The 72,089-nt window shown below is 37.3% G+C and overlaps 1 protein-coding gene across 2 annotated transcripts; it reads left to right on the forward strand.

Moving 5' to 3' along the window:
* The first annotated feature begins 37,124 nt into the window (after window positions 1–37,124).
* ITM2A (integral membrane protein 2A) lies at window positions 37,125–43,050 on the forward strand. 2 transcript variants are annotated; one of them, XM_037132218.2, is made up of 6 exons: window positions 37,125–37,484; window positions 40,798–40,929; window positions 41,186–41,383; window positions 41,630–41,740; window positions 41,987–42,137; window positions 42,293–43,050. In XM_037132218.2, the coding sequence occupies exons 1-6, from the start codon at window positions 37,371–37,373 to the stop codon at window positions 42,379–42,381; spliced, it is 795 nt and encodes a 264-aa protein (XP_036988113.1). In that variant the 5' UTR covers window positions 37,125–37,370; the 3' UTR covers window positions 42,382–43,050. The 2 variants fall into 2 exon arrangements, with proteins under 2 accessions (XP_036988113.1, XP_036988114.1); XM_037132219.2 differs by having other exon boundaries at window positions 37,131–37,481.
* Window positions 43,051–72,089: the final 29,039 nt, after the last annotated feature.

The raw sequence follows: 72,089 nt of genomic DNA on the forward strand, positions 1-72,089 counted from the left end.
GGGATTGCGGACTGGTGCAGCCACTGTGAATAACAACATGGGATTTTCTCAGAAATCTAAAAATGGAACTGCATTTTGATCCAGTGATCCCACTGGTGGGATTATACTGTAAGTATCCCGAAACACCAATTCAAAAGAACCTATGCACTCCAATGTTCATAGCAGCACAATTTACAATAGCCAAGTGCTAGAAGCAACCTAAGTGCCCATTAGTAAATGAGTGGATCAAAAATTGAAGAAACTAAAAAAAAAAAAGCACGATGGTACATTTACACAATGGAATACTACACAGCAGAAAGAAAGAAGGAGTTCCTACCCTTTGTGACAGCATAGATGGAACTGGAGAGCATTACGCTAAGTGAAATAAACCAGGCAGTGAAAGACAAATTCCATATGATCTCACCTATAAGTGGAACCTAGTCAACAAAACAAACAAGCAAGCATAATAGAATTAGAAACATGGAAATGAAGAACAAACTGACAGTACTAAGGGAGAGGTACAGGGATAACAGGGGAAAGAAGGGGAAGGGTCACCAAGGAACATGTATAAAGGACCCATGGACAAAGCCAAATGGGGGTAGGATTGAGGGTGGGTGTGAGTGGAGCAGGGGAGATTGGTGGATGGAAAATGGAGACGGCTGTACTTGAACAACAAGAAAAAGAAAAAAATAATAGTAGTCCAGCTTTTAAAAAGGGTTAGGGAATATGTTAAAGAATATAACAAAATATTGATGGGCTTTGAAGTTGAATACATTCATGGAGTCTTATACTCTTGACATGGAAATCTTCTTAAAATGTATTAAGGAAAAATTATGATTGGTGGCACAGAAGAAAATATATATTACCTGAAGAAGTTGAGTGTAATAAAGAGAAAAAAAGTCAATTCTTGGTTTCCTGTCCTTCCATTTTGTATTTCAATTGCTACATTTGAAAACAAATCAAGGAATGACATTTGAATTCCAATGCTCCTGTGGCTAAATCTATCCAAAAGAATGCAGAGAATTGAGCAGTCTGTAAATAATTGGAACCAGTCTTGGTAATATAAGGCCACAACATCTTTTTCTCCATTAGATAACTGATTGTTGCTTTTCCTTATCATCTGAAATTGTGAGTAATTGACCTGATGAATACTCAACATGTCTGGTAGGTGCTGCCATGAACAATGAACAGTTCTGGTATAACTATTACTTAGTCATTTCTATAGCATGGGATTGTGGAAATTTTCTTCCTTTTGTAAATTTCAGCTTATTAACTTTTGAAGAATTTGGATGTACATCTTACCTGCATTTTATATTAAAGGAAAAAAGATGGAAGGTGACTTGGCTTTCTTAAACATGAGGTCTCTTAAGTCTTAAGACAGTTCATACCGTCTATGCATCCAAATGAATGTTATGCCTCCTAAGTAGTTACTCTGGGAGACAACATAATATTTTTGGAGTTAAAATTTGTTCAGAATTGCTCTCAATATCTAGGTAAAATGTTTTTAATATAATGAAATGGTCAAACACTCATGATTCTGAAAAGGATTAGGCATTATTCAGGGTTATGGCCAGCAAATAAAAAGGGTAGACAAGCTTGTTAATTTAGATCTTAGTGAAAGTCAAATGCAACTATCAGTAAATGAGTCTCATTGTCATGTGTATGGAATGTAAACTGAGTCTGGGAATGCACTCAGCACTAGGTTGTTAGCAAATGTATGGCATCATTTAATAATTAAGGATAGGGTGAATGGAGCAAGGAAATAGGAGGTAAAATAAATACATGTCCACATTTCTTTGACCCCAGTTCTAAAGTCTCACTTCCTCTTATCTGAATATTAATGTACTAGTATGGACAAGAATATGATTTAGGAAAATAGTATAAAACTACAGTAATTGTGAGACCCAGCACAGAAAAGAGATGCTCCTTTTTTTTTATTTCTACTGTGGTGACTTTGCCTTATAAAGTTGTATCATCTGCTGCTGCATACTGGCTCTGTTAAAAAAAAGTTAATGCATAATCTTTAATATATTCATAAATAATTTATATACAATACATTCATTGTTTTAAAAGTATAAATAAATGGTTTTTAGTATACTCATTTGGTGATGCAACTATCATCACTACCTAATTAGCAGTCAATCCCCTTTACGATCTAAAATCTGTGGCTAACAATCATAATCTACTTCTTGTTTCAATAGATTTGACTGTTTTGGATATTTCATATATGTAGTGTCATATAGCATGATGTATTTTGTAACTGACTACGCTAATTTAGTGTAAAGTTTTCATCCCTGTTTTACCATGCATCAGCACTGTATTCATTTTGGTGCCCTGGTAATATTTCTTTGTATGGTTATACCATATTTAGTTTATCTACTTATCAGTTGATGGACGTTTTTGTTGATTCTACTCTTTGGGTATTATTAGTAGTGATGCTATGAGCATTTGTGTACAAGTTTTATGGTAAACATATTTTCAAGTGTTTTGTTTATATACCTAGAAGTGAAATTTCTGCATCACTCTACGTTTAACTTTCTAGAACTGTTAAACTATTTTCCAAAGTGACTGTACCATTTTACATTGCCACCAGTAGTGTAATTAGGTTCTGATGAGTCTCCATTCTCATCAACACTTGTCATTCCCTGTCTTATTAAGGTCACCATAGTGTGTATGAAGTAATATTTTAGTATGGTTTTTATTTGCATTTCCCTTTTGACTAATAATTCTGAGTCTCTTTTCATGTATTTATAGGTCATTTTTATATTTTCCTGAGATATCTTCTCCAAATGTTTTCCCATGGTTATAAGTTTAATTGTCTTTTTATTCTTGAGTGAAACAGTTGTATATATTTTCTGTATACAAGCTCCATGTCAGACATAATTTTGCAATATTTTTTCTCAATCTGTAGATTGTCTTTTGACTTTCATTATGGTGCCTTTCAAATCACAAGATTTAAACTTTGATAAAGTCCAATTTCTCCATTTTTACTTCTGTTTTAAAAATATATTTTATTGATAATGCTATTACAGTTGTCCCATTTTTTCTCCCCTTTATACCCCTCTGCCCTGCATCCCCTCTCACCTGCATTCAGTCCCCCTTAGTTCATGCCCATGGGTCATACATATAAGGTCTTTGGCTTTTTCATTTCCTATACTATTCTTAACCTCCCCCTGTGTATTTTCTACCTACCATTTATGCTTCTTATTCCCTGTAATAATATTCCCTGTAACTTTCCCCCCATCCTCCCCCTCCACCTCCCTGCTGATAACTCTCCATGTGATTTCCATTTCTGTGATTCTGTTCCTGTTCTGGCTGTTTGGTTGGTTTGTTTTTGTTTTTGTTTTTTAGGTTCAGTTGTTGATAGTTGTGAGTTTGTTGTCACTTTACTGGGCATAGTTTTGATCATCTTTTTCTTAAACAAGTCACTTTAACATTTCATATAATAAGGGTTTGGTGATGATGAACTCCTTGAACTTGACCTTATCTAAGAAGTGCTTTATCTGCCCTTCCATTCTAAATGACAGCTTTGCTGCATAGTGTAATCTGGGATGCGGGTCCTTGCCTTTCATGACTTGGAACACTTCTTTCCAGCCCATTCTTGCCTGCAAGGTTTCTTTTGAGAAATCAGCTGTTAGTCTTTTGGGAACCCCTTTGGGGGTAATTGTCTCCTTTTTTCTTGCTGCTTTTAAGATTCTCTCCTTCTCTTTCATTTTGGGTAATGTAATTATAATGTGCCTTGGTGTGTGCTTCCCTGGGCCCAACTTTTTTGGGACTCACTGAGCTTCCTGGCCTTCCTGGAAGTCTATTTCCTTTGTGAGACTAGGGACATTCTCCTTCATTGTTTTTTCAAATAAGTTTTCAACTTCTTGCTCTTGTCCTCCTTCTGGAACCCCTGTGATTTGGATATTGGAATGTTTAAAGTTGTCCCAGAAGTTCCTAAGCCTCTCTTCATTTTTTTGAATTCTTGATTCTTCATTCTGTTCTGGTTGAATGTTTATTTCTACATTCTGGTCCAAACCATTGTATCGAGCTCCAGTCTCCTTCCTGTCACTGTTGGTTCCCTGTGCATTTTCCTTTATTTCACCTTTTATAACCTTCACTTTTTCTTTAATTTTGTGACCATACTCAACCAATTCTGTGAGTATCCTGATTACCAGTGTTTTGAACTGTGTATATGATAGGTTGGCTCTCTCTTTATTGCTTAGTTGTATTTTTTCTGGAACTTTGATCTGTTCTTTCATTTGGGCCACATTTTTTTATCTCTGCATACCTGATACATAGTAAGGGAAAAAACCTTAGATATTCACCAGTATGGGGCAACCATCTTTGCTGTGTTGTGGTGCTGTATGTGGGGGAGGGGTCTGAGAAGGAACAGTGCCTCTTGCTCAGCTCTCAACCAGCATTCAGTCACTTCCCCTTGTACCTACAAGCAAACTGGGCCCTTCTGGTACTGATTCCCAGGTATGTGGGTTTGTGTATGTTCTAGGACCCTGTGGGTCTCTCCAACAAACTCTTCTGTGAGGCTGGGAGTTTCTTCCACTGCCCCAACTCTCACAGTTTTTTTCAGTCAGAGGTTTTGAGGCTTTATTTCACTGTGCTATAACCCTGGGTTGTTCGGTCTGTCTCACTCCCCAGTTGTTCCTCCAGGTTTTTTGCATGCAAATGTGGGACCACCTGCTCTGCCAGCTGCTGCCTTGCTGGGTCCACCTGCTGCTGCCTACTCCAGTCCTCCAGCTGCCATCTTGACACAAATCTTCTCTGCCAAGGCTGCCCATCTTGGCCCCTCCTACTGGTCTGGATGAATGTTTCGTCTTTAAATCCTTGATTGTTGGACTTTCATACAGTTCGATTTTCTGTCATTTCTGTTTGTTTTTATTTTTAAATTTTTTGTCCTTCTTCTGGTTGTGCAAGGATGCACAGTGCATCTACTTACACCTCCAAATTGGCCAGAAGGTTTTTACTTCTGTTTTTGTATCTTATCTAAGAAACTACTGTATAACCTGAGATCAAGATTACTCCTATTTTTCTTCTAAGAATGTTATTTTAGCTATTATATTTAGGCCTTTTTTCCATTTTGAGTTAATTTTTATGCATGGTGTAGGACACTGGTGCCCAGTATTTTTGGCACCAAGGACCAGTTTCATGGAAGACAATTTTTTTCATGGACTAGGCAGGCTGGGAGACAGGAGGCAGAATGGTGTCCACAGAGGGAGAGAGAGCGGGGAGGTTGGGGACCCTTGGTATAGGGTAAAGTTTTAACTTAATTCTTTTGCATATGGGTATATAGTTTTCCCAGCATCATTTTTTGGAAGAAATATTATTTTTATTGTTATTCAAGTACAGTTGTCTGAAAGAATATTATTTTTCCTATCGAATGGCCCTGATAACTGTATTAATCAATTGATCATAAATGTAAGGGTTTCCTCCTGGAGTTTCAATTCTATTTCATTGATCTATATGGCCATCTTTATGCCATTATTACAGTCTTTGTTATTGTGGCTTTGCAGTAAATTTTGAAATTGGGAAGTGGGCCTTCTGACTTTTCTTTTTTAAAGATTGTTTTAGGAATTCTGGTTCTCTTGTACCAGAGAGAAATTAATATTACCAATTAATTACCAATATGAGTTTCAGAGTCATCTTATCAATTATCACAAAAAAAGCACCTGGGATTTTGGGGGAAATTACTTTGAATAAGTAGGTGAATTTGAGGAGTATTGCCATCTTAACAATATTGTCTTCTGATCCAAAAACATTGAATATATTTTATTTATTTTAATTTTTCTCAATGATATTTTGATACTATATTATTGACAATGTATTCATTAAAGTGGATAGTGCTTTGTAGTTTACAAGATTTTTTTTCAAACACATTGTTTCTCTAAGTGCTAACAGCAGATTCTTAGTCTGCTAGACAAAAAATAGGAGTGACTTACCAAAAGTTATAAGGGGATTTCCTAGCAGAGCCAAAACTTAGGTCCTATAACTTCTCTACTCTTTTCCTATACCACACTACCAATTGCAAGAATGGTATCAGTCTTTAATTACTGTTGTCCATTTGGATTTCCCCTCCACCCCACCAATGAACGCTAAAATTGTGATCATTTGGGAACTTTATTTAATCCTTGACACAGATACCCTAAAATATTTAAAAGAGAAGCTAGGTTTTGTTTGTATACTTTTTTGTTCCATTACTTGAAGTAATAAAATGCTTTATGTGGGTACTGAGTACAAAGAAAAATATCTTTGATGATTTATGATGGTATCCAAATGTCAAGCAATTTTTGCATTGCTTCCAGTGTTTCCATGTAACAGTGGTCTCAGAATTCAATCATATTAAGGTCATCCATATTCACATTTGATATTTCTTAGGTATAATGCAGATATATCAATATGGGATGACAAAAATAAAGAATTCCATCATATTATTACTTACATTCATATTTATTATTGAAAAACGTGACTTTGGTCATGATTTTTAAATCTTTTGACATCTCACTATTACAACATCTCTAACTTTCAGGTACCTCACTAAAGCATTAGGTACCGAGGAATCTAGTTCAGTTTGATTATTCCAACTCATCCTTAAATACTTCCCTATTATGGAAGTCAATGTTAGCATACCTCTTTTTATGATACCTCTTTTTATATTTCTTTCTGCTGTTGTGACTATTTCCTAGACAATCACCAGCCCTTTGTGGGATTTCTTAACAATAACTCACTGGAGGAAAGAGGAATAGATATTTTAAAATTTACTGTTAATTCAAGTACTAACAATAGTCAAGTGGAAAAGAATTTTTTATTTAGGATAAACAAGATGGCGGAAGGGTAACTGGTACTAGTAAAGAAGAAAATTTGAAGGAGGGGTGGAGACTCTGAATAGTCTATTCCCAGACCTATATGAGATAGTTAAAAATTGACAGGGATATCTCAGCTACAGAGGGCCTGCTGAGGAATGAGGGATCCAAGTCTTACACAACGCCCTCTGACCCTAGTCCACAGTTCCAGTACTGGGGAGAGAAGTCCCCATAACTTCTGGCTCTAAAATTCTGTGGATATTGTGACTGAGTGAGAATGAGGGCTGGATCTTCAAGTGTTCCTCTTAAAGGGTAAGACTTACTTGGACTTATTCACTCTGAACTCTGGTGCTGTGACAGCAACTTGAAAGGCACTAGGGATATATAGGGAGGAACTGAATTGCCTGGCTTTGGGGCAAGGACTAGAGTGGTAGCTTTCTCCCAGATAGAAGTGTTGGCAGAAGCCATTGTTTCTGTTCTGAGACTCTCCTCCACAGAGACAGCAGGTAGGCACCATACCTGAGTCTCCATCAACTTAATGAACACCATTCCCCTCACCCACCCTGGTGACTCCCTAAGACCTGTTGCACCCAACTTGAGGGCCCACCCAAGCCCTTTCCTGTGGCTTTTACATACAAATGGCCTGTCATGGCTTATGCTGCCAGCTGTTCAAAAACCCTTCAAACAAATAGTATCTGGCCTCTATATACCCCATATGTCTTGCTAACCATTCCCAGGCCCAACAACACTGGCAGCCAGTCTTGGTTTGTAGGTTAGCCTCCCCTGAGCACCTCCAATCCCAACAAAAGTAGCAAGCATCTACAGACCACTTTATAGTTCATGCCATGTGGCCCTCAGCAGGACATAAATGGTGGAGGATCTTAGTCTGCATCTCCCAGAAGGCCCCACAGCTAGCACACCTAGTGGACAGATTCATACCATTCCAGAGCACCACCCAACCACCTCTATGAGTAACACAGTCAAGGGGTGGACTTGACAGGTACCTGAGCTCCACTGAAGTGAGCTCTGTTCTTTGAGGTCAGCCCCTGTATAGCAGATGTTCCAAGGTGGTTGCAACCAGTACTTGTGGCTCATCACTCTGGGATTTAGTCCCTCCCATTGACATAATGACAGCAATCAAGGCTCAACTATAACAAGAGGGTGCACTTGGCCCTGGCTAGATAGCTCAGTTGGTTCAAGTGTCATCCCATACACCAAAAGGTTGGGGGATTGATTCCTGGTCAGGGCACATACCAAGGTTGTAGGTTCAATCCCTGGTTGAAGCACATATGGGAAGCAACCGATCAATGTTTCTCTCTCTCTCTCTCTTCCCTACTTCTTCTCTCTCTAAAGTAAATAAACATATGCTCAGGTGAGGATTTTTTTTAAAGATAGAGCACACAGTCCACATGGGTGTGTACACCTGGAATGCCTAGCTTGGGTAACTGGAAAGGCTGTGCCACTGGACCCTAAAGGAAACCTACATAGGACCAATCTACCAAGAACAAGAAACATAGCAGCTTTACCTAATACTTAGAAATAAACAGGGAGGCAGGCAAAATGAAGACACAGTGAAATGTCCCAAGTGAAAGAACAGAACAAATCTTTAGAAAAAGAACTTAAAAAATGGAGACAAGCAATCTACCAGATGCAGGGTTCCAAACACTGGTTATAAGGATGCTCAAAGAACTAAGGGGAAGAGTAGAGGAACTCAATGAAGAGATAGAAAACATAAAAATGGAAATAGAGAACATTAAAAAAGAACTAGTCAGAAATGAAGAATACAGTAACTGAAATAAATCATCTGTAAAGTCAATAAAGGAGAAAATGAGAAAGCAGAAAACACTCAATAAGAACAGAAGAAAGAAAAAAAATCCAAAAAAATTAAGATAGTGTAACGAACCTCTGAGACAACTTCAAGTGTAGCAACATTTGCATAATGGGGGTACTGGAAGGAGAAGAGAGGGAGCAAGAAATTGAAAATGATTATGAAAAAATAATAACAGAAAACTTTCCATACCTGGCAAAGGAACACACATACAAGTCCAGGAAGTACAGAGTCTCAAACAAGATAAAACCAAAAAGGCTCACACCAAAACATCATAATTCAAATGCCAAAGGTTAAAGGTAAAAAAGAACCTTAAAAGCAGCAAAAGAAAAGCAGTTAGTTACCTACAAGGGGCCTCCCATAAGACTGTTAGCTGACTTCTCAACACAGACTTTGCAGGCCAGAAGGGATTAACATGAAATATTCAAAGTGATAAAAAACAAAGTTATCATTTACAATCAAAGGAAATATAAAGATCTTCCCAGATAAGAAAAGGCTAAAGGAGTTCATCACCACCAAACTAGTGTTATAAGAAATGTTAAAGGGTCATCCTTATGAAGAAGGTGAAGGAGGACAAAGAAGAACAGGAGGAAAAGAAGGAGGAGGAACAAAAGGAAAAGGAGGAAGAGGAGGAGGAGGAAAAGAGAAAGAAGGAGAAGGAACAAGAAAAGAAGAAGGAAGAGAAAGAAAAGAATAAAAGCTATGGATGGTGCCAGTTGGGTATTGAGAATATCAGGGGGAACACTTTGTAATGTATATGATTTTCTTTAATTGCTATGGTGTACACCCGAAACTAATACAAAATATTATTTTTTTAAGATTTTATTTATTTATTTTAAGAGAGAGGGAAAGAGAAGGAGAGAAACAATGCGCGGTTGCTTCTCACATGCCCCCCACTGGGGACCTGGCTCGCAACCTAGGCATGTGCCTGACTGGGAATCAAATTGGCAACTCTTTGGTTTGCATGCTGGCACTCAATCCACTAAGCCACACCAGCCATTGTTTAACAATAAAGCCATTGTTTAACAATGGCTTTACCCAGCCATAAAGCCATTGTTTAACAAGTACAAAATCTGACTTCATAAACATGACTAATAAGATGGCATAAAAAAGAATGAAACTTTGTTATCATAAACAACATGGATGGACCTAGAGGGTATTGTGCTGAGCAAAATAAGTCTGAGAAAGACAAATGCCATATGATTTAAGTTATATGTGAAATATTAAAAAATAAGTAAATAAGCAGAACAGAAATACACAAATAGATACAGAGAATATTTTGACAGTTGCCAGATGAGGAGGATTGGAGGGGGTGAAAAGCATGAAGAAATTAAGAAGTAAAATTGGTAGTTACAAACTAGTTACAGGGATGTAAAGTATAGCATAGGAAGTACAGTCAATAATATTATAATAACAATGTATTGCGCTAGATGGGTACCAGATTTATCAGGGTAAACACTTCATAAATTATATAATGTCTAACTACCCATTCGTATAAATAAAACTAATATAATATTTTTGTGAGCTCTAATTTAAACATACAATAAAATTTAAAAAAATTATAAAATTGAGATCCTGTATGACCATTCGAGACAGTCAGGAAAACAGGTGCCATGAATTCTGGCCACTTTGCATGACAAAGTCATTATTTTAGGGTTTTGGGGCTTAGAACTTCTCTTTCTATCCCTTCCTTCTTTCCTTCCTTTTATTCATCTCTCCCTCTCTCATTCTCTCTCTCTCTCCCTTGCTTCTTTTTTTCTTCTCTTTCTTTTCTTTTTAATTTTTTATTGAAACTGCACTCACTTATCTATACATCATCTTAAGAGTTTTTCACATTTCTATTAATACTTCTACTCACCATCTCACCATCTTTTTGAGCTCAATGGAATTGTTTGTTACTAGAAGCAGCCCTTTTAACTTCCTTTATAAGTTCTACTAATTTTGGAAATTTAAGTCTGTCTAGTATCATTTCTGACATATATTGGGTTTGAATTTGTTTTTCATTTAATTTGTCATTTATAGACATGATGTGGAAAGGTAGTTTCTATAAGAGAATTACCTTTAGAAGAATTTCATTTTTTCCTTTTTTTACTGTTAATGCTGGTTTTTTTAAATATATTTTATTGATTATGCCATTACAGTTGTTCTATTCCCCCCTTCATTCCCCTTCACCCTACACACCCCTCCCTCACCATTTCCCCCTTTAGTTTATGACCACGTGTCTCAAGTTCTTTAGATTCTATATTTCCCATACTATTCTTGCCCTCTCCCTATCTATTTTCTACCTATCGTCTATGCTACTTATTTTCTGTACCTTCTCCCCTCTTCTCCTTCTCCCACTCCCCTGTTGCTAACCCTCCATGTGATCTTCATTTCTATGGTTCCACTCCTCACCTAGGTGTCCTCTTACTTTGCTTTTGTTTTAGGTGTGGTTCTTAATAACTGTGAGTTTGCTGTCCTTTCACTGTTCATCTTTTTTATCTTCTTTTTCTTAGGTAAGTCCCTTTAACATTTCATATAATAAGGGCTTGGTGATGATGAACTCCTTGAACTTGATCTTATCTGAGAAGCACTTTATCTGCCCTTCCATTCTAAATGAATGCTTTGCTGGGTAGAGCAATCTTGGTTGTAGGTCTTTGGATTTCATGACTTCAAATACTCCTTTCCAGCCCCTTCTTGCCTGTAAGGTCTCTTTTGAGAAATCCACTGACAGTCTGATGGGAACTCCTTTGTAGGTGGCTTTCCCCTTATCTCTTGCTGCTTCTAGGATTCTCTCCTTCATTTGAATCTTGGCTAATGTAATGATGATGTGCCTTGGTGTGTTCCTTCTTGGGTCCAACTTCTTGGGACTCTCTGAGCTTCCTGGATTTCCTGGAAGTCTATTTCCTTTGCCAGAATGGGGAAGTTCTCTTTTATTATTTGTTCAAATAAGTTTTCTACTTGTGGCTGTTCCTCTTCCCCTTCTGGCACCTCTATAATTCGAATGTTGGAACGTTTAAAGATGTCCCAGAGGTTCCTAAGCCTCTCCTCATTTTTTTGAATTCTTGTTTCTTCATTCTTTTCTGTTTGGTTATTTTTTCCCTCTTTCTGGTCCACTCCTTTGATTTGAGACCCAGTTTCCTTTCCATTACTATTGGTTTCCTATGCATTTCCCTTCATTTCGATTAGTTTAGCCTTCATATGTTCCTCTAATTTGTGACTAAAATCAACCAGTTCTGTGAGCATCCTGATGACCAGTGTTTTGAACTGTGCATCTGAAAGTTTGGCTATTTCTTCCTCGCTTATATTTATCAGCTCTTGGGCTCTGAGTTGTTCTTGAGCCATGTTTTGATGTGTTCGTGCCTGTTAGGTATGAGGAGCGGAGCCTTAGTTGTTCACCAGGGCGGGGCCACCCAGGTCACTGTTTTGTGATGCATAGGTGGAGGTGGGGTCAGAGAGGGACAATGGCAGTCTCCTCTGCTGCTTCCTGACACTGGGGCCTGCACGGTCTGTGTCACCACTCCCTCCTTCACCAGTTTATCTGCACGCAAATGTGTGACCTCGATCAGCCCTTAGTGAGTCCACCACCTTGTGCCCTCAGTGGGACAGCCCGCTTCTTCACACCTGGGATCCGCCTACGGCTGCCTGTGGGCCTGGGTCACGCGCCAGGGTCGGTCCGGTGGATCTTTCCTTCTTGACCCCGCTCTGCTGCTTGCTCTGCCCCTCTTACTGGTTTGGCTGAAGGGTTCGTTGTTGTCAGACTTACGTGAAGTTCAATTTTCTGTGGTTTTGGCTGTGTTTTTGTTGCTAAAACTTTGTTGTTTTAAACTTGGTTGTGGGAGGAGGCACAGTGCTTCCACATACACCTCCATCTTGGCAGAAGTCCCCAAGAATTTCATTTTTTAAACAATCTCTAATCTTGCTATAGAATCTAAAACTTAATATATTAAAATATTCTACTAAACTTGGGTCCAAACTTTAAGTTTATCAAAATATAAACAAATTTTTTGTCTCCCTCCCCAAGTTTGGACATGTAATACATACATACTTTGTCATTTTTTATAAAGTTACATGAAATACAGGGTAGGGGTGCACTATTTTTTCAAGAAAGTAAAAATAACTGGAATCCTTTCATCTTGATTTGTGAAAAAGTTTTGTCTGTTATGGCTTCATACTTCACGGTGTTGATTTTCTGATGTACAAAGGTAGCACCTTATCTGAGGTTATGCATTTTCTAACTCTAAGAGATGCATATCAGTCCATGGTTTTTCTATTGCCTCAAATCTCACATAACTGAAAGCATTTGCAAAATGTTGCCACTGCCAGTTCATTGCAGTATATCCATGTTTGGCAGAGTAGGTTTAAAGCAAAGAAACTAGGACGGCCTAGAATTCTTAAACACTGTATCAAACATTGATTTTCCATATTATCTTTCATTTAGAAGACTATGTACTCTTAAGCATGGGTAATATTCACTTTGTAGCAGAGACAGTGTGCAAAAGTTCCTTAAAGTGAATTTCTGCACGTTTCGTGGCTAAAGATTAAACAGCTAACCTTAATTATTTTATTTTTACCATGCTAAAATTTATTGCTGAGAAGATCATAGCCAAGGATACCACATTTCCCAAATAAAACTGAAATACACCTTACAGTAATTAATTTTATACTATAACATTTGGAGTGTATAGATGGTAGTCCTATAAGGTGAGCATCTCATATAGTGACTTCTCTTTCTTTTCTTTTCTTAATGTATGATTGCCTCATAAAATCCAAATTAAACAATTTTACAGAGAACCTCTTACAAAGATAACACTGTAATAGGTACTGTTGGGTACATGAAGAACTACAACTCACTCCTTTAACGTTGTATTACAGCTAATAAATGTTTCACATGTATATAACTATGTTGTATTCTCCTAAGAATTTGTGGAACAAAGCAGTGGAGAAGTCTCTATGTTATAGAAGCTGAAATAAATTAATTCATGTATCTAAAGTTACATAGTAATTATGTGGACTCAGGTACAGATAACTGAACTCACAAACCAGTCTTCTCTCCATTCTGTTTGTGACATAAAACAGGATCTATTAATTTAGGGCGTATATAATCTAGATTGAGAATGGTTACATAACAAATGATACATAGACTAAAATGATATTACAACGTAGCAATAGAGTACTTGTCAAAGCAAGTATATCAGAGAATAATTGTGAAGGCTAAGATTTAATATAAGCAATCCTTCTCAATAAATCAATAAATAAAAGCAATCTCAAAGGAAAATACTGATATACTGAACTCCACACAAATATCAAACTTCTGTACATTAAAAAATAACTAAAAAACTTTAAAGAATATAAGAGACCAAGAAAATATGGCAGCAATTATGATAGACAAAAGATTAGTCTTTATATAAAGAGTTTATAAAATTGAAACCATGAAAGTCTGAATAAATGAGCCAAGAACTTGAACAATTTATTAAAAAATATACAGTGTGATAATTGCTAGGGGGGAGGAGTTCATAAAGGGACTAAAATGATAATGGAAAAATACTATAAAGATTAAATTTTTAAATGAGTGAAATAAGCCAGGTGGTAAAAGACAAATACCATATGATCTCACCTTTAACAGGAAGCTAAACAACAAAACAAACAAGCAAACAGAATAAAAACAAAGACACTGAAATAGAGAACAGGGGGACAGTGACCAGAGGGGAAAGGGGAGACAATTTCAGGGGAAAAAGGGGAGGGATTTAGAGGAACTAGTATAAAGGACACATGGACAACAGCTAAGGGTGGTGGAAATGTGAGGGAGGTGGGGAGCATGGCAAGATGGGCTGGGAAGGGAGTAAAAGGCAGAAAACTGTACTTGAAAATAATTATATAAAAAAAGAAAAAGAAATAAAATTAAAATTTAAAAAGACAAAAAAAGGATACAGCAGTGAATCAACATGTGACACATGTACAGCCTTTTTACTACAGTGTTTAAAGAAACAGGAGAAACACAAAATATACCATTTGGAATATTATATAGCTTTAAAATTAGACAATAATGCACAAAACTAATGTGTGTACAAAACTGGTGCTATAGACTTCTGGCCAAGATAGAGGTGTAGGTAGAGATGCTTTGCTTCCTCACACAACCAAAAGAAGGACAACAACCAATTCAAAAACAATAAGCAAGCAGAACTGCCAGAAAATCAAACTGCATGGAATTCCAACAACCAAGGAGTTAAAGAAACATTTATCCAGACAGATCGGAGAGGCCGAGATGGGCATGGGGCAGGTGGAGAGCACACACAACAAGGCAGTGGAACACACAGGCAAGGAGCAGCTGGCTCACTAGGAAAATAAAGATTCAAAACTTCTAGCTAAAAAATACTGTGGCAGTTGTGAAGGTGGGAGATATTCTCAGTCTCATAAGAGAGTTTGTTGGAAAGGAAGTCTAAAGCAGAACAAGTGAATGGCATTGTTCCCTCTCTGACCCCTCCCTTACAAACTATTAAGTTAGCGAAGGTTAAAAAGAAGGCAAGAATCTTAAAAGCAGCAAGAGAAAAGCAGAGAGTTACCTACAAAGGAGGTCCCATAAGACTCTAAGCTGGTTTCTCAAAAGAAACCTCGTAGACAAGAAGGGGCTGGAAAGAAGTATTCAAAGTGATGAAAAAAGCAAGGATGTACAACCTAGAATACTCTACCCAGCAAAGCTATCATTTAGAATGAAAGGGCAGATAAAGTGCTTCCCAGATAAGATCAAGTTAAAGGAGTTAATCATCACCAAGCCCTTATTATATGAAATGTTAAAGGAACTTATCTAAGAAATAGAAGATTAAAAACTATAACAGTAAAATGACAACAAACTCATAAATATCAACAACTGAACCTAAAAAACAAAAAGTAAGGAAACAACTAGAACAGGAACAGAATCACAGATATGGATCTCACATGGAGGGTTATCAATGTGGAGGAGCAGAGGGAGAGTGGGGAGGAAAATGTACAGGGAATAAGAAGCATAATTGGTAGGTACAAAATAGACAGGGGGAGGTTAAGAATAGTATAGGAAACAGAGAAGCCAAAGAACTAACATGTACAACCCATGGACATGAACTAAGGCATGGGGGGAATTCTGGAGAGTGGGTGGTACAGGGTGGAGGGGGAATAAAGTGGAGAAAAAATTACGACAACTGTAATAGCATAATTAATAAAATATACTTAAAAAACATGGTGCTATAAATCGCTGGTGGTATAAGAACAATGGCAATGCACATACTCTTTTCTCAAAACCCTCTTTTTGGAAATTTTATTCTAAGGAAATCATTCAAATGAAAAGAAAATTGTATGCATAAAGTTATCAATCAAAACTATTTGTAACAAGAAAAAATAGGAAGGCAACCCAAGTACCTAACAATGGGGGAATACATGGGTAAAATATGATGAATGCAACTATGGATTGTTATAAAGCTATTAAAATATATTTCTGAAAATGGTACAAAAATACAAAAATGCTTATAAAGCAGTGTTAATTGAAAAAATCATGTCATCTGCTATGAAAATCTACACACAAGCATGACTGAAATGGAATATGAAAGTAACAATAATATAAAATTTGAGGATTTCCCTGTAACTGAGTTCTCACTGTTTCATATGTTATCTCATTTAATAATTCTAGCAATACTTAACACTGTGTACTGTTGTACTGTTTATTTTCCAAATGGGGAAACTGAGACTTAAAGATTTTATCTATTTTAATGTTACAAAGTTCATAAATGGTGATGCATGGGACAGAAAACCTATGCTCTCAAATACGGTCTTTTTCATTTAGAGACCTGGGAATCTGAGTCAGTTTCCCCAACTTATCCACCTCCCCATTTCTCAAAATTTTCTTTCATGTTGTACTGTTTTTATTTAATTTTTAAAAGATTCTATTTATTTATTTTTAGAGAGGAGAAAGGGAGGGAGAAAGAGTGGGAGAGAAACATCAATGCGTGGTTGCCTCTTGCATGCCTCCCTACTGCAAACCTGGCCTGCAACCCAGGCATGTGCCCTGACTGGGAATTGAACTGGCAAGTCTGGTTTGCAGGCTAGTGCTCAATCCACTGAGCCACACCAACCAGGGCATGTTGTACTGTTTTTATAATAAAAATAACAATTAAATAATTTAATGAGAAACAAGGCAGTTAAAGGTTCATGACCAAGCAAATAATTGGTAAAGAGATTCCTTAAGCTTAGTGGCTTGAGATGACTGTAAGAAAAAGACACGTTTTGACTGGGGATTGGAGGCATACCTGAAAGTTGCAGAGGTGAAAGGAATAAGATGCTACAAAGACTAAAACATAGTTTAGTGGTACCAATACAGACCATCGTGATATGTGTGAAGAAGCTAAGGCTGAATGGGAAAGCAAAAGTTGTGATTTTTCCTTTTTCCCAGAAGCAATGGAGAACCACTGAAGATGTTTCCTTCCTTCCTTCCTTCCTTCCTTCCTTCCTTCCTTCCTTCCTTCCTTCCTTCCTTCCTTCCTTCCTTCCTTCCTCTCTCTCTCTCTCTCACAAATAAGCTGCATTTAAGATGAAGAGGAGCAAGCAGTGAAAATGTTCAAAAGGCTTTCAAAGTAAACCAAGGGTGAGCTGGTAAGAAGCTGCAATGAGGATGGCAGCACTGCAAACGGAAAAGAACAGATGCAAGAGATGTTGTCCCAGAAAGCTTGGCAAAATATGGTGACTGATTGATTATAGAGTGAGGAAGAGTGAAAGCATTGTTCGATTTCCTAACACTCTTTCCCACAACTCTACACAAGTGCTAAATGCTGTTGGCTCCTACATTCAGTGTAAACGATTTTTAGTTGGTTTTGTACTTTTTTCCTTCCAAGCATTTCACAATGCCTTCTGAGATAATTCGAGACCCATGAGGGTGTGGCAAAACTAGTCACCATTCTAATCAAAAGATTATTGCTCCCAGGTCCCTAGTTAATGTGTACCAATTTAAGCTGAACTCTAGTGCATAAAGCAGCTATAGAAACTTTTGCTTCAAGAAAAAAAGTAAATTAAATCACAGAATTAGAGATTTATAGGCCCATATCTGCATTTTGTGAGGATAAATCTAAGGCTACAAGAGGGGGTCCTGACTGCCTGAGTTTGTCCTTAGTGTTCTTTGTTTAGCAAAATTTATTTTTCAGTAATATTTTCTTCTAAAATTTCTAGGTTGTCCAGCTCTGATTAAGAGTGGCAATCTGTATTGTGACTAGAAAGTGACAGTTCTTTAACATACAGCATGGAATTTAGCCAAAGAGTGTCTTTTATGATGAATGAGGTACTGGTTTCTACTAGAAACATTACCACATAATATATCAGTTTTATGTTAAGTGTTCTGAAGTTTTTATAGTCTTTCCATTCAATGTGCTAGGGCCCCTTGTCACAGGGTCTTTCTTAAAATTTGACCATAGGGCATTTAAAGAGGTGGCATGATGATTTATAAAACCTTCTTCATGGATCAGGCATAAAAAGCAAAAGCACGTAAACCGAAAACATTTACTTCTGTGAAAATTGCTGTTACAACTCAGTAATAAATAGGGCCACAGTCAGTGAGAGAACAGTAAAAAAACAGCTATGAATTCGTGTCTAATTTATAAGATCAATCAATTAGAGTCATAATAATGAAGCTTTGGAACACACCCTCAGGCTAACCTTAACATGATCACAGTTACTACCACATGCTCACCATACAGGCAGGATGTACTAACCAAGACAAGGAGGCAGTAGACTCTGTGGTGGTAAAGAAAACAAAGGGGTGTTGAAGGGTGAATGGAGGGCACCCAGCAGGGGGCAAGAAGGAAAAAAACAGATGTTTTCTAGTGAGAACTGCAGACAGATTAATATTAAAAGGACACTGGATGATTATTGCAGCACCTGTGCTTATTGTAACCCAGAATAAATCATCACAATGTGATATTGGATCTGCCTGAAGACCAGCCTGCAGATTCCAATGACTGTCCATCACACCTGTTCATTTCTTGTCACCAGTCAGCCTTTGGGCAACTATGTGTGTGTTTGTGTGTGTGTGTTTGCCCAGCTATGTGTATCACTCAGGCTGAAGCAAATGGTAATAAAAATAAAACAAAAAACCCTTTCACACAGATTAGAAACTTCAATGGTCTCAAATTCTATTGGAACAAATAAAATAAATAAGCAACCACAAAGTCTATACCAGGAGAAAGACTAGTTATGAAAAGAGAAAACACTGCATAACATTGGCAAAGACATTTATTTTTTCTGTGGAAAGGGTTTTTGTGGAGGAGGGATATAAGTTTAATGATCAGCAACAGCTGAATAAGAGCAGATGCTAAACTCAGGAGGTAGCAGACTGTAGTAGAAAGAACTAGGCAAACATCGGCTCCCAGCACCCCTCTACTGATAACCAACTATGAACTTTGAGCAAGGCACTTTACTGTGCAGTCAGAGAGGGAGTTGAATCAAACTTTCAAAGTCCCTTCCATATCCGACATTTTATGATTCTAAGAGGTCTCATTCTTTTTGTGTTTGTTTTGAAAAGAACAAATCCTTCAAACATATCTATTTTTATAGTGCTTTCATTAGGGGCCCAAAAGGAAGACACAAGTATATTTATTATAATAATCTTGTTGTTATTTAAATATTTAGTCATATCAGGACCTTCAGTTTTGAGTTTGGTTTCTTCTTTTATAAAATTGGGAGCTGATACAACTCTTCACTTAGACTTTTCAATCTAAATGTCTTTCTTCTATACCCCCAAAACACCTCTTTAAAGGAGATAATATTTGATGAATATCAGGCAGTGAGGAAAGAGCAGGATGATGGAGGAGAAGCAGAAGCATCTGCTTCCAGCTTTTCTAAAAGAAAGTAAATACTGAGAAAACAGAAAATTCCTCATTGCTAAGCAAACACTCTTTACAGGTTTAGGGTCATAAAATTCTGAGCAGGTTAGCTCTCCTGACTCTGTGCCATAATGGAAAGAGCAGCATATATTAAAAAAAAGACTAGAGGTCCAGGCCTGTCCCTCAGCATCACAGTCTATATTCAGAGACAACCATCAAGCATAAGTCACACAAGTAAATACAGAGGCCTGTAGTTCTGAAGGAGAGTTCCTGGTCACAACTGCAAAAACTTCTTAAAATGCAAATGGAGACTGGGAAGGAGGCCTGGAATCCTGCTAGGGCTCTCAGTGATTTAAATGAAGCTTGTGTATACAAGAAGAAAGCCTACTCTATGCACTCCCTGGGCAGTCAGTGTGAATGGGCAAAGCCAAGGAGTAGCAAGCTTGGAAAGAAAAGGGGGACACAAAATGGTCTTCCTTAAGATATACTTACAGAAAGAAGGAGAGAAAAAATGGAAAAATAAAGTTTCATTATATCTTGAGGCCAACTTTTTCCCCCAGATACATGACTTGTATTTTCTAATGAATGTCAGTAAATAATCAGGATTTGCTAAACTGAGTGTAGGGTAAGAATGGGAAGGGAAGGTGTGTATAATGGTAAATACATAGGGTCGGACAAAGGTAAGTTTATAGTTGTGAGTATGTGAACCAATTTATTCTTTTATTATCATTTACTAATTGTTGTATTATTTTCCATATAAATAACTGTATACCTACTTTGCCCTACCCTGTATATAAGGAACACAAGCCACTAACTTTTTAATAAAAGCATTATTTCCTAAATGAGTTACAAAGAAATTAGGTTCATTTTTGCATTTGGTATGGAGCCTTCAAGGCCAAAAGAAAAACATGGGTGTTATGGTTTCATGAGACAAGAGTTAAAGAAGTAAAAAGTTCCTTTGTTTCTTGGTCCTTATTTTAAATGCTCTGAAGTTCATTTTTAAGATTTTATTTTTTATATTATTTTCAGAGAGAGGGGAAGGGAGGGAGAAAGAGAGGGAGAGAAACATCAATGTGTGGTTGCCTCTCGTGCATCCTCTACCAGTGACCTGGCCTGCACCCTAGGCATGTGCCCTGACTGGGAATCAAACCAGCAACTTTTTGGTTTGTAGGCCGGTACTCAATACACTGAGCCAAACCAGCCATGGATGAAGATTTTTTTTATTGTTGTTCTATTACAATTGTCCCAATTTTCCTCCATTGTTCTCCCCTGCCCTGCCCCCTCATCACTCCCACAGTCAATCCCCACCCTGGTGCCCTTCTCCATGGGCCATTTATACTTGTTCTTTGACTTAACCCTTCCCTTTCTTTCCTAATTCCTTCCTTCCTCCCCTCTGGTTCCTCTCAGTCTGTTCCTTATTTGTGTGTCTCTGGTTCTATTTTAAAGATCAATTTAGTAGCTAGAATGTAGTAAAATAGCATCAAGGAAGGCTTATCTTGTTTTTCAGTTCTTATATCCCTTATTGACCCACTTCCTCATTCCCCTATCCCTGTAAATACTGTTTCTTCATATTTGAAGTTATTGACTTATGACATGGAAAGTGCACCGTATAAAGACTAAGAGGCCAAAGCTTGTTATTCAATATTCCAGTTGATGTGCAGATTGAACAAATATAAATTACACAAGTAGCTACTCTTCATGGACTTCTCCAAAGCTCTTTGATCTGACCTTCTATTTTTATTGTTTCAGTGCTCTGTCATTTTTCTTACATGTCTGACTTCTATTGTCTACTTTGGAATCTTCCTAAATCCACTCTTCTATTCCAGCAAGTTTGTCCATCCATGAGATGATTCTGAAAATACAATACAAGATAATTTTCCTACAGTTAGTAGCTAAGATATTATAAGAGTAATCTATCATTCATCTCATAATTTTGTTACCAGTTTAACACCGACCTGTGCAAAAGCATAGAAATCATACTAAAATGATAGTATCTGCTTTCCTAAGAAACCTTTAAAATCTGGGCTCTCAGTATTATCTGGACTACTACTAACAGGTCTCTGCTATTTGCTTCCAAGTTTAAATTTATCAGTTTGTACAAAGGTCTTATTTTAAATTTAATGTAGTTAAATGTCTACTCAAAAAGACTGTCTTAGCCTTATCACCACCCATTTTGGGTAGAAATGCTTTTATGCCAAGCTGGATGATCTGCCTTAGAGAAAACATTCTGAGTCCTTGGGGAATTTTGTCTCCAGTGGATTTTTTTCTTCACTTTACTCCTCTTAGATTTGAAGGTGGGGAATTCACATTAAATTATAAATTGACCCACTGATAAGAGCAAACTTATCTTTCCTGGGTTATGCAATCAACCACAAATAGAATTTATTACCAATGCTACCTGTAGATAGTTGAAGTAGCTCTACTTCAACTATCTATAGAAATAACATTGATACCATCTGAATTTAAAGCCAAATAGAGCATTTTGTGGTTTTAATATAGTTGTTAATACACCAAGAAAACTTGATCAAAATTACATTTTGTTAAAGGTTTTTATACAATAATTGAAGAAAATAATGCTTTAAAATTTGACTGCAACAGAATCTGAAGTGGACATTTCATTTGACTAAAATTGTTGAAAACTCAAATCTGAAGACTTTTTTGGACATTTTTTCCTGAAGCTCAGCACAACTGCATTTCCTCAATCTTGCACTTGAGTCTATATTTTTATACCTGTATTTGTAGGCAAAAAAAAAAAGACCAAAAACTGGTGTATTGAGAAACCAAAACATTTTAGGTCAATTAAAATTCACATTATTATAATGAGAGTGGTTATTAAAAAGGAAAGCTCTACAGCTGATATATAAGAGAATAATTTCTGAATAGTTCTTTGCTTTGAAGAGTCCCAAACTTGTAATTATTTACTAATAAGACTCCATAGGATTTCACTGATGGTAATATTTATACATTTATTTTCTGGAAAGAAGTATGGAAGGAGTTTTGGTTGCCTAATCTATAGTGATTCTCCTCCTTCATAGTTGCAAGAAACTTAATTTTGTTTACCTCACAAACTTGGTTTCTCCTCAGACCAGGATGAGTTTTGAATAGACTAAGCCAATCATGGTAATTCCATTTATTCTCCTTGTCAATAACTGATTTAGAAATGATGCAGTCTGGCCAATGAGACATCAGGAAAAGTCTGCTGACATTTCAGTTTGTGCCTATAGCCTTCACTCTACACTGCTTCAAAGATTGGAGAGGCATGAGAAGCACTGATTAGGTCCTTATTCCAGGATATGATTAGTTTTATTCTTGATAAATCCAGCAAGGCTGATTTACTTTACTCCCTTTACTTAAACCAAGGAACATTGTCTTGGCTACTGATGATATGTGTAACTATGCTGTAATGAAAATTAAAGTGTTCTCATGCCCCATATGTGAAATTTCTCTTAGAAACCTTCCTCATGGTCTGCTTTAGAAAATTTCATGGTATTGATATTGGTTTACATAAAATCCCTTTGTGAAGTGAAGGCCTCAAATGGCAAGCACTAGAGGTCATATTTTCAGACTGCTACCGATGATATGCGATACTGGTGGTGAAAGGCAGGGGACATCTGTTGTACCCCAAGGCAGCATGGTGTGGTGGATGGAAAAACCAAACTTAAGAGGCCCGTGTTCCAGCTCAAGCTCTGCCATATCCTGGTGTTGTGGCAGAGGGACTATGAGGAATCCCTTAGACACTGTTTCCTCACCAGTCAAAAAAAGGGAAAATGTTGCTTGCTCTCAGCACTTTTACTCAATATGATATTAGAAGTCTTAGCCAGAACAACTAAGAAAAATACATCAATAAATAAGTGAAGAGATAAGTGGCATCCTCATTATAAGTGAAGTAAAATTGTCACTATTTGCAAATCACATTATATAATATTTAGAGAACTTTAAAAACTGCACAAAAAACTGTTAGAACTGTTAAAAATTTCAGTAAATGTGCAGATACAAAATCAATATAAGAACGTTGCTGAGGACTTCTGCCAAGATGGAGGCGTAAGTGGAAACACCTTGCGTCCTCGCACAACCAAATCTAAAAATAACAAAGTTTTAACAACAATAAACGCAACCAAACCACTCAGAAAATCGACAATACGGAGTCCAAAAACAACAAAATGCTCAGCTAAACCGGTAAGAGGAGCGAAGCCACCAGCGGAGCAAGTTGGCCAAAAAGATCCCCGACCAGGCTCAGGCAGCCAAAGGCGCGGATCCCACCTATGCGCTAGCTACGGGAGGACACAGGGAAGAGGCGTGGCTGGCTGTCTGCGGTCAGTCGAGCATTTGGATGCAGATAAACCAGTGAAGAGGCGAGCATCGAGACCGCACCTTGCAGAGCTGCGGGCTCCCATATTGCCGCTCAGATAAACAGGCGGGGGCGAGCATTGAGATGGACTGGGAGAGCAGAGAGGACTGCCATTGCCCCCTCTCTGACCCCACCCCCACATACAACATCACAAACCAGCGACCTCGGTGGCTCCGCCCTGGTAAACAACTAAGGCTCCGCTCCTCATACATAACAGGCACGAACACATCAAAACATTATGGCTCAAGAAGAACAGCTCAAAGCCCCAGACCCAATAACTCTAAGCAATGAATAGCTAAACTTTCAGATGCACAGTTCAAAACACTGGTGATCAGGATCCCCACAGAACTGGTTGATTTTAGTCACAAATTAGAGGAACATATGAAGGCTAAACTAATTGAAATGAAGGGAAATGCACAGGAAACCAATAGTGATGGAAAGGAAACTGGGACTCAAATCAAGGGTGTGGACCAGAAGGAAGAAAAAAATGACCAAACAGAAAAGGATGAAGAAACAAGAATTAAAAAAAATGAGGAGAGGCTTAGGAAGCCTCAGGACATCTTTAAACATTCCAACATCCAAATTATAGAGGTACCAGAAGGGGAAGAGGAACAGCCACGAGTGGAAAACTTATTTGAACAAGTAATAAAAGAGAACTTCCCCATTCTGGCAAAGGCAGTAGACTTCCAGGAAATCCAGGAAGCTCAGAGAGTCCCAAAAAAGGTGGACCCAAGAAGGAACACACCCATCATTACATTAGCCAAGATTAAAATGAAGGAGAGAATCCTAGAAGCAGCAAGAGCTAAGGGGACTGTCACCTACAAAGGAGTTCCCATCAGACTGTCAGTGGATTTCTCAAAAGAGACCTTACAGGCAAGAAGGGGCTGGAAAGAAGTATTCCAAGTCATGAAAACCAAAGAGCTACAACCAAGACTGCTCTATCCAGCAAAGTTTTCATTTAGAATGGAAGGACAGATAAAGTGCTTCTCAGATAAGATCAAGTTCAAGGAGTTCATCATCACCAAGCCCTTATTATATGAAATGTTAAAGGGACTTACCTAAGAAAAAGAAGATTAAAAAAAAGTTGCTGCATTTCTATATACTGGTGATGAACTATCAGCAAGAGAAATAAAGAAAATCATCCAATTTACAATTACATCAAAAAGACTAAAATACCTAAGAATAAATTTAACCAAGGAAGTGGAAGATCATATTGAAAACTATAAAACATTCATAAAAATAAGTTGAACAACACAGAGATATATGAAAAGATATTTCAATTTTGAGCTCATGAATTGGAAGTGTATTATTAAAATAGCCACATTACCCAAAACAATCCACAGATTTAGTGCAACTCTCATCAAAATTCCAATGGTATGTATCACAAAAATAGGAAAAAAAAAGATTCTAAAATCTGTATGGAAAAACAAAAGACACCAAATAGCCAGAGTGATCTTGGGAAAAAAGAACAAAGCTAGAAGCATCACACTCCCTGATTTCAAGCTATATTACAAAGCTATAGTAATCAAAAAAGTATGGCATTGACCTTTAAAAAGACAGAATGGAGACCCCAGAAATAAACTCTGCATATATGGTCAATTATTTTACGACAGAGAAGCCAAGAATATACAATGGGAAAAAAGACAGCTATTTCAATAAATGATGTTTGGAAAACTGGACAGCCACATGCAAAATAATGAAAACTTGGCCTCTATTATATACCATACACAAACATTAATTCAAAATAGATTAAAGAGTTATATATAAGGCCTGAAACCATTAAAAACCTAAAAAAACATAGGTGGTAAGCTCCTTGACATAGGTCTTCGTGATAAATTTTTGGACTTGACACCCAATGCATAAGCAGCAAAAGTAAAAATAAACAAGTGGGCTACATCACACTAATAAGCTTCTGCACAGTAAAGAAAATCATCAACAAAATAAAAAGACAACCTACTAAATGGTACAAATTTTCGCTATTCGTATATCCAATAAGAAGTTGATATTGAAAGACATAAACAACTTGGACTTCTGGCCAAGATGGAGGTGTAGGTGGAAACACTGTACCTCCTTGCACAACCAAATTTAAGGACAACAAAGATTTAGAAACAAAAATACAACCAGAACAGACAGAAAATTGAACTGTACCAAAGTCCAACAACAGCAAACAATTCATCCAGACCAGTAAGAGGTATGGAGTAGACAGCTGGTGGAGAGGGGTCATGGCAGGGAAAAGCAGTGGCTGCCGGACAAACCCAGGCATGCAGGACCAACCCAGGCATGCAGGCAGTGGTTGGCAGATCCCAGGCATGCAGTGGCAATGGGCAGACCCAGTGAGGGGGCAAGGCAGCTGGCTGACCATGGTCACACATTCATGCGCAGATAAACCAGGTGAAAAACCAGACAATGAGACAGACCACACAGCCCAGGGCCACAGTGCCGGGGAATAAAGCCTAAAAGCACCAATTGGAAAAACTTTCGGGGGTTGCCGTGCTGGGAGAGGCTTCCAGCCTCACAGGAGAGTTTGTGGGAGAGGCCCACAGGATCCTAGAATGTACATAAGCCCACACACCCAGAAACCAGCATCAGAAGGACCCAATTTGCTTGTGGGAAGAGGCAGAGGGGGCCGAAATCCCAGAGAGAGCAGAACAAATGCCATTGTTCCTTCTCTGACCCTGCCCCCACATACAACATCACAATTCAGCAACTGGGTTGACCAGCGCTGGTGAACACCTAAGGCTCCACCCCTCATATGTAGCAGGCACAAACAGACCAAAACATTATGGCTCAAGCAGAACAACTCAAGGCCCCAGAGCCAATACTTCTAAGGGACAAAGAGATAGCCAACCTATTAGATGCACATTTCAAAAACACTGGTGATCAGGATGCTCACAGAACTGGTTGATTTTGGACGCAAATTAGATGAAAAAGTGAAGGCTACACTAAGGGAAATGAAGGAAAGTGCACAGGGAACCAGCAATGATGGGAAGGAAACTGGGACTCAAATCAATGGAGTGGACCAGAAGGAAGAAACATCCAACCAGAAAAGAATGAAGAAAAAAGAATTCAAAAAAATGAGGAGAGGCTTAGGAACCTCCAGGACATCTTTAAACGTTCCAGCATCTGAATCATAGGGGTACCAGAAGGGGAAGAGGAAGAGCCACAAGTGGACAACTTACTTGAACAAATAATACAGGAGTACTTCCCCAAGCTGACAAAGGAAATAGACTTCCAGGAAGTCTAGGAAGCTCAGAGAGTCCCAAAGAAGGTGGACCCAAGGAGGAACACACCAAGGCACATCATCATTCCATTAGCTAAGATTAAAATGAAGAGATAATTCTAGAAGCAGCAAGAGATAAGGGGACAGTCATCTACAAAGGGGTTCCCATCAGACTGTCAGCTGGTTTCTCAAAAGAGACCGTAGAGGCAAGAAGGGGCTGGAAAGAAGTATTCCAAGTCATGAAAGGCAAGGACCTACAACCAAGATTGCTCTATCCAGCAAAGCTTTCATTTAGAATGGAAGGGCAGATAAAGCACTTCTTAGATAGATAAGGTCAAGTTCAAGGAGTTCATCATCACCAAGCCCTTATTATATAAAATGTTAAGGGGACTTATCTAAGAAAAAGAAGAAGATAAAAAATATGAACAGTGAAAGGACAGCAAACTCACAGTTACTAACAACCACACCTAAAACAAAAGCCAACTAAATGGACAGCTAGATCAGGAGCAAAGCCACAGAAATGGAGATCACATGGAGGGTCAGCAAGAGGGGAGTGAAAGGAGGAGAAGGGGGGAGAAGGTACAGAGAATAAGTAGCATAGATGGTAGGTAGAAAATAGATAGGGGGGTAAGAATAGTATGGGAAATATAGAGGCTAAAGAACTTATGACACATGGACATGAGCTAAAGGGGGAAATGTGGGGGGAGGGGATATGTAAGGTGGAAGGGAATGAAGAGGGAAAAAGACAACTGTAATGGCATAATCAATAAAATATAGTAAAAATATGGAAAACAAAGAACTCATATAACTGAATATCAAAGAAACAAACAATATGATTTTTAAATGAATAGAGAAATTGAATAGATGTTATTTCAAAGAAAACATACAGATGGCCAACAGTTATATAAAAAGACACTCAACATCACTCATCATCAGGGAAGTGCAAATTAAAAATAAATTAGACATCACATCACACCTGTTAGAATGGTAATTATCAAAAAGACAATGAGTAACAAATGTTGGAGATAATGAGAAGGAAACAGAATCCTTGTATGCTATTGGCGGCAATGTAAATTGGTGTAGCCACTGTGGAGGTTCCTCAAAAAATCAATAGAATTACCATATTACCCAAGCAGTCCCATTTATCCATGATTACCCTTAAGGAAACAAAAACACTAATTTGAAAAATATATACACCTCCATCTTCATTGAGCATTATATGCTATAACCAAGATATGGAAGCAACCTAAGTATCCATCAACAGATGAATAAAGAAAATGTGATATATAAATAAATATAACTATATGCTAGAACACTCATATATCTATATCTATATTTATATTTATATAGTGGAATGATGCTCAGCCAAAAAGAAGAATAAAATATTGCCATTTGTGACAACATGGATGAATCTTGAGGGCATTACTCTAAGCAAAATAGACACAGAAACCTCATAAATAAAGAGAATAGACTGGTGGCTTCTGGAGGTTCATGGTGATACAGGGAAGAGCTAGGTGAAGGGATTCAAAGGGTACAAATTTCCAGTTTTAAAATAAATAAATCATAAGAATGTAATGTATAGCATGGTGATTATTGTTAATCTGTATTGCATATTGCAAAGTCAATGAGTATATCTTAAAAATTCTCATCACAAGAAATAAATCTGTAACTATGTATGGTGATAAACATTAACTGGACTTATTGTGGTGATTTGTATATATTTGCAATATATACAACTATTGAATCATTATGTTGTACACATGAAATTAACAATGTTATATGTCAATTATACTTTCATGGATAAAAAATTTTTTAAATAAAGAATGAGGTGACTATTAAGAATGAACATTTATTTCCTAGAGCTACTGCTCCCATGTGGAAGCAGAATTGACTAGAAAAGAACTTCCAGCCTTTTGCCCTCATCCACCCCTATTTGCGCTTTATCATGAAAGCAGGAAGTTTCGCCTCTATGGGTAAATCTAGGAGGAGTGCATGTTTTTATTCTTGAATTTCAGAACCGTAGATTGAGTGCATTTGATCTGGTCTGGGGCAGATTTGCTCTATGGAGTATACCTGCCAGTGGTTCAATTCATTTCAAGAGGAGGGGTGTATCAACAAATCCATTTGGCCCACCAAAATCATTCACATTCTCAAGAGCTTTTTGGTTGTGAAAAATAATTGAAAGTTGATAATCTTTCAACTTGATGAATTGATTTATAGTCAATCCATGATGAGTATAAAAGTTTGTAGGATCAAACTTTTCCTACATTAAGAAATGTAAAAGTGATGTCATTTTATATTGATGAAATTTATTACTTGTCTATTACAAAAGACTAATGTCTTTAGAGAAGATAGCATCTTATATTTCTGTATTTTGTAAAGAGCACATGCTTGGGTTCATAAAAAAAGATCTCTGAATATTTGTCAATTGGTAGATGGAAGGCATTAGACAGTAAAGGCAGTATAACGCCCCCTTAATTTTCCACTTACTTGCTCCCTCTTTCTTCCGAAAGAAAAGCAGTTGTCAACAACTAACACAATCAATGAGTCTGGTTGAACATTGACTAGGTATTGGTTCAGACACATAATAGACACTGTGGAGATAGAAAGCATGAAAATTGGGTCTTTAGAAATACTATATAATATAGTAAAGAAGGTGAAACACAGTCACAAACTGTGGCATGAGACAAAAAAAGAAACAATACACAAAGATGGTGTCGTTGGAGGTCAAAGAACAGGAGAACTGTGTGCTCCAGGAAAGAACCAGGAAGGAAGTGAGACTTAATGCATGAACAGAATTTTGCTGTGATACTTATCTCCAAGGTTGTGCTTAAGACTTCCTGAGGGTGCTGTATGGTTCCAAGGTAAGGTGCACTATATATCACGCATTGTCTCATCAAGTTTTAAAAATACAGCATTCCAACTCATAGAATGACATGAGTATCAAGTGGAGTCATCTCTGAGGGAGAAAGACCATGTAGGAATCCTTAGGGGTACATGGAGAAAGGCAGTTCTGGTCCCATCTGCTTTGCTGAATAATGTTTACAATCAATTTGACTGCTTGCCTATGAACTTCAGATTCAATTCAACAATTTTATTTAGCTTTCTCTTTGTAAATGAAAAGGACTAAACACTGACAAAGATTCAAATGTGAGTTAGACCCTCATAGAGGTAAAAGATAGATATATGGAATTTACTATAAAGAAGGCACTATTTATAATAATATACCATACAAACCTACTTCATTCTTTTTTCGCATTTTAGTTTATTTTTTATTTTTTTAACTTTTTTTTTGAATTAGCAAAACTGAATCACACAATCACTGTTGGTCACTTGATTTATCCCTTAGAACTAGTTCTGCCCTTTTTCCACCAAACAAGCATGCCAAAAGAACAGACACCCTTGCACATAGAAATCACAAAAATGAAGATGATACTTGTAAGGAATAAGGAATAAGAGCAGTGTCACTGTTGTTTTATTTTATGATACAGTGTGTTAAGGAAAGAACTTTCATATAGTGTACATCATTGATACACAAAGTATAATAGATGCGCTTTGGAGAGTTCCATTAAAACTGTTTTTGGCGCTTAAGGTGGTAGTGTAATTTAGATAAAATATTCTCAAGAGAATATGCTTTTTGAAACATACACCAAGAAAACAAATTATGTGCTTAGTTGATTTGTGGGAGACTATTTTGCCTTCTTTGGATTTCCTATATAACCAATTATAGTTACCTTTACTTTGAGTTGCTAGGGAAAGATTTCTGGCTGTATGTGGGATTCAGATTTGGAATCCAAATGTTTATTATTTTTCTGACAGAGTTGTCTTTGGAAGAAATTGCTATGTAGATGGCAGAATAATACTGTGCCCACACAGTCTCATGACATTTATCATAGTATTTGATGAATATTATTGTCAATCAGTCATCATTTCCTCTTCCCATTTATCCACATTTGCAATTCTATAAGACACACATGCATTTTTCTTTTCTGTGTGTGTCTCATTGTTGTTTAATAGCAATTATTTGCATCAATTGAAAATTGATTTATTCTCAAGCTCTAAATAAACTACCAAATAATATATCAATGTCAGTGGACTAAAAGTTTCAACCCATAAAGGGTGCTGAAAGGGTGACTAAATAAGAGTATACCAGGATGGGATACTCTATAGGTGCTTTGAAAGGTTGACAGAAGTGGAGAATTAAGTATTTCAGAGTTCAGATAAATAGAATTTCTTCTTATAGCTTAACAGTAAAGGGGTCATATCATACTGTTGGAAGAAAAAAGATTCTCTTTATTTATAATAAATGTTGGTATTTGTTTAATTAGCTATTTCTATTTATAAATGCCATTATTCTAATTACACCATTGCATAAAATCTTTTAGATTATAAATCCTAATGCCAAATATAAGGGAAGAAGCCACTTATTTTGCTTTAACTGCATAAAGAAAACATAGAAGAAACCCCTTCCTTCCCAAACTATGTAGACAATATTTGTGCAGAAGATACTACTCAATATTGGTAGAGGCAACTACAAATTTCAGTTGCTGAAACAAACACATTAAAATTCTCAGAAGATAACTCCCCTAACTTGCAAGTCAAGAATATAATAGATGTATTGGTGAGAAACTTAAAAGAAACTCTCATACACTACAGTGTTCCTTTATGCAATATTTCTCTTTTGCACTAGCATAGAAACATAGCAACCACACTAGAATATAAGCAGTACTTTAGGTGGACCTTGAGTTTGGATTAGGAAAGTGTCAACCAGCATTTTCCAATCATGATCTGACTTAATTTGTTGGGATTTACTGTGCCATTGACCTGACAATAGTCTAACCTAGAGATAGAATTAGAATCTCACTTGTTGTGTATGCTCTTTTAACCTCAATATTTAGACTATGTCACCATACTTTGAAAAAATTAAAGGCTTTGTAATGGGAATGTATTAGAGTTAACCTAAAAATAGTGAAGTAAAAATAAAAAACAAAATTGCATTTTGAAAACAATCAACTTGATTCACATGCCATAAGACAATATGGGATTGTGTATTCTTTAAGACTAAACTAAGAGCAGAATATTTTGAGCCACCAACAAAACTAAACATGTGAGTAAGAAGAATATCTGGTTTAACAATCATTAATAAAAATACAAATGTCTGCGCTTTCATTGAATAGGAACATAACTCTAAAATCAAAAAAGACCTCTTAGTATCTAATCAGTAATATACAGGGTACATCACAAATAATGCCCCTTTTTATTACAAAGTCTTTTATTAAAAAATCATAAAGTATGTAGTTCTGTAACATAACAACATCACACTAAACTACACCATATGACATTTTAGATGAAATGTTCAAATTAAAACTATAAATTATTACACCCATATTATTACCCTACCATACACACTCAAGAAGGCATTACTTCTGCTGAACCCTATAATATAGAACATCTGAACTGGTGCAATGTTCTCGAAAGCACTCCTGGGCTAGACTTGAATTTCTCCTGTAGTGCTCAGGACTGGAACTTTTTGTAAAGTTTGATAACATAAGAAATGCTCAGGTATCAACTCATAACTGTATTTTAAAAATCCCCCAGATATTCTGCAACAAGATAAGAACTCTTACACAATTTAGAAAAGGTGCTTTGAAAGTACAAATAATCTCAGTAGATTTTTAAGTTTCCCCAAATGACAAAAAAGTGATTTTTATAAATCAGAGTGAGGTAAAACTTCCTCTTAATCTTGAAGATAAGCCCACATTACTGTGGAATTCTATTCCTATATTTAAGAAAATGTTGCATCCTCCTATTATCATAGCTTACTAGCCTATAAGGAAAACCTTCAATGGAGTCAAGAAGCAATATCTATTCCAGAAAGTGAGTTGTTCTCTATCACTTTGTGTGAGGAACCCTATTTATGCTCCCAGGGCTGAATCGCATATGCATGGAAATAGTGGATATAGAAAATGGCCTGGCTCTTTAAAGATTAAAACCAAACTCCTGGAATTATACCAGAAGCAGATGGCTGGCCAGTTTGCCCTGTCTGCTTCTCTGCCGATAAAAGTTACTGCACAACTCAATGGAAACATGCTTTAAGATGAGTAGCTTATAGCCAGCAAAGTTTTAAAAGGGTGTCAAGTGTTTTTGGTCCTGAGCGAAATCCTGGGAAGGAATCTGAAATATATGTAGGGAATCATGCTTCATTTTCCTTGAAAATATGCTGATTACTTTCCTTGCTTTCAAGACATCCCCCTTCTTGATTTTCCCATTTCTTTTAGTAGCAGCCAGGCAAAATATGGGTTAAGAGCATAAACACTAGAGTCAGACCATCTGGGTTAGAATTTGATCTTGGGCAAATCATCTAACCAGTGGAAAATTAAGTTTCTTCATCAATAAAACGAGGGAAATAATCATACCTCACGTGGTGGCAGTAAAGATTAAATGACATAATCAATTTATTCAGGTTAGCACAGGAATCTAGCTTATTATGTGTTCGACAAAGGTTTAATATTGTTATCAAGGGCATCATCATTTTATTAATCTTACAAGTTATTCAAAACAGAATTTTTTCTAATTTTTCTTCTCCATATGAGTTATTACTACACCAGATCTTATAAAGATTTGGCTCCAAACTATCTCTGGAATATGTCTCTTTATTTTAGATATTGAAATCATCAATGTATTCTACCACCTCTCAAGTGGAATATGGAAGTACCTCCTAACTGGCTTCCCAATCCAACTTGCTGTCATACTAACCTTTTTAAATAGGATGCTGGATCTGAAGCCATTGTAGGTGAGCTAGGAATTTAAACATGCTTAGTATCATTGGGTGTGGGTGGAACTACTCTGCTGCTTTGCAAAATTGTTACATCCCGCTTCACAATACAAGACCAGTGTTCCCTCTACAAAAATTGCAGTGGTGATATGCTATGTAAGGGCAAAGTTGTGTCTGCTTTGCTCACTACTGTATTCCCATGACTAATGACAGCACAAGGCAAGCAGTAGATCCTCAGTAAATATCTGATGAATAAATAAATGATTTAATGAATGACTGGTATCAGAGATGCCACTAATAACGTTATTCTTGTGTGATTAGTTTTTGGTAATTTTAGATTATCAAAAAGAATTTACATCATTGCTTGGCATTCAATTGTATGCCATGTTCCATTTATCCCAAGTTGTGATAATTTAGTCTTCATCTGGCTTGTGAGAATAGGGAAGTGGTCATTTGTAAACTTGAATGGTGAGCATTCAGACATGATCAACACTGTGAGCTGAAATTAGCATGACAACCAGACCGCACAGTTTCCAAATACAAGAAAGTGAGAGACATTGATTCTAAGAAACAAGAATTTGTTGCTGGGGCCCTGGCTGGTGTAGCTCAGTGGATTGAGTGCGGGCTGCAAACCCAAGTGTCGTGGGTTCAATTCCCAGTCAGGGTACATGCCTATGTTGTGGACCAGGTCCCCGGGGGGGCCACGTGAGAGGCAAGCACACATTGATATTTCTCCCTCCCTTCCCCTCTCTCTAAAAATAAATAAATAAAATCTTTAAAAGAAAAGAATTTGTTACTGGGAAAGAGAGAGTACAAGGAAGAGTTTAGCCAATGAGAATCATGTTTTAGTGGATGGAAGTATGTCCATTACTAGTTTCAGCCCAATAAGCAAGTAGCAGATTATATTTTTAAATTAAAAAAAAAACACTTGGGAACTATTTGCTCTTCCTGAAATGGACATTAACAATGGGCTACTTTATGATTCTAATACAGTATTACTTATTTATATTGAGAGAGTACCAGCCATAACTGCTAACTTATGTCCTGCATCATACATGTCCAATGGCAGCAAAGACAGTGTGGTATTGGTGATATTCCTAGAAGATGACATGGCATAAGCAAACAGGCAATGGCCATATTTTTTCAGAATCCAACGGAGAAGTTAGATGTCAATTGGTGTAACTATTCTTAGAAGTCTGACTTCAAATGTTTGGACTTAAGTGGCTCTAGAAGCTAAAAAATAATTGAAGAATTAAAAAAATAGATTGTCCTTATAACCTTAAAGCATGGGTATGTTACAGACTAAAATAAGAATCCTAGTGTACCAACCATTTCACTCTCCTATAACTTCATAATTGAAAAGATATATCCTCCTCCATTACCATAAATGATCCTCACAGCAACAGGATGAAAATATTTTACCATTAGCCATGGCCAAGTGGTTCCGTTGGTTGCAGCATCATCTCGTGAACCAAAAGGTTGTGGGTTCAATTCCCGGTCAGGGAACATACTTGGGTTGAGGGTTTAATCCCAGGTTGCAGCAATCTCTCTCTCTCTCTCTCTCCCCCTCTCTCTTTCATCAGTGAAACACATCCTGCAGTAAGGATTTTAAAAAATACTGGACTATTTTACTGAGGAAGAAACTAAAGTTCAAGGAGATGAGGTGACTTGCTCAATGTCACATACACAGCAATTAATCATATAGTCCTTGATTGTTACCAGAGTTTTAGGTCTATCTTAAAAATGGATATAATCCCTGCCCTTCTGTCTGACCACATTTTAGGGAAGACACACTAAAATATGACATTACTACCCCAACTGGCACCTTGCATTTGGTAGGTGAATGTATAAGAGAAACAGTTTGTTCAGCCATCTGTGTGATGGGATAACAGGGCCAGACTAATACAGACTCGAAAGTGACATGTCACAAAGGTGATTAAAAACAGAAGGTACCTGTAATGAGAAACATCCTAGGATGTTGAGATTTCCTCAGCTTACACTAAAGGTTTCCTGATAAATGTTAAATATAATGAGCAGATTTGAACAAAGAATATGTGAAAGAACATAAGATGCCAATATTTTTAAGCAAACTCAAATCTCTGGCCATATGTAAAGCACAGGCTCCCCACTCTTCCCCTCCATCTACCTTTTCATCTGTGGCCTATCCAAGAAAATGAGGACTGTCTTCACAAAGCTCCCACAGTGGAAACAGGTCACAGACTTCAGGGTAGCCTCAGTGGGAATACCTCCAACCTGGCATTTCTTGGACAGTTGGGTGGTGACTCTGATATTCAAGTCCCTTTAGTAAGTATATAAGTAGATGTGGGATTCTCTAGCACAAGGTAGATCCTTTTTTTTTTTCTTTCCTTTTTTGCTGAGTATTACTGCTTTTGCACAACAGACCACTCTCCTGTCTTTGGCAGCAGGACTATTTATAAACTCTTTAACGCTACCAGCCCCAGTCATCAACCTCCAAAGCATGAATTTTATGGGGTGAGGTTCTCTATCAGTGTCACCAACCAGTAAGAATGCATTGAGAAGAAATAGCATGATTACACTGGCTGTACTACACTGGCTGTAAATGTTCCAATAATGATTTATAACTCAGCTCTTTGAGATTATTGTTTCTTTCCCACCAGAGTTGGGTTAGCATCTAGCTGAATTCTGTATCCTCCATGCACACTTCCACCTCCCTAAACACATAGGTACATTCATACTCCTGCTTTTTTTCCTGCAGATTTCACAGCTGGTGGCTGAAGAGAAACAAGCTCTGGGCTGAATTCTTTCTTTGGTTTCCCTGACCAGAAAGAGTGAAAAGATCTGGATTATTTCAGGGACTTAATGTGAGTTTTCCATCATCCTCTGTGTCTCATAATGTCTTGTCTGCAAATGGGAAGTGGAAGAGGCATGAGCCCTATATTTATGATTTATCATAGCTCTAGTTTGGGAAATTAAAATCACAAAACACCAAGAAAGAAAAAAATTAAGAGAAGGAACCAAGTAACTATAAACAGGCTTCTGTGTGTTCTTTAAAGGGAAGTTATTATTATAAAGAAACAGAACAGTCATAGAACTGTGCTGTTCAGACCTGGGTGGGAGCAGAGTTGAGGAAGCTTGGGTTTCCGCCAAGTTAAAGTTCCCGGCCCCGTGGGGGGCCAGGGCCAAGTTTGAGAAAACAGAATCAAGGGTTAGGGGCTATTGTAACCTGCACAGAAGCAGAAAGACATGACAAGCAGGGTTCCTTCCTGTCTTGTTCTTATCTGAGGGTGCAGACGGTGGGTGTGAGCATGCCTGGAGTGCAGGTGAGGCATGCTCAGCCCCAGCGGGACAAGGGCTCTCCTCTTGCCTCACTCACAACCCCCACTCCCATCCCAGCACTTGGACCCCCTCCGGCTCCTCCCTCAGCCCCTCCCTGGGACCGCCCACGGTCTCCCACCCAGCTTGGGAGTGCGTCATAAGTATCCCCAGACTTGGACTTGCGGCAGCAGAAGGCAGAGAAGGGAGAAAGTAGGTGCCGCTAGGTCTAGCGCGATCTTCTCCACTTCCAACCTGCAGCCCAGGACGCTGATTCGAGCCGCGCCTTACCGCGCAGCCCGAAGATTCACCATGGTGAAAATCGCCTTCAACACACCTACCGCGGTGCAGAAAGAGGAGGCACGGCAAGACGTGGAGGCCCTTGTAAGCCGCACAGTCAGAGCTCAGATCCTGACCGGCAAGGTAGCGGTCCCCACTCCACTCCTGATTGCCTGCTAGGGTGGGGAAGATGGGAAAGGGGTGGTTTTGGGGGGAAGAAAGTGGAAAAGTGATAAGAGGACAAAATGAAAGTTGCTCCTATGTTCCTGAGCCGTCCCCTCAGTGCTTTCCCTCAGTTTGATCTGTCTAGTCGCTCCACCTTCCGCTTGCCCTGCCCCACGCCCCTTAGCATCCCGGCACTTTGTGCCACGTTCTGTCGGTTCTAGCCCACGCTGTACATCTAAGGGCCACGTTGGAGCGAGTTTAACGAGAATCTCTGGGACACAATGTCCCTTGGAAACTTGTACGCAGCAACTGGGGATCAATGCCATGCACACCGCCCAGTCCCTAGCTCCAGGGGCCCACACAGCCTCCATAGGGGCGGAGCTGACACTCAGGGCAAGAGATTTAATTCTTCTTTCTTTCCTTTGACATGTATGAAGTTCTGTGTGTCTGTCTTTCTAAGAGTCATGAGTGTTTGTATGGGTACAATGGGGTAGGCGAAAGGCCACTATGACTGGAAGCGATATGGGTTAGGATAATATGTGTTTGTGACTGCCTGTGTATATTTTCAGTTTCTCCTTGGTGATAAACATTCTGTGAAGAAGCTGTCAAAATTGAGGTTGCTCTTAGAATTCGGGATGTTCACAGTATCCTCATACTGCAAGATTATTTTTACATTTCCGAAGTGGAATTTCCTAAAGAAAACACTCTTATGTAAAAAAGAAATTTAGTTTTTTTAAATATATATTTCTTCTTTCAGTGCTTCCGTTTTTAGCGAAATCCCCTCTAGCCCTCCTCCTCCATAGAGAAAGCTGTCGCACATCCAACTTTGTAATTTAAGCTTCTGCCATTGCCAGGAACTGGGGGAATCCACCCCCCCCCCAATGTTAGCCATTATTTATTTAGTTGACTTTCTAGTTCTTTGAAAAATCTAATATGTTTTAAGTCTTTGTAAACTATTCCTCATTTTCCTCAGTAAAATCTCAATGTTAAAAGGTATAATCGTGTTTTATTCTTGTTCTATAAAAATCTGCAGTGTTGTACTCTGTAGATCTGCCCTAACTTGTTTTTGCCATAAAGTTTTAATTTTTGTGTTCACAGTTGAGATTTGAAAAGTATATTGACTGAATCCAGAACCCATGTTTTAAAACTGATTATGCATACAACTTGAAATGCTAGTGTGCTTATGAAGAATTTTTATCATAAAAACTTTCAATATTTAACCAATCAAACTAGCTTTTGTGTATTTGACATTTCAGAACTCAAAAGTTGCACCCCCTTGCATTGTTGAGGTTTTGATTAAATGGCAGGTCAAATATGTAATTGTCTTACTTACTTTGTAAGTACAACATGGCCAGATTTTGGGGAGGTGTAATTAGACTTCAGTAGTTAAATATAGCCACACAATAATCTCTTTTTTCCCTCACCACCAAAAACTTCATGACTTGTAGTTGGATTCAGTTAATATGGAAGTAATACTTCTGCCTAGTCTGTGGTATGATGAATAAACAAAAATGAACATTTGCACTATGACTATATTTCTTTGTTAGGTGTTTGAGAAGCTCTCACTATAAAACACTGATTTAATATTTGACAAATTATATTGTGATCAGCTTATCAGGCATTGAGCACAACAGAATAGTAGGTCAACAGTTATGTACAATGACTTTAAGATGAGAGAAATTAGGGTGACAGACCATACCACCTTGAAGCACTACAAATTTAAATGAAAAAAATCTTTATTTCTAGTATGGTGGAAAGTTTTATGAATTTGAGACTCTAATACTTAGACTGCTTGAGGAGAAATAAAATTGCAGCTCAAATTGCTCTTTTCCTATCTCAGTGAGGAGAAAAGAGGGAATTATTTTCTCTGAGATTTTCAAATTAAGTCATTTTGTTACTTATACATAAGTCACTTCATCTTTCTAGATCTCAATTTAATCATCTAAAATATAATTTCTAAGCCTCTAGCTCTACATTACAATGATTTACAATAATAATATATAGCTCTGTCATCATAATGTTAACATTAGGTTAGATTTTTAATAAAAGTAATTTAAAATTTCTGAAAACTATTGGGACAAGGAGAAGCTTTCAAGGTTTATAAAGTATTAATGGAGGGTTTGACTTTAAGCAAATTTAGCTAAGAAAATGTGGATACCAAATTTCTTTGAATTTTAAAGAAAACCCATTTTTTGACAAACCAGTTATCAAATGATTGCCTCTCCTTAGAATCCATGCATTTATTTTCACCATTAATGGAAGATTAATTAGGCCCCACAAATATTATAGTAGTTGTCATGGAATATAGCTTATAGCCCTAAAAACTAAAACAATTCTATTTACATACCAGTCTGCATGATTTAGCCTGATTGCCAGGGACTAGATTTGTTGATTTTGTTTATTCTACCCTTGAGTAATAACACTGTTTAGGGTATATTGTGATATTTAAGAATGGGGTTGGAGGACTCCTTGGTCCACTGCCTGAGGAGAGGTACAGAGTTTATCAGTTACTTCTTTGCTCTGGTTCTTTCTTGTTCCAATTCTTAAACAAATAATGAATTTAACAGAATTTTACAGTCACTATTACACACAACTTTTGTGTCTCGCTATACCAAATGCTATATTTTAAAATAGAGTATTTTGCCCAGAGCATGGAAAACATTGTTTCATTCATGCAATGTACAGCTATAAAACACTGAGTGATATTAGGAGGCATACTTTCTCATTAAAATTAGGAACATTATGAACTGTTTCTTACCTTCAATATTTTAAAATCTAAAACAGGGGCCAATGGCATATACCTGCCTTATAGAACTCTCCCTATAAATACTTAATTTAAAAAAACAGATTCCTGAAAATCAGTTAATAGATCAAAGGATATTAATTTACATTTAAGTTGGCAAACAAGTTGATTTACAAAAAATAATAAAGAAGCATAAATTGTATGCCAGAAAGTTAGTGATTACATCATTGTACAATTCCCAAAAGTAATGACTTCCATTTATTTAAAGAGGATAACATTGCACAAAGGAATAGTTATTTCAGCTGATTCTAGAAGTATTTTGAAATAAGTTAATATTTATATTTGGGTTTGGAAATGCCAGGAAGAAAATAAATATAATTAGAGATGTTCATATGTATTAAACATCAGAAAATGTCTTGAAATGATTTTAGGCTAAGATGACATCTTTTAAAAGTATCTTGGATTCCAAGAGAGGTAAACTGTACAAAATATCAACTATGTATCTAAAAGTATAATCTGCTTTTTGTTTTTCTTTCACTTTTTAATAAATAGGAACTCCGAGTTGCTACCCAGGAAAAAGATGGCTCCTCTGGGAGATGCATGCTTACTCTCTTGGGCCTTTCATTCATCTTGGCAGGACTTATTGTTGGTGGAGCCTGCATTTACAAGTATTTCATGCCAAAGGTAATAATAATTACAATTCTTATCACTTGGATTCCTAATTGCTATACATTTAGCAGCAACCTAAATAATTCTGTGTTCCTTACCAGAGAAATGAAGTTTTAGGGAAAGACTTCAAATTACCTTCAGTTTATTAAATTGTAATCAACAGTCTTCACCTTGTCAAATATTACAATAAATTCATATTGGCATGAGAAATGATGCAGATGTCATGGTGGTGAATATTAAAAGGTTTTAATTCTTCCTTTTTGTCTTTTAGAGTACCATCTATCGTGGAGAAATGTGCTTTTTTGATTCTGAGGACCCAGCAAATTCCCTTCAAGGGGGAGAGCCCTACTTCCTGCCTGTGACTGAGGAGGCTGACATTAGAGAGGATGACAACATCGCCATCATTGATGTGCCTGTCCCCAGTTTCTCGGATAGTGACCCTGCGGCAATTATTCATGACTTTGAAAAGGTGAGTTTCTCATTCCTATAGGTATTTGTGATCATTCTATTTTTCTTAATTCATTGATAAATATTAAATTTGTTCATAACTGCACATCTTCATCTTTTTTTACAACAAAGCATTGTTTGTTCTTTTGTTACTAAAATACAATAGTTAATTTTGAACAGATATAGCTGCCTATTCTAATGGCATTTGGAAAATCTGCAGCATTGATACTTTCTACATTAATTATACCTTTTTCCCACTCCCTAACAGGGCATGACTGCTTACCTGGACTTGCTGCTGGGGAACTGCTATCTGATGCCTCTCAATACCTCCATTGTTATGCCTCCAAAAAATCTGGTGGAGCTGTTTGGCAAACTGGCGGTACGTATTTTGGATGTCAAATTTTAGTATAAGCATTTCCAGATAATTTTGCTTCCTCATTTAAAAAAATAAAATTTTGAGCCAAAACATTCAATTTCATTTAAATAATTTTCAAATAAAAAATACACTCCGAACCTAAAACTTCTGTAAAATAGTTTATTTCAAAAAGTATATCTGCTATTGATAGGATTTAAATAGCGATTTAAAGAATTTCTCATTTCAGTCTTTATTTTTTTTAATTTTTAGAGTGGCAAATACCTGCCTCACACTTATGTGGTTCGTGAAGATCTGGTTGCTGTGGAGGAGATTCGTGATGTTAGTAACCTTGGCATCTTTATTTACCAACTTTGCAACAATCGCAAATCCTTCCGCCTTCGTCGAAGAGACCTCTTGCTGGGTAGGCAATTTATTCCTTCTTTCACCCTGTGTTATTGAGACACTGAAGGAGAGTGCAGGTGGATTGTGGGGGGAAAGTGGAGAGCAAATCTACAGGTATTTGCAGTTAACACACAAAAATTAAACAGCCACTTTTCGGTGTGCCTTTTCTCACAGGTTTCAACAAACGTGCCATTGATAAGTGCTGGAAGATTAGACATTTCCCCAATGAATTTATTGTTGAGACCAAGATCTGTCAAGAGTGAGAAGCAACAGAAAAAGAGAATTCTTTGTAATGAGAAGTCAAAGATTTACAATATGACTTCAACATTACATTGTATGGGATACAAAAGATATTTACTCATGCATTTACTCTATTCCTTATACTAAAATAAAGGGGGGATAACCCTACTAACCACTGCAAGCTCTTGTCAATTTTTAGTGTAATTGACATTGCTTGTTTGAAACTGAAATTAAATAATTCTTACATTTTTCTTATGAATTTATAGGGTTTAGTTTTCTGAAAGCAGCATGAATATGTCACCTAACATTCTGACAATAAATTCCATCCTTTGTGTTCTTTGTTAAGTAAGATCGTCACTCATTCACAAGGGAGAGCATGTTTTAAATTTAAATATTTAAATATGTTTTTGACCTTTTTCTGTAAAGCATGTCAAATCTGTTATCATTGTTAAGTTTCAAAAATTGTGGCAACTTCCCTGAATTTAAAAGTTACATCTTTGCATTTCTTCTTGGCTCTCAGTAATGAGTATGACTTATATGTGAAAATTTTTATAAAGAAGTCATTTTCACTAATGCAGTTATTCTTTATCTCTGATATCTGTATTGTGAAATCCACAAAACTGTAGAAGTGCTAAATGCTGTAAGGAATTTAGGTTGTATGAATTCTACAACCCTATAATAAATTTTACCACAAATAACCATTGTCTCTCACTTTCAGTATACTTAGTATGAACAATTAGCATTACTCATTTAGCTTTGGTGTACCTGCAATAGATCTAAAATTATTAGCTTAACTGTTCTCTTGCTTCTACCTTTACCATTTATGAATTATAAAATCATATATATTTTACTTCTCTTTTGATATTATATCAAGTACTCTTTTGTAGATACCCCATAATTAGCATATATATGTAAATTCAGCTATTTTTAAGAGCCCCAAGACCATAGCAATTTCAAACTTTTGGGGGGATCAAAACATTTTATTGAGGGTCGAAGTGCTTAGAGAACAAGATCCAATGTCCTTAGCCTGGCCAGGAACTCCCCAGCTTCACCACCACCAAAAGCTCAAACTTCTTAATACATGTTTCTTTTTCGTAAAAAAAATAATGATATACACCTATGATAGGTCACTAAGAAATAACTTTGAACATGATGTTGATGACTTCTAATAACTTCACATGCTGTGATCATTACTTATTTAAGAGTATAAATTTCATGCAAAGGGACTAATACTTTATACTCTTTCTCTTGTGTTAGGTTAAAAATTATTCCTGATATCATTGACCACTTGCTAGTTGTGACTACTGATTAATTTCAGTAACCAACACTTGTACCCAGTCAAACCCATAGTCCTAAATGCTTTTTTTCCAGAAAAGAAAATATATTAACTACATTTTTATAATTATTTCTTTTTAATTTTTTAAATTTTAAATTAGTTTCTATACAATATTATTTTGTATTAGTTTTAGTTATACAGCATAGTAGTTAATAACCATGTACATTACAAAGTGATCTCCCAATATTACCAGTATCCAATTGGCACTATACACAGTTATTGCAATATTATCAACTATATTTCCTACGCTGTACTTTACATTCCATGACTATTTTATAACTGCCAATCTGTGCTTCTCAAGCCCTTCACATTTTTCATCCAGTCTCCCAATCCTTCCCCTCTGGCAACCATCAGTCAGTTCTACGTACCTATGAGTCTGCTTCTGTTTTGTTTGTTCATTTATATTCTTTTTTAGATACCACATATAAGTGAAATCATGTGTTATTTGCCTTTCTCTGCCTATTTCACTTACCATAATAACCTCTAGGTCTATCCATGTTGTTTCAAATGGTAAGGTTTCATACTTTTTTATGGTTGAATAATATTCCACTGTATATATGTACCACACATTTTTTATGCATTCATCTACTGATGGGCACTTAGGTTGCATCTATAACTCAGCTATTGTAGATAATGCTGCACTGAACATAGGGGTGAATATATTCCATTAACCACATATTTAACTTTACGATTTTAGAAATAATATAATAACACAAACCTTAAAAATGAGAAAAAGACTTCCAGCCAAGATGGAGGTGTAGGTAGATACACTGTGCCTCCTCGCACAACAAAAGAAGGACAAAAAAAATTTTAAATAAACAGAACTACCAGAACATCGAACTGTATGGAAGTCCAACAACCAAGGAGTTAAAGAAGAAACATTCATTCATCCAGACTGGTAGGAGGGGTGGAGATGGATAACCGGGGCAAAAAGGACTCACTGCCACTCAAGATGGCAGCTGGAGGACAAAAGTGGGCGGTGCCTGGCAGAGTGGGCAGTCCCACATTTGCATGCAGATAAACTGGGAGGAACAACAGGGGAGTGAGACAGACCAAACAACCCAGGGTTCCAGTGTGGGGAAATAAAGCCTCAAAACCTCTGATGGAAAAAAAAAAAACCGTGGGTGTTACAGTGGCAGGAGAAACTCCCAGCCTCACATGAGAGTTCACAGAAAACATTCACAGGGTCCTAGAACTTACACAAACCCACCCACCCAGGTCTGCACCAGAAGGGCCCACTTTGCTTGTGCATACTGGAGGAAGTGACTGAAAGCTGGCTGAGAGTAGAGAAAGCAGCATTATTCCCTCTCAGACCCTTCCCCCACATACAGTGCCACAACACACTATGGTGCGTTGCCCTGCCCTGGTGAACACTTAAGGCTCTGCCCCTTAGTACGTGACAGGTGCATGGAGACAAAAAAAATTAGCACAAATGAAGGAACAGATCAAAGCTCCAGAAAAAATACAACTAAATGATAAAGAGATAGCCAACCTATCAGATGCAGAGTTCAAAGAACTGGTAATCAGGATGCTCACAGAATTGAGTATGGTCACAAAATTAAGGAAAAAGTGAAGGCTAAGTGAATTAAAGGAAAATGTACAGGGAGACAACACTGAGGGGGAGGAAACTAGGACTCAAATCAATGCTTTGGAACAAAAGGAAGAAATAAACATTCAACCAGAACTGAATGAAGAAACAAGAATTCAAAAAATGAGGAGAGGGTTAAGGACCTCTGGGACAACTTTAAATGTACCATCATCTAAATCATAGGGGTGGGAGACTTCCGCCAAGATGGAGGCATAGGTGGATGTGCCGTGCCTTCTCACACAACCAAGTTTAGAGACAACTAAATATTAGCATCACAAAACACAACCAGAACACGGAAAACTGAACTTTTCGGAAGTCCGCTAACAACAAATTCTTCAGCCTAACCGGTAAGGGGCAAAACCAGCAGCTGGTGAAGATGGGTTGTACAGGAGGACTCGGTCAGATGGACTCAGGCGCGTGAAATCCAGATGCGCGGAATCCAGGCGCGCGGAATCCAGGCGCAGGGTTGGACCTAGTGAGTGACCCAGCAAGCGACCGAGAGAGCGACCAGGCAAGCGACCGCGGGGGAGATAGCGGGGGAGCGGGGCTGCGTGTTGACTGTGGTCATGCATTTGTCTGCGGGTGGACAGGCGAGGGAGTGGATGGTGGGACCAGACCCGGCGGGTCCTCGCAGCAAGCGGCTGTGGAGGGCACCGCCATTTCCCTGCTCTGATCCCACCTCCACATGCAGCGTCATAACCCAGCGATTCTGAGTGGCCCGGCCCAAGTGAACCACCTAAGGCGCTGCTCCTTACCCAGCTGTGAGAAACAGCAGAGGGAGGTCGCCATTTCCCCGCTCACGCCCCCACATACAGCGTCACAACCCAGCTCCTGGGAGTCCAAGGCGCCGTTTCTCACACTTAAAGGGCGCAAACAGACCAAATATGGCACAAGAAGATCTCAAAGCCCCGGGGCCTATAGATCTACGTGATGAAGAAATAGCAAAACTCTCAGACACACAGTTTAAAACACTGGTGATCAGGATCCTCACAGAACTGGTTGATTATAGCCACAAATTAGACAAATATATGAAGGCGAAACTAATTGAAATGAATGGAATTGCACAGGACACCAATAGCAATGAAAAGGAAACTGGGACTCAAATCAATGGAGTGGACCAGAAGAAAGCAAATAATGGCCAAACAGAAAAGAGTCAAGAAGCAAGAATTCAAAGAAATGAGGAGAGTCTAAGGAACCTCCAGGATCTTTAAACGCTCCAACATCCGAATTATAGGGGTACCAGAAGGGGGAAAGGAACAGCCACCAGTGGAAAACTTATTTGAACAAATAATAAAGGAGAATTTCCCCAATCTGGCAAAGGAAATAGACTTCCAGGAAATCCAGGAAGCTCAGAGAGTCCCAAAGAAGTTGGACCCAAGAAGGAACACACCAAGGCACATCATCATTACATTAGCCAAGATTCAAATGAAGGAGAGAATCCTAGAAGCAGCAAGAGCTAAGGGGACAGTCACCTACAAAGGAGTCCCCATCAGACTGTCAGCGGATTTCTCAAAAGAGACCTTACAGGCAAGAAGGGGCTGGAAAGAGGTATTCCAAGTCATGAAATCTAAAGACCTACAACCAAGATTGCTTTATCCAGCAAAACTTTCATTTAGAATGGAAGGACAGATAAAGTGCTTCTCATATAAGGTCAAGTTCAAGGAGTTCATCAATACCAAGCCCTTATTATATGAAATGTTAAAGGGACTTATCTAAGAAAAAAAGTTAAAGAAACATGAACAGTGAAAGGACAGAAAACTCACAGTTATTAACAACCACACCTAAAATGAAAGCAAAGTAAAAGGACAGCTAGATCAGGAGTGGAAACATAGAAATGAAGATCTCAAGGAGGGTTAGCAACAGGGGAGTGGGAGGAGGAGAAGGGGGGAGAAGGTACAGAAAATAAGTAGCATAGACAGTAGATAGAAAATAGATGGGGGGCAAGAATAGCATGGGAAATATAGAATCTAAAGGACTTGAGACACATGGTCATAAACTAAAGGGGGGATAATGGTGGGGATGGGGGGTAGGGTGGAGGGGAATGAAAGGGGGAATAGAACAACTGTAACAGCATAATCAATAAAAAAATTTTTTTTAAATAAAAATAAATAAATCATAGGGGTGCCAGGAGGAGAAGAACAAGAGCAAGAAGTTGAAAACGTATTTAAAAAAAAAAAAACAATGAAAGAGAACGCCCCCAATCTGGCAAAGAAAATAGACATCCAGGAAGTCCAGGAAGCTCAGAGAGTCCCAAAGAAGTTAGTTGCACCCAAAGAAGCACACACCAAGGCACATGATAATTACATTACCCAAGATGAAAGATAAAGAGAGAATCTTAAAAGCAGCAAGAGGAAAGGAGAGAGTTAACTACAAAGGAGTAATCATAAGACTATCAGCTGGTTTCTCAAAAGAAACCTTATAGGCAAGAAGGTGCTGGAAAGAAGTATTCCAAGTCATGAAATCGAAAGACCTACATCCAAGATTGCTCTATCTAGCAAAGTTATCATTTAGAATGGAAGGGCAGATAAAGTACTTCCCAGATAAGTTCAAGTTAAAGGAGTTCATCATCACCAAACCCTTATTATATGAAATGTTAAAGGGACTTGTTTAAGAAAAAGAAAAGGATCTAAAACTATGCACAGTAAAATGACAACAAACTCACAACTATCAACAGCGAAACCTAAGACAACAAAAATAAAAACAAACTAAGCAAACTAGAACAGGAACAGGATCACAGAAATGGAGATCATGTGGAGGGTTATCAGTGGGGAGGGAGGTAATGAGAGAGAAGGTACAGAGAACAAGTAGCATAAATGGTAGGTAGAAAATAGAGAGGGGGAGGTTAAGAATAGTATAGGAAATGTAGAAGCCAAAAAACTTACATGTATGACCCATGGACATAAACTAGGAGGGGAGAATGCAGGTGAGAGGGGGTCCAAGGTAGAGGGGAATTAAGGGGGGAAGATGGGACAACTAATAGCATAATTAATAAAATATATTTTTAATGAGAAAAGATTCTATGATTAGAAAACAATAATAGCTGAGTGAAAAAACAATAAAAATAACAGTACCTGAAAAATTCAAGAACTGATTCTTCATAAAGAATGAGAATATTTAGAAGGAATTTAATAAGATTAGATATACATTTCTTATTTTGAATTATGTATAAAAAGTAAGAAACTAGAGATATAGTTCTTACAAGTTTATCTTAAGTAGTCACCATCATGGATAATGGTGAAACCAAAGAAAGGAAGCTGGATATTGCACTATTCAATGTTGTTTTAGACATTACAGCCAATGTAATAATATGAAACAAATAATAAGTATCACTTTTTAAGGAAGGGGAGTGAAATTATGTTTATTGCCATAAGTTTTATATAAAACACAAATGGATTAATTGAAAACTTTAAAAATCAGTAAGAAGATTTGGTATAATATAAACAAAACCCAATGATTTTTCTTTATGTCACAAACAAGCAATTAAAAAGTTATTGCAAAAGAACCTATGTACCACAATGTTCATAGCAGCACAATTTACAGTAGCCAAGAGTTGGAAGCAACCTAGGTGCCCATCAGTAAATGAATGGATCGAAAAATGTGGTACATATACACAATGGAATTCTATGTAGCAGAGAGAAAGAAGGAGCTACTACCTTTTGCAACAACATGGGTGGAACTGGAAAGCATTATGCTGAGTGAAATAGGCCAGGTGCTGAAAGACAAATACCATATGATCTCACCTTTAACAGGAAGCTAAACAACAAAACAAACAAGCAAGCAGAAAAAAAAAAAACCAAAGACACTGAAATAGAGAACAAGGGGACAGTGACCAGAGGGGAGAGGGAAGGGAAGTTAAGGGGAAAAAGGGGGAGGGATTTGGAGGAACAAATAGGAAGGACAAAGGGATGAGAACTAAGGGGGGTGGAAATGGGAGGGAGGTGGGGAGCAATGGGCGGGGGAGGCTGGGATGGAAGAAATAGACAAAAAAAAACTGTACTTGAAAAATAACTAAATAAAATTAATTAAAAATTTTAAAAAAGTTATTGCAGGTAAAACAAGTATTCTACTAGTGGAAGCAGAATTATAAGAGTTGAGTAAATGGAGTGGGAAGAAAGATCATTACAAATAGATAAATAATTCACCAATTAAATTTATTGGTTTAACCCCTTCCCAATCAAGAGACCAAAAGAATTGTTTTTGGAACTTCACAAAATTATTTGAAGGTTCATCTAGAACCATAAATAGATGAAACTAGCTAAAGAGAGCAATGAAACAACAAACAGAGTAATTGGAAGCATGTTTTATTACATGAACAACTTTAGACCATAGTCAAATTTACAATAATTTTAAAGGTGACATTCACACAGGATAAAGAATATGGTACCAAGAAAGAAACTTAATATGTAAAAGAACAGGATCCTAAAGGAAATTCCATGCAGTGAGATGCATTGTTTATCAAATGGTGTTGGTAAAAGTAACTAAATAAAAAATAAAGCAAAAGTTCTTTATTGTTACACTGTGAAAAAACACAAGGCTAGCACCCCAAGTGTAACCTATTATAAATTTTTACAACTAATAAATATTTTGAAAGATAGAAAACCTTCAGAGGCCCTAAAAGTATAACTGAATAAAAACTAGATGGTGGAATTTGTGAGCAATTGATATGTGACAGAGACCAGCTCTCTTCCATTATTTGTCCACTCATTCAGAACCCAGGGTCTGTATGAACCAGAAAAGTAGGCAGTCATCTACCTAAAAGATGATGTGTGAAGCACAGTTTTGGTTTTCACATTTTGTGCTATTTTTCCTTTCTATCTCTTTATCCATCCACACATGTTAACTTATTGCATTTATTTATTTGTTCATTCACTCATTTCCATGCATTATCATAGGCATTGGGGATATGTACACTTGTGAACAAAACATACACAGGCACCACCCATTGAGCATCTAGTTCTCTGGAAGGAAAGATCCTATTTTTTCAAGTAACTGCACTATTCTGTTATAAAGAAAAAATATAGAATGCTTAGGAGAGTTTATAACCAGAGGAGTGCAGTCCTGGATTATTAATGAAGTCTTAACTAAGAAAGTAAAATTTGAGCAGATCTGAAAGATGAGTAGTATAAATGAAGCAAGTGAAAGGAGAACATTTCAGTCAGAAGAAAGTGTGAGTTAAGTACCTGAGACAGGAAAAAGTGTGGTTGTTGGAGAAAGTAAAAAACAAAAAGGTGGAAGTTACTGAGCAAACCAAATAGTATGAAAAGAAGTTTGAAAAATAGAGTCCAGAGTTCAAGCCAAGATGGAGGCGTAGGTAGAAACCCTTCGCTTCCTCACACAACCAAAAGTGGATAACAACCAATCTAAAAAAAAAAAAAAAACTAGACGTGCCAGAAGATCAAACAGCATGGAACTCTGACAAACAAGGAATTAAAAAAAAATCAATCAGAACAACCAGACCGGTAAGGTGACAGACCTCTCAGGCCAACCAGCTGAGAAAAACCTCAGTGAGTGGGCAGACCTTAGGGGCGGGGCTGGCTGCAGCAATGCAGCAGGCTGCAAGGACTGTGCAGGTGAGGCTGACTTAAAAGGAAATAGACTCAGAGTTGATACAGCGGTTGCTACATTGGGAGAAACTCCCAGTCTCACAAAACAGTTCCAGTGATAGTGTGCTAGGGACAAGCAGGCGAGCTGCATTGTTCCCTCTCTGGCCCTGCCCCCACAGGCAGCCCTGCAGGGCAGCAAAGAGGGTTGCCCTGCCAGGGCCAATACCTAAGGCCCCGCCCCTTATAACTTATCAGGTGTGCTAAGAGAAAAAATATGGCCCAAATGAAAGAACAGAACATAACATCAGAAAGAGAACTAAACAATGAGGAGAGAGCCAACCTATCTGATGAAGAATTTAAAGCTCTGGTAGTCAAAATGCTCATAGATCTGATTGAGTTTGGTTGAAAAATGAAAAATACCCAAAATTAAATAAAGCAAAATATTCAGGGAGCCAACAGTGACAGGAAGGAAACCAGGATGCAAAGCAATGGTTTGGAACAAAAGGAAAAAATAAACATCCAACAGGAACAGAATGAAGAAACAAGAATTTGAAAAAGTGAAGAAAGTCTTACAAACCTCTGGGACTACCTGAAACACTACAATACCCGAATTATAGGGGTGCCAGAAGGAGAAGAATAACAGCAAAAAATTAAAAACTTATTTGAACAAATAATGAAGGAAAACTGCCCCAATCTGGCAAAGGAAATAGACTTCCAGGAAGTCCAAGAAGCCCAGAGAGTCCCAAAGAAGTGGGACCCAAATGTACATCATAATTAACTTATCCAAGATTAAATATAATGAAAGAATCCTAAAAGAAGCAAGGGGAAAGGAGACAGTTACCTACAAAGAAGTACCCATTAGACTATCAGCTGATTTCTCAAAAGAAACCTTGCAGGCAAGAAGGGGCTGGAAAGAAGTATTCAAAGTCATGAAAGGTGAGGACCTACATCCAAGATGACTCTATCCACCAAAGTTTTCATTTAGAATGGAAGGGCAAATAAAGTGCTTCCCAGATAAAGTCAAGTTAAAGGAGTTCATCATCATCAAGCCCTTATTATATGAAATGTTAAAGGGACTTATCCAAGAAAAAGAAGATAAAAAATATGAACAATAAAATGACAACAAACTCACAACTATCAGCAAATGAACCTAAAAGAAAAGAAAAATAATTAAAACAAAAACTAAGCAAACAACTAGAACAGGGACAGAATCAGAGAAATGGAGATTATATGAAGGAATTTCAGTGGGGAGGCAGAAGGGAGGAATAAGGAGGAAAAGGTACAAGGAAGAAGCATAATGGGTAGGCATAAAATAGATGCGGAGAGGTAAAAATGGTACAGGAAACAGGGCTCAAAGAACTTATATGTACAACCCATGGACATGAACTAAGGGAGTGGGGGGAATGCTGGAGGGTTGAGAGAACAGGGTGGCGGGGGGGGATAAAGGGAGAAAAAAATTGGGAAAACTGTAATAGCATAATCAATAAAAATACTTAAAAATAGAGTCCAGATCATGTGAGACCTTTTAGATGATATCAAAAAATTGATGTTATGGACTTCCACCAAGATGGAGGTGTAGGTGGAAGCACTGTGCCTCCTCCCACACCAAGTTTAAAAACAACAAAGCTTTAGCAACAAAAACGCAGCCAGAACCACAGAAAATTGAACTTCACGGAAGTCTGACAACAACGAACCCTTCAGCCAAACTGATAAACCGGTGAAGGAGGGAGCGGTGAGACAGACCTTGCAGGCCCCAGTGGCAGGAAGTGGCAGGCGGGACCGCCATTGTCCCTCTCTGACCCCGCCACCACATACAGCATCACAAACCAGCGACCTGGGTGGCCCCGCCCTGGTGAACAACTAAGGCTCCACTCCTCACACCTAACAGGCATGAACACATCAAAACATGGCTCAAGAAGAACTTAGAGCCCCAGAGCCAATAAATCTAAGCAAGGAAGAAATAGCCAAACTTTCCGATGCACAGTTCAAAACACTGGTGATCAGGATGCTCACAGAACTGGTTGATTTTAGTCACAAATTAGAGGAATATATGAAGGCTAAACTAATTGAAATGAATGGAAATGCACAGGAAACCAATAGTAATGGAAAGGAAACTGGGACTCAAATCAAAGGAGTGGACCAGAAAGAGGAAAAAATGACCAAACAGAAAAGAATGTAGAAACAAGAATTCAAAAAAATGAGGAGAGGCTTAGGAACCTCCAGGACATCTTTAAACATTCCAACATCCGAATTATAGGGGTACCACAAGGGGAAGAGGAACACCCACAAGTGGAAAACTTATTTGAACAAATAATAAAGGAGAATTTCCCCAATCTGGCAAAGGAAATAGACTTCCAGGAAATCCAGGAAGCTCAGAGTCCCAAAGAAGTTGGACCTAAGAAGGAACACACCAAAGCACATCATAATTACATTAGCCAAGATTCAAATGAAGGAGAGAATCCTAGAAGCAGCAAGAGATAAGGGGACAGTCACCTACAAAGGAGTTCCCATCAGACTGTCAGTGGATTTCTCAAAAGAGACCTTACAGGCAAGAAGGGGCTGGAAAGAAGTATTCCAAGTCATGAAATCCAAGATTGCTCTATCCAGCAAAGTTTCATTTAGAATGGAAGGGCAGATAAAGTGCTTCTCAGATAAGACCAAATTCAAGGAGTTCATCATCACCAAGCCCTTATTATATGAAATGTTAAAGGGGCTTATCTAAGAAAAAGAAGATTAAAAAGATGAACAGTGAAAGGACAGCAAACTCACAGTTATTAAGAACCATACCTAAAACAAAAGTAAACTAAGAGGACAGCTAGATTAGGAGTGTAACCATAAAAATGAAGATCATATGAAGGGTTAGCAACAGGGGAGTGGGAGAAGGAAAAGGGGGTAGAAGGTACAGAAAATAAGTAGCATAGATGGTAGGTAGAAAATAAATAGGGGGGAGGGCAAGAATAGTAGGGGAGATATAGAATCTAGAGAACTTGAGACACGTTGTCATTAACTAAAGGGGGGAAGGTGGGGGAGGGGGTATGCAGGGTGGAGGGGAATGAAGGGGGGAATAGAACAACTGTATTGGCATAATTAATAAAATTTATTTTTTTTAAATTGATGTTATTATTTTTATTTTTTAATTTTACTTTTCAATTACAGTTTATATTCAATATTATTTTGTATTTCATGTGTATAGCATAGTACTAAAACAGTCATATATTTTACAAAATGGTCCTTCCAATATTTCAAATACCCATGTGGCAACATACATAGTTATTACAATAACTGACTATATTCCCTATGCAATATTTTACATACCCATGATTATTTTGTAACTGCCAATTTGTACTTCTTAATAGGAAACCATGGAAAGGTTTTAATCGCAACCATGGAAAGGAACAGATTGGTATTTTTAAAAGACCATTTTGGTTGAAGTGAGAAAAATGTATTAAAGCAAGACAAAAGGGGGGAAAAGTAAGACCTGGTAGGATGCTTTTTCAATAGTCCTATCAGAAGATAATAATAGATTGGACTGGGAAGATGACAATGGTAAAAGAAATAAATACAGGAAATTGAGATATATTTTTGAAACAAAACATGGCATGTAGATTGTCAATTGGATATGTAAAGAGTGTCAAAAGGTTTGTCATTGATGACTCCCAGGATATGGTTTATACACTTGTATAAAGAGTAACATGGCTTGGCCCTGCAGATCCCAGAACTTGCTCATGGTAGGTAGTGGGAAATTAATACTTGATGTGCCCTCAGGGTCTCAGCAGAAAACACATGACACTCTCAAACAGGATAATGAAAAGCGATTAATAAAAGGATAATTTATTGAGGTGTAACAAAGGTTAGTAGTCATAATCACTCTCAGTGAAACTCACTGAGACTAGAAACACTCAAGAACACTAGCTTTGAAGATACAAAGTGAAAGAATGATTCCCAGAACCTGGCAAGACTAGCTAAGATTTTCTCTAACAGTAGCTGTGACTTTTGGTGAAAGGGCCCAGAAAATACATTTTACAACTTCCTGCTGGTGTGCCCCATGGGCCAAACTTGACCGCAAGCCAGAGAGAAAGGAGTGCATTGATACAGCCCACAAAAGTTGAACTCCTGAATATATATGCAGAATGGATAAGTGTGAAGAGTGGCACTGGAGAATAAAGATGGGAATGTCCAGCACAGCCCATTCCCTTGCTCCTCAGCATCCAATCATTGTTTGTCCAGACACAATATCTGTGTCCCCAAGCGAGAACACACACATTCCCATTGGCTACCATGTAGTTGCAGGTTGGTGTCAATTCAATGATATTTCCACTGGAAAATAAAATATCAGTTGTCACTATTACTCTTTATTTAAATGGGGGATGAGAAGAAAAGAAAAAGAAAAAAAGTAGAGCATAGCTTCTTCAGCTCCTGATTTTCTAGCTTTTTAAAAAATATTTTATTTATTTTCAGAGAGAGGGGAAGGGAAGGAGAAAGAGAGGGAGAGAAACATCAATGTGTGGTTGCCTCTCATGTGTCCCCCACTGGGAACTGGCCTGCAACCCAGGCATGTGCCCTGACTGGGAATCGAACCTCAATCGCATGGTTCATAGGCCCGCGCTCAATTAACTGAGCTACACCAGCCAGGGCTGATTTTCTAGCTTTTTATGAGTCCTAAGTTTGATAATCATAGTTTTTCTTCTATAGCCAATTCCTTGTGCTCCTTTGCCCTCTTAAGCATCTTGGCTGGGTGTATTTTCTTTTGCCTAGTAGAATATCCCAAACTTTATCACCGCAGGATTTGAGTCTTTGACAGTCTTATACTTGTTTTGGTTTTTAACTGATCATGGATATTAGGCAAGATAATAAAGAGGCACCTCAATGAATCCACTGAGTTCCAGTAATGATCATTCTCGGATTTATTGTGCAGCAGCAAGCTCTTTTCCCTTGATAATCAGAATCAATTACCAAACAAGTACCATGATTCTGTCTGTGCCTATTAGTTCATGAAGAGACACAAATGGCTAATAATTAGTCTCAGCTTTCAATTTATTAAAAGCATGACTGTTCCCCTGGTGGAAGCATTCTATTCTTGAGTAGTAGGACTTCCAAGTCAATCAAAGTTAATACTGAGGTAACGAGAAGCAAGCATTCCTTCCATGCTTTGTTAGATATAATAGTGAGAAGTGTAATCCCACCTCCATCTTTTCATTTCCTTGACATTGGAGTCAGATCCACAAAAACATCACTAAGACTGATGTCAAGGAGCCTACAGTGTATGTTTCCTTCTAGGAATTTTATTACTTCAGGTGTTACATTCAAGTCTTTATTTTCAGTTAAATTTTGTGTATGATGTAAGACAGTGATCTATTTTGACACATTTGCATGTGACTGTCCACTTTTTCCAACATCATTTACTAAAGAAATTATCCTTTTGTCAATGTATATTTTTGACTTTTTTGTTGTAAATTAAATGCCCATATATGTTTGGGTTCATTTTTGGGCTTTAAAATCAGGTCCATTTTTCTGTGTCTTTGTTTTTGTGCAAATACCATACTGTTTTGATTACTACAGCCTCATAGTATAATCTGAAATCAGGGAGCATATCTGAAACTTTCTTCTTTTTTCTCAAGATTGCTTTGATTGTTCACTGTCTTATGTTGCTCAGTACAAATTTTAGATTTATTTGTTCTAGTTCTGTGAAATGTGCCATTGAAAATTTGATAGGCATTGCATTGAATCTGTAGATTGCTTTGGGTACTACTGACATTTTTTATTGTTGTTCGAGTACAGTTGTTTCCATTTTCACCACACGATGGCCCCCCATGCCACCCATTTCTGCCTCCCCCATTCAAACCTACCCCAATTTGGCTTGTCCATGTGTCCTTTATACATGTTCCTTGATAGACCTTCCCTTATTCCCCCCCATTATTCCTACCCATCCTCCCTGATGGTTACTGTCAGTTTGTTCTTTATTTCACTGTCTCTGTTTATATTTTGCTTGTTTGTTTGTTTTGCTAATTAGGTTCCATTTATAGGTGAGATCATATGGTATTTTTCTTTCACTGACTGGCTTGTTTCACTTTGCATAATGCTCCCTAGTTCTACCCATGCTGTCACAAAGGGTAGGAGCTCCTTCTTTCTTTCTGCTGCATACTATTCCATTGTGTAAATGTACCACAGTTTTTTGATCCACTTACTAGTGGGCATTTAGATTGCTTCCAGCACTTGGCTATTATAAATTGTGCTGCTATGAACACTGGAGTGCACAGCTTCTTTTGAATTGGTGTTTCAGGATTCTTAGGGTATTATTCCAGCAATGGAATTGCTGAATCAAAAGGCAGTTCCATCTTTTGTTTTTTGAGGAAATTCCATAATGTTTTCCACAGTGGCTGCACCAGTCTGCATCCTTACCAACAGTGTAACAGGGTTGCTTTTACTCCACAACCTCACCAGCACTTGTTGTTCATTGATTTGGTTATTATGGCCATTCTGAGTGGTGTGAAGTGTTCTCATTGTGGTTTTAATTTGCATATCTCTGATGGCTAGTGATGCTGACCATCCTTTCATATGTCAACGGAGTCTCTGTATCTCTCCCTTAGATAAGTGTCTGTTCATGTCCTTTGCTCATTTTAAATTGGATTGTTTGTCTTTCTGGAGGGGAGTTGTGTGAGTGCTTTATATATTTTGGAGATAAGACCCTTGTCTGAGGTATCATTGGCAAATGTATTTTCCCATGTGGTTGGTTCTCTTTTCATTTTGCTGATGTTTTCTTTAGCCGTTCAGAAGCTTTTTATTTTGATAAAATCCCATTTGTTTATTTTTTCCTTTATGTCCCTTGCTCTAGGGGACATATCAGTGAAATACTGCTGTATGGAATATCTGAAATTTTCCTGCCTATGTTGTCCTCTAGGACTTTTATTGTGTCATGGCTTGTATTTAACAAATCCATCTTCTTTTATTTTTATGGATAGTGTAAATTGGTGGTCGAGGTTCATTTTTTGCATGTAGCTGTCCAGATCTTCCAACACCATTTGTTGAAGAGGCTATCTTTACTCCATTTTATGTTACTTCCCCCTTTGTCAAATATTAATTGACCATAGAGACATGGGTTTATTTATAGGCTTTCTATTCTGTTGCATTGATTTATGTGTCTGTTCTTATGCCAGTACTAGACTGTTTTGATTACCGTGGCCTAGTAATATAGTTTAATATCAGTATTGTGATCCCTCCTACTTTGTTCTTCTTTCTCAAAATTACTGTTGCTATTTGGGGTCATTTATGGTTCCTTATAAATTTTTGAAATGTTTGTTGTATGTCCGTGAAATATGTCATTGGTATTTTAATAATGATTGCATTGAATCTATACATTGCTTTGGGTAGTGTGGACATTTTCATGATGTTAGTCATTAACACATAAAGACATCCATCACATCCATGAACATCCATGTGTTCCTGGATGAACACATCCATGTTCAACCAATCCATGAACACAGTATATGCTTCCATTTATTTGGATCATCCTTATTTTCTTTTATCAGTGTTGTGTAATTTTCCAAGTACAGGTCTTTTACCTCCTTGGTTGGGTTTATTCCTAGGGACTTTATCTTTTTTGTTGCTATAACAAATGAGATTTTCTTTCCTGATTTCTGTTTCTGATATTTTGTTGTTGGTATACAAAAATGCCTTCAATTTCTGAATATTGACTTTGTATCCCACTGTTTTGTGAAAGTTACTTATTAGCTCAGTAGTTTTTGGATGGAGTTTATAGAGTTTTCTTTTTTTTTAATAATATATTTTATTGATTGTGCCATTAAAGTTGTCCCATTTCCCCCCTTTCATTCCCCTCCACCAGGCACAGCCCCTCCCACCCACATTCCCCACTTTAGTTCATGTTCATGTGTCATAAGTTCTTTAGCTTCTACAGTTCCCACACTACTCTTGCCCCCCCTCTATTTTCTCCCCACCATCTTTGCTACTTATTCTTTGTACCTTGTCGCCCTCCAATTGCTTTGTTGCTAACCCTCCATATGATCTCCATTTCTGCAGCTCCACTCCTGGTCTAGTTGTCCGCTCAGTTGGCTATTGTTTTAGCTGTGGTTGTCAATAACTGTGAGTTTGCTGTTCTTCCACTGTTCATATTTTTTATCTTCTTTTTCTTAGATAAGTCCCTTTAACATTTCATATCATAAGAGCTTGGTGATGATGAACTCTTTTAACTTGACCTTATCTTAGAAGCACTTTATCTGCCCTTCCATTCTAAATGAAAGCTTTGCTGGATAGAGCAATCTTGGATGTAGGTCTTTGGATTTCATGACTTGGAATACTTCTTTTCAGCCCCTTCTTGCCTACAAGGTCTCTTTTGAGAAATCAGCTGACAGTCTAATGGGAACTCCTTTGTAGGTGACTGTCCCCTTATCCCTTGCTGCTTCTAGGATTCTCTCCTTCATTTTAATCCTGAGTAATATAATTATGATGTGCCTTGGTGTGTTCCTCCTTGGGCCCAACTTCTTTGGAACTCTCTGAGCTTCCTGAACTTCCTGGAAGTCTATTTCCTTTGCCAGCTTGGGGAAGTTCTTCTTTATTGTTTGTTGAAGTAAGTTTTCCACTTGTTGCTTTTCCTCTTCCTCTTTGGGTACCCCTATAATTCCGATGTTGGAACATTGAAAGATGTCCTGGAGGTTCCTAAGCCTCTCCTCATTTTTTTGAATTCTTGTTTCTTCATTCTTTTCTGTTTGGTTGTTTCTTTCTTCCTTCTAGTCCATTCTATTGATTTGAGTCCCAATTTTATTTCTATCACTATTGGTTCCCTGTGCATTTTCTTTCATTTCCCTTAGTGTAGCCTTCATCTTTTCATCTAATTTGTGACCGAAATCAACCGATTCTGTGAGCATCCTGATCACCGGTGTCTTGAACTGTGCATCTGATAGATTGGCTATGTCTTGGTCGCTTAGAAGTATTGGCTCTGGGGCTTTGATTTATTCTTCTGTTTGAGCCATAATTTTTTTGCCAGGTTGTGCCTGTTAAGAATGAGGGGCGGAGCCTTCGGTGTCCACCAGGGCAGGGCAACCCAGTTGCTGGGTTGTGATGCTTTACGTGGGGGCAGAGTCAGAGAAAGAATAATGGCACTTGCTCAGCTCTCTCTCAGATTTCAGTCCCCTCTGCTGCTTCCCACAAGCAAATTGGGCCCTTCTGGTACTGGTTCCTGGGTGGATGGGCTTGTGTACATTCTAGGATCCTGTGGGTCTGTCCAGCAAACTCTCCTGTGAGGCTGGGAGCCTCTCCTGGCACCTCAACGCCTACAAGCATTTTCAGTTGGTGCTTTTAGGCTTTATTTCCCATTGCTTGGGCCCCAGTTTGTGTTGTCTATCTCACTGCCTGTTTTTGCCTGGTTTATCTGCACATGAATGTGTGTCTGCGGTCAGCCAACGGCCTTGTGCACCTCACTGGGTCTGCTTGTTTCCTCCCTGCACCCAGAGTCTGCTAGACCTGCACTGCCTGCACACCCGGGTCTGCCAGCCACCGCCTTTTCATGCTGCAACCTCTCTCTACCAGCTGCCGACTCCGCCCCTCTTACTGGTCTGGATGAATGACAGTCAGCCTTCAGTACAGTTCAATTTTCTGTCTGTTCTGGTTGTGTTTCTAAATCTTTGTTGTCCTTAATTTTGGTTACACGAGGAGGCACAGTATTTCCACCTACGTCTCCATCTTGGCCGGAAATGTAGGGTTTTCTACTTACACTATCACCTTATCTGCAGATAATGACAGTTAACTTCCTCCTTTCTGATTTAGATGCCTTTTATTTCTTTTTCTTGTCTGATTTCTGTGACTAAAACTTCCAATACTATATGGAATAGAAGTGGTGAAACTGGACAACCTTGTCTTGTTCCTGATCTTAGTGGAAAATCTTTTAGTTTTTGCCCATTGAGTATGATGTTGGCTGTAGATCTGTCATATATGGCTTTTATTATGTTGAGGAATGCTCCCTCTTCTCACACTTTGCTGAGTGTTTTTTATCATAAATGGATGCTGTACCTTATTAAATGCTTTTTCACATCTATTGATATGATCCTGTGATTTTTGTCTTTCTGTTTATGTGACTTATTATGTTTATTAATTTGCAAATATTGTACCATTTTTGCATCCCTGGGAAGAATTCCACTTAATCATGGTGTATGATCTTTTTCATGTATTGCTGGATCCAGGTTGTCAATATTTTGTTGAGGATTTTAGCATCTATGTTCAACAGCAATATTGGCCTAAAGTTTTCTTTCTTTGTAGTGTCTTTCTCTGGTTTTGGGGTTAGGATGGTGCTGACTTCATAAAATGAGTTTGGGAGTCTTCCCCTTTTCTTGAATTTTTAGAATAGTTTGAGAAGGATAGGGGTTAGCTCTTCCTTTATTGTTTGTAAAATTCTCCTGTGAAACCATCTGTTCCAGGGCTTTTGTGTGCTAGGAGTTTTTTACTATTGCTTCAATTTCATTTGCTGTTATTGGTCTATTCAGGCTTTCTGCTTCCTCTTCCTTCAGTTTTGGAAGATTATATATTTCTATAAATGTGTGCATTTTGCCCAGGTTGTCAAATATGTTGGTATATAGTTGTTTGTAGTAATTTCTTACAATCTTTTGTATTTCTGTGATATCAGTTGTGATTTCTCCTCTTTAATTTCTGATTTTATTTATTTGGGTCCTCTCTCTTTTTTTCTTGATGAATTTGGTTAAAGGCTTGTCAATTTTATTTATCTTTTCAGAGAACAAAGTCTTGGATTTATTGATTATTTGAATCATTCTTTTAGTATCTACATCATTATATCTGCTCTAATCTTGATTATTTTCTTCCTTCGTCTCGCTCTGTGATTTGTTTGTTGTTGTTTCTCTAGTTCTTGCAGATGCAGGGTAGGTTGTTTATTTGAAATTTTTCTATCTTTTTAAGGTAAGCCTGTATGGCTATAAACTTCCCTCTCAGGACTGCCTTCCCAGCATCCCATAGTTTTGGATAACATGTTACTCAGTATCCCTGAATTGGAGTGTTTTTGACTTTTTCCTTGAGGTTGGTTTCTAGTTTCAAGCTCTTGTAATCTGAGAAAATGCTTGATATGATTTCAATTTTCTTGAATTTGTTGAGGCTTGTTTTGTGTACTACTATGTAGTCTATCTCTGAAAATGTTCTATCTACATTTGAAAAGCATGTATATTTTTCTTCTTTAGGGTAAAAGTTTCTGTATATATAAGTTCAGTCCATTTGTTCTAGGGTGTCATTTAGTGCCACAATATCCTTATTGATTTTTTGTTTGGAAGATCTGTTCATTTTTGACAGTGGGTTGTTAAAATTCCCTACTATAAGTGTGTGTCGCTTTCTGTATCTTTCTTGAAGTCCTCCAAGATTTTCTTTATGTATTTGGGCGCTCCTATGTTGGGTGCATATGTTTACAATGCTTATGTCTTCTTGTTGGATTCTTTCCTTGAGTATTATGAAGTGACTGTATCTGTCTCTTTTTATGGCCTTTGTTTTGAAGTCTATTTTGTCTGATATGAGTATTGCTACCCAGCTTTTTTTCCCTGTCAATTTGCTTGGAATATTTTTTCCAACCTTTCATTTTCATTCTGTGTAGGTCTTTTATTCTGAGGTGTGTCTCTTGTAAGTAGCATGTGTGTGGATCATGATTCTTATCCATTCAGCTACTCTATCTCTTTTGATTGGAGCATTAAATCATTTCAATTAAGGTTATTATTGATAGGTACTTATTCATTGCCATTTTACCCTCTTTGTACCTGTGTTCCTTTCTCCCTCAGTTTTTTTCTTTCTCTTCTTAAAGCAGTCCCTTTAGCATATCTTGCAATACTGCTTTGGTGGAGGTGTAGTCTTTGAGCCTTCTTTTGTCTGGGAAGCCCCTTATTTTGCCTTCCATTTTAATTGAGAGCCTTGCCGGGTAGAGTAGTCTTGTTTGCAGGTCTTTGCTTTTCATTACTTGGAATATTGCTTGCCATTCCCTTCTTGGTTTACAGTGTTTCCAGTGAGAAGTGAACTGCTAGCTTTATTGGTGCTCCCTTGTATGTTACTTCCTGTTCCTTCTCCCTTGTTGCCTTTAAGATTCTCTCTTTGCCTTGGAATTTTGCCATTTCAATTATGGTGTGTCTTCGAGTGAGCCTGTTTGTGTTCCTCTTGATTGGGATCTTCTGTGCTTCCTGGATTTGTGTGACTTTTTCTCTCATTAAATTAGGGAAGCTTTCTGTCATTACTTTTTCAAACAGGTTTTCTGTCCCTTTCTCCTCTTCTTCTCTTTCTGGTATCCTTATTATACAGATATTATTATGTTTCATGCTGTCCTGCTGCTCCTTTAACCCTTCTTTGTTCTTTTTGAGTCTTTTTCATTTTTCTGCCCTGTCTGGGAGGGTTTTTTTTTTACCTTCTCATCCAGCTCTCTGATTTGATCCTCTGCCTTATCTAACCTGCTTTTAATTGCTTCTACTGTGTTTTTCATTTTAGATATTGTATTTTTCATTTCCCCCTGTGTCTTATTGATAGTTTCTATGTCCTTTTTCATGCTGGTGTAGTTCACAGTAAGTTTCTTGATGTTTCCCTGGAGTTCTTTGAAGTTCTCTCTGAGCTTCTTGAGCATCCTTATAACCATTATTTTGAACTTGATATCTGATAGTTTGGTTGCTTCAATTTCATTTAGCAGTCTTTCTGGGGATTCTTCCTTTCCTTTTCATTGAGGGTTCTTTGTTTGTCTCCCCATTTTATGTGACTCTTCTTATTTGTTTCTGTGTGTTAGGTTTATATGCTTTGACTCCCTGTCTTCATGGACTGACCTTCTGTGCTAGGAGACCTGTGGTACTCAGTGGTGCAGTCTCTTTGGTCTCCTGATCCTGACGCTTTTTTTGCTGCCATTTATGCCTTTTATGTGGTTGTCATTGGGTTTAGTTGTTGTTGGTCATTCTTTGGAGGTCCTTCCCTCCAGCTGATTGAATGAGATTCACTCCACCCTCCATGCCTTATATACTGTTGTACAGATGTTGCCAGAACAAAAACCAAACAGCCCAGGAAACAAATTCACACCCACAAAGATAACCCCCATCCACATGATTACACTATCAACAGCAAATGTGCCAATATTAATAAAGTTTTAAAGAGATTAAGACTATTATAGGAAAGGAAAAAATGAGTAGGAGTTGACTAACTGAAAGAAAAGAAGTTTTGTGAGGGTAGAAGGAAGGACAATAATAAGAGTAGGGAAGAGAGACAAGGCACAGTGGGAAAGAAAAAAATTTACTTCATAATTAAAAAAGGGAGGAGGGAAGGTAGAATGGCATGAGAGAGGAGAAGCATACAGTATTAGGTTAAAACCAACACTTTAAAGCCCTAATTGCAGAAAAATCTCCACCACAGAAATACAGAAATATCAATAATCAATGATCTACAATTTGTATTTATATAGGTGTAATGGGAATAAGAGGGCACCAGGAAAGAAAGAAGAGCTTAAGAGATGCGTAAAGGAAAGAGAAGTTATGTTGAGAAGATAGTGAGAGAAGGAATACTAAGAGTGCAGGGTGAAAACACAGCTAAGATAGGGAAAAAACAGCATTTAAAATGAAAAAAAGATCTAAGGTGAGGTCTTGGGTGAGATCATGTGTGTACCTGTCTCTCTTATCTTTCTGGATGCATCTGTTTCTATCTATTGTTTTGGAGGTACTGTTCATCTCACATTCAGGTCCTTTTTGGAAGAAATGGATTCCATATGTACCTAGAAATTTGTTTTATTTATGGGAGGAGATGAGTTCAACATCTTCCACACCATTACCTTAAACTCAGTTCAAATATTTTTCTGTGTAGAACTCTGGAAGAATTAGCTGATAAACTATTCAAACTAATAAAAAATAATTGAGTGGGATATTTAATGAAACATGTTACATTTATTCTAAAATCCATATGAAAGAGTAAATATCAAAAATAGCTAAAATAACTTTGAATGAGGTTAACAAAATGGTTAGTGTTGCACTGTCATGCATCCAAATTTAACTTGAAGTTTTAGTAACTGAAAAAATTAAGTATGATATTTGAAAACAATAGAGAATCCAGGTAATATATCCATGTGTATATCTAGTATAATATGATACCATGTTAGTAATGTGATCTTAGTATAAAATAAAACATACATACTAAATCAGGGGGTAGGATAAGGTTGTCAATAAATGTTTTGGGGAAAATCAATTTTTCATTGGGAAAACTGTGTTAGATTTTTAGCTTATACATTAACAAAACATTTTTTGCCTTTCAAGAATGTAAATGTTTAAAAAGTAAGAATAAAAGTAATAAAAGAAAATATAGAAGGATGTGATATGACTTTTGAATGGGAAAGGACTTGGTAAATAAAGTAAAAATCACCAAGGAAAACAATTAATGATTTATTATATCAAATGTTTAAAACTTGTTTCTTAAAAATGCATGACAGACTAAAAGATATGCATAATGTATATAATTGATAAAATATCCAGAAAACATTTCTAAAGTTTTTACACAGTCAGTAAGAAAAAATGGGCAAACAATATAGAGAGGCAAGTCAGAAAAATGTAATAAGAAATAATAAACTTTGAAATTTTTCTCAACCTCTCTCATTATCAAGAAAATGCAAATTAAAACAAAAATAAACTATAGGAATGCTTTGTAACTCAGCAATTTCCTTAGTTGGAGCCTGCTCTAAAAACCACTTCACACACATGCTCAAAGAAGTATATACTGAATGTCTTCAGTCATTACATATCAATCAAGTCAGATTGCCAGTTGTTTTGGAGCAGTGAAAAACTATCAATAAAGTGAATATTCATGAATAGTAATAAGTGACAATTGTTGTGTAATTCCCACTGGCAGACCCTATCCTAAGAGCCTTACATGTAGTACCATCTTTAAACTCCACAACAACCAGATAAGGAAATTATCTGCATTTTGTTGATGGAAAAAAGAATGATTATCTATTGCCTCCTAATTACTTAATGACTTCCCAAGGAATTAAATCAAGCTACCACCCTCATCATTTCTAAGGCTTTACTTTTTCCAGTGGATTTTCATTTAGTTTTTTTCTGAAAATCTGTATTTACTATTTCCTAGTTTGGAGATTCTTCACCCACATTTTTCATCATTTAAAGATAAATTCTTGAATAATTGTAATGAGGAAAGGGGAGAGCTTGAAAATGAAAATTTTGAAATAATAAAAAATAAATAGAAATGTATTAGAAGTATTAATAAATAAAATATGTTCAATGTGAAATGCATAGAAGAAAAAGGCAACTTGATGGAAACCGTAAAAATTTTAGTTTCTACTTAGATTACATAATTTGAATGTTTTGCTTAGATGACACCTGGAAGTTTGGAAATACTCAAATGGTTGTCAATTTTTTTTTAATTTGTGAATTGAAACTTTAGTGTCAAGTGGACAGCTACCCTTTTGTTCCTTTTCATGCTTGTCTTCTAATGGAAGTGCTAGTGACTTTAAACACTGACCAATAATTAGAGGAAGGATAATTTAAAATAGGCCCAAATGATTCCCAAATAGTTTCCTTAATTTCGATTGTCAAAAGTTGTTTTCCTTTAAACTTTATCTCTATTTTCATAATGGAAAATTGGTCTTATTTATGTCCATCCTTCAACACCAAACTGTGACTCTTCAATCTGTATGCCAGTTCTGACTTCACTTTCACACATTTACATTAATTTATAAAGTATCAGATCTGTATGTCCCACATGTTAAAGATGGATGTCACATCCCATTCCCACCCTCAGATTCTTAATCCTATTGGTGTTGTGATTTCAGTCTGAGTTCAAAAACCTGAGAACCAAAGGAACAAATGCTGTAATTCCCAGTTTTGTGTAGAAGGCAATGTGACCGGATGTCCAACTAAAATCGTGAAGCAGAAGAAACTGGCCAAATTCCTCTTTCCTCTGCAAAGCTTTCTCCACTCTTATGTACCATTTCTTCTCTATTTCACTATGATCAAATTTTTTTCCTGGAAAATATTCTGGTCCCTCCTGTGAAGTTCTTACTCTCCATTCCCACCTCCATTATGTGCCTAGATCTTTATCATGCTTCAGCTACGACTTTAAATGTTATTTTTTAATATAGGACTTACCTGATTATACAGTACAAAGTAGCTACACCCCACTACAGTAGCCTTTTTCATGAAAACATTTTTAAAAAACTAACTCACTATACTTTTTAACTTGAATATTTTTAGGCTATTTTTAATCTTTGTCTTCTAGCAATAGACTGTAAGTCTATAAGAACTGGATTCGTATGTTTTCACTACTGTATTATCTCCACTCAGACTACCTGGCTTATAGTAAGTATTCAGAAAATATACTCAATATTAAGTGTAAAAATAACTGGATAAATGAATTAAAGCTGTTTTAATGTCATGAAAAATGTTTTTGTGTTAACTTAATCTACTAAGCATGTTAAATATATACTAGGTTTTTCTATCTAAGGAAATATCACCCCTCCACACACACACATGCAAGTAAGTTGGTAATTTTTAGTTTCTGGCATTCTTTTGAATTTTTTTCTTGTTACACCTGAAGAACCTTGGAAAAGAAGGTCAGGATGAGATGTGATTGAGGCTTGAGTACTGAACTTTGTAAGGCCTTTTGACCTGAAGTAATAGAAATAGATGCTAAAGACAACATAAAAGAAATAATGCAGATCATTTAAAAACAAGGTATATGCAAAAAATGAAACTAGACCACCAACTTACATCATAGACAAAAATAAACCAAAAATGGATAAAAGAATTAAATGTAAGTCAAAAAACCATAAAAATCCTAAAAGAAAACATAGTAGTAAAGTCTCCGACATATTGAATAGCACATTTTTGCCAATGTATCTCCTAGATCAAGGGAAACAAAGGAAAAAAATAAACAAATGTGACTACATCAAAATAAAAAGCTTCTGCACAGCAAAAGAAACCATTAACAAAATGAAAAGGGAATCCACTGGATGGAAGAATATATTTGTCGATGAGACATCTGATAAGGGGTTAATTTCCAAAATATATTAAGAACTTATACCACTCAACACCAGGAAGACAAACAATCCAATTATAAAATGTGTAAAGGACCTGAATAGACACTTCTCCAAGGAGGACATAGAGATGACCAAGAGACATATGAAAAAATACTCAACATCACTAATTATGAGAGAAATTCAAATTAAAACCACAATGAGATATCACCTCACACAGGTCATAATGGCCATCATTAACAAATCAACAAACAACAAGTGCTGGTGAGGTTGTGGAGAAAAGGGAACCCTAGTGCACTGTGGGTGGGGATGCAGACTGGTGCTGCCACTGTGGAAAACAGTATGGAGTTTGCTCAGAAAACTAAAAATGGAATTGCCCTTTGATCAAGCGATTCCACTGCTGGGATTGCACCCTAAGAATACTGACGCACCAATTCAAAAAAGCCTGTGCACCCCAATGTTCATAGTAGTGTTATTTACAATAGCTAATTGCTAGGATGTGGCAGACTCCGGCCAGCAGAGTCCACCTGTTATGACTGAAGAAGAGAATAAATGCACAGGCTACAGCAATCCCGTGGAGAAAAAGGGGACAGCATGGGCACTCTCTTAAGAGGAGAGTGCCTTGACCCTTGCCTAGACGGGCTTTTATTGCTTTTCTTGGGTCTTACATCAAAGAAGGATTTATTATCTACTACATAGAATATTATTGTCTACATTTTAGGTACAATCAAGGAAATGAGAATAACTCATATGGAAGGGAAAGGTGGTGAGCTGATTAGCTCCATCCTTGGGAAAATTCACATAGGCTTTAGAAATTACCTTGAAGATAGACAATATACATTTACTGTTTCAGACCACAGTGAGGGAGTTTTAGCAAGAGCAAGCCATAACAGTCTGTATGCATTTTCTAGGCCTCATTCCCACAGGAAAACTCTGTTTGAATGTCTGGCTCCTGCCCACCACCTCGCTTCTGTAGGTTTTCCATACAGAGCTGAGTTCCATTTACCAGACCAAAACAAACCAGTCCCCTACACTAGAAACAGCCTAAGTGCCCACCAGTAGATGAGTGGATAAAAGAGCTATGGTATATTTATATAATGGAATACTACATGACCATAAAAAAGAAACTCTTACCTTTTGTGACAACATGGATGGACCTGGAAATTATTATACCAAGTGAAATAAGCCAGTCAGGATAAAAATACCATATAATCTCACTTATATGTGTAATCTAATGAACAAAGTAGAAACAAAGGTACGGACACATGGAAACGACTGCCAGATCTCAGAGGGGAAGAGAGTTGGGGGACTAGATAAAAGAAGGTAAAGGGATTATGGTGATGATCAGAGGGAAAGTGGGGTGAGGGTTGAGTGGAGGTGAGCAAAGAGGAGGGAAACAGGGGTTACCTATAATAGTGTCAGTAATAAAAATAAACAAGGAACAGGGCATCTGTATAGATGAATGGAAGGCAAGCATGTCACAGAGCAAAAAGGAGGCAAGATGCATAGCACTGAGGCAGTACTCCTGCAGGGGTAGGCTAAACAAAAGAACCATTCAAAGGAGGGAAAGGGATACCTTCAAAAATAGATCACCTGGGCCTGATCCTCTAACATATAAATGCCAATCATATAAACACATGTTTTTATAGACATCAGTGATCGATTTAAAATAAAATTTCCCCATATATATCTCTTCTCAAATGGCAAAATATTCCGCCTCCTGTCATAGTCTTTAATTTGTATGAAAGTTCAGTGTCTCTGAACACTTTTTGTACTATTTAACAGCAAGGGGCAAGACCATAGCCGGGATACTAAAGACAATTTTTCCATAAATATGGCAGATGCATAGCAGGGGCCTGCACTTTCATCCTGCATTTGAATTCATTGTAAATTAATAATGTAGCATTAATTTTCAATTTTCTACTTTGCATCCTCTATTTGAAGCTCTCCTGGCAATTCCATTTAATCTTTCCAAACTGGTGAAAGATTCTGTTGGCTCCAGTGCAAAATTCAGCCAGGAGGTGGCTCTTTCAGCAAATACAAATGGCTTTCAATAAATGAAACAGTCCTCTTCTATAGTCCTTAATGCTTGCTTTTGTGGAAAATTTTTTTAAAAATATTTTTATTTATTTATCTTTGGAAGGAGAGAGGGAGAGAAACATCAATGTATGGTTGCCTTTCGTTCATCCCCTGCTGGGAACTGGCCTGCAGGGAATTGGTCTGCAACCCAGGCATGTGCCCTGACTGGGAATCGAACCGCGATTGTCTGGTTCGCAGGCCCGTGTGTGGAAAATTTTTATATAAAGTAAATGTGCAGCCAAAAGTACTAGTTGTTTTACTATGAATTTTGAAGGTAGCCAGCAAAAAATGGCTGGGGCATGGAAATGGAACCGATGTAATAAAGGTAATCAGGAAGATGGTTACTTTGGCTAGTTGAGTGTTCTATTTGACTGAGAAGTTTTACTTCCCAATCTGATCTAGATTCACCACTAGAATATCCAACAACAGGAGAACTTGAGACTTTAGAGATAATATGGAGTGAGCTCAGTCCTGTGAGAAACTTTCAAGCAGGTCAGTATGCTTCTGTGTTTATAAAGCTCGAACTCCAAATAGAAGAACTAATCAAAATTTAAGCATGTTAAGCAATTATAAAATAGAGTATATCAAGTGATGATTATAATGAGATGTTTTTAATTTTGTTTGGACTATATTGTAAAATCAGTCTCATTATATTAGAACATAAAAGGAGTTTTTATAGTGGGATTCTAGATATAGAAATTGAGAGGGAAAAAGGTGCATGTTAAGTGAAATGGTCAAGAAAGATTTGCTTAGCAGACAAGATTCGTGATGGGCCTGAAAACAATGGGGGTGGCATTTGCTTCAATGAATGTCAAGTAGAGAGGAGGACATTTTGTTTAAGGAGGTTAGGAAACCCCTTTAAATAACATTTATGAGGGATAGGAAAGGAAACCAGCATGAGTGGATAATAAAGAGGAGTGAGACAGAATATTTGAAGTTTCCAAAATTTCTGAATGGAGAATCATAAAGTAATTTTAAAGTACAGAGTATATATTATTTAAGGCACCCCATCTCTATTCTCCGATATAAGGCAGACAGTTAATGACATGAAGTTTGAATTTTAGTAAGTAACTCTTTTAGATGTTTTAGCAGAAGATTCTCATTTTTTTCATAAGTTTTTTATACATTCTTGTTGCTTGAGGGAGACTTCTATACTGCAAATTTCATGTTACCCCTTCTCCTCTAGAACTATTCTCAAATTTCAAAATGAAATCCTAGAAGAACATGTAAAGCAACCACCATGGGGCTGTAGTCACATTTCTATTATGGGAACTGTGTCTTCCACCAGTTAGATATGAAATTTTGCATGATACTTCAAGACTAAAGTAAAAGATGAGGTAAGGAGAAAGCCAAAAAAAAAAAAAGCCCAAAGGCAGCTCAGGAACAAAACCCATGACTTACTTTGTTGGGTGAGGGATCAGAAGAGGGCGCCACAGCCTTTAGGAGCACTTCTGTCAAGCCAGTGTTAGCCCTTTAAAGAGGAAGTTAGTTAGAATGATGAAACCACATTATTATTGTTTTCAAATAACTATTGGGTGTTTCTATATGAGCACTTAAAGGAAACATTTCCTCAGAAGATAGAAATAATCATGCTTTAAACTTATTTCACTAATTTTTAAAAGTTATTATCCTGAACTCAAATTCTTAAGGCAGTTAATGTTTAAAGATAGCAGGTTCTTTTCTATATGCCTACCTAATAAAGAAATAACAAAAGGTAGCATCTTAAACTTAATATGTTTTGCTATTTAAATCTATAATCATGGATAACAATTATGTCTTATAGATCTTCTCTAACTCTCTTATTTGACAGAAAAAAAAACTTGAGGTCCTAAGGAGGCACACCATTGGATCTGACAGAGTTGGGATGCAATTCCAAGATTCCAAGTATTCCATGGAGCCCTCTGTAATGTTGCAAGATAACACACTTAATGAAAAGTTATGTATATGGTGGTAATCTAAAACAAGAGTTGTCCTCATCAGTTAGAAATGCTTACTGAAGCATTTATGAATAAAATGACATCACATGTGGAGTATGCTTTAAAATGCTTTAGTAATTATTGTGAAGGAAGGCAGATAAATACAATAAGATTTACAAGATATTCTTAATTATTAAAGCTGTGTCATGGGTGCATTAGGGTTTATCACACTAGTCTTTCTGTTTTTCTTCATGCTTGAATATTTCTATAGTA

This window comes from Artibeus jamaicensis, unplaced genomic scaffold (assembly GCF_021234435.1).
Source record: "Artibeus jamaicensis isolate MK-2021 breed Jamaican fruit bat unplaced genomic scaffold, CSHL_Jam_final contig_241, whole genome shotgun sequence".
NCBI classification, from domain to species: Eukaryota; Metazoa; Chordata; class Mammalia; order Chiroptera; family Phyllostomidae; genus Artibeus; species Artibeus jamaicensis.

Excerpts from the sequence above, each read along its gene's own strand:
- ITM2A (XM_037132218.2), top strand. The coding sequence starts at position 37,371 with ATGGTGAAAATCGCCTTCAACACACCTACCGCGGTGCAGAAAGAGGAG. Across the intron at positions 40,930-41,185 it reads ACAAGTATTTCATGCCAAAG|AGTACCATCTATCGTGGAGA; the intron begins GTAATAATAATT and ends TTTGTCTTTTAG. Across the intron at positions 41,384-41,629 it reads TTATTCATGACTTTGAAAAG|GGCATGACTGCTTACCTGGA; the intron begins GTGAGTTTCTCA and ends ACTCCCTAACAG.